The 67500-nt window shown below is 37.9% G+C and overlaps 2 protein-coding genes across 2 annotated transcripts in view; both read left to right on the forward strand.

Moving 5' to 3' along the window:
- Window positions 1-23103: 23103 nt before the first annotated feature.
- On the forward strand, window positions 23104-53247 carry prep (prolyl endopeptidase). The gene is made up of 14 exons (XM_062033833.1): window positions 23104-23370; window positions 23559-23633; window positions 34379-34512; window positions 34727-34857; window positions 34944-35153; window positions 35290-35411; window positions 35486-35591; window positions 35697-35888; window positions 35971-36168; window positions 42451-42554; window positions 42659-42890; window positions 45877-46008; window positions 46089-46245; window positions 52548-53247. Exons 1-14 carry the CDS (start codon window positions 23236-23238, stop codon window positions 52837-52839), a joined length of 2220 nt encoding a protein of 739 aa, XP_061889817.1. The 5' UTR covers window positions 23104-23235; the 3' UTR covers window positions 52840-53247.
- A 4459-nt stretch (window positions 53248-57706) lies between these two features.
- Window positions 57707-67500, forward strand: part of lin28b (lin-28 homolog B (C. elegans)) — a 66900-nt gene continuing 57106 nt past the window's right edge. The window contains exon 1 of the mRNA XM_062033722.1: window positions 57707-57788. Within this exon, the coding sequence (XP_061889706.1) occupies window positions 57767-57788 (22 nt within the window). The 5' untranslated portion in view covers window positions 57707-57766. The remainder of the gene's footprint in view (window positions 57789-67500) is intronic.

The following is a 67500-nucleotide window of genomic DNA, read 5'->3' on the forward strand; positions in this document are numbered from 1 at the left end:
TAGTAAGTGCAATGATGTTTTCAAATGACCGTAAGTCTTGAACTATACAAAGTATTTCAATGGTTGGAATCTGTGGTTTTGCATGATATACTAGTTACTATGGTAATCTAATTAGTTACTATGGTAAACTAAAAACCCCGTTTCCATATGAGTTGGGAAATTGTGTTGGATGTGAATATAAACGAAATACAATGATTTGCAAATCCTTTTCAACCCATATTCAGTTGAATGCACTACAAAGACAAGATATTTTATGTTCAAACTCATAAACTTTTTGCACATAATAACTAAATTAGAATTTCATGGCTGCAACACGTGCCAAAGTAGTTGGCACAGGGGCATTTTTACCACTGTGTTACATGGCCTTTCCTTTTAACAACACTCAGTAAACGTTTGGGAACTGAGGAGACACATTTTTGAAGCTTTTCAGGTGGAATTATTTCCCATTCTTACTTGATGTACAGCTTAAGTTGTTCAACAGTCCGGGGGCCTCCGTTGTGGTATTTTAGGCTTCATAATGCGCCACACATTTTCAATGGTAGACAGGTCTGGACTACAGGCAGGCCAGTCTAGTACCCGCACTCTTTTACTATGAAGCCACGTTGATGTAACAAGTGGCTTGGCATCGTCTTGCTGAAATAAGCAGGGGCGTCCATGGTAACGTTGCTTGGATGGCAACAAATGTTGCTCCAAAACCTGTATGTACCTTTCAGCATTAATGGTGCCTTCACAGATGTGTAAGTTACCCATGTCTTGGGCACTAACACACCCACAGACCATCACACATGCTGGCTTTTCAACTTTGCGCCTATAACAATCCGGATGGTTCTTTTCCTCTTTGGTCCGGAGGACACAACGTCCATAGTTTCCAAAAACAATTTGAAATGTAGACTCGTCAGACCACAGAACACTTTTCCACTTTGTATCAGTCCATCTTAGATGAGCTCAGGCCCAGCGAAGCCGACGGCGTTTCTGGGTGTTGTTGATAAATGGTTTTCGCTTTGCATAGTAGCGTTACAACTTGCACTTACAGATGTAGCGACCAACTGTAGTTACTGACAGTGGGTTTCTGAAGTGTTCCTGAGCCCATGTGGTGATATCCTTTACACACTGATGTCGCTTGTTGATGCAGTACAGCCTGAGGGATCGAAGGTCACGGGCTTAGCTGCTTACGTGCAGTGATTTCTCCAGATTCTCTGAACCCTTTGATGATATTACGGACCGTAGATGGTGAAATCCCTAAATTCCTTGCAATAGCTGGTTGAGAAAGGTTTTTCTTAAACTGTTCAACAATTTGCTCACGCTTTTGTTGACAAAGTGGTGACCCTCGCCCCATCCTTGTTTGTGAATGACTGAGCATTTCATGGAATCTACTTTTATACCCAATCATGGCACCCACCTGTTCCCAATTTGCCTGTTCACCTGTGGGATGTTCCAAATGAGTGTTTGATGAGCATTCCTCAACTTTATCAGTATTTATTGCCACCTTTCCCAACTTCTTTGTCGCGTGTTGCTGGCATCAAATTCTAAAGTTAATGATTATTTGCAAAAAAAAATGTTTATCAGTTTGAACATCAAATATGTTGTCTTTGTAGCATATTCAACTGAATATGGGTTGAAAAGAATTTGCAAATCATTGTATTCCGTTTATATTTACATCTAACACAATTTCCCAACTCATATGGAAACGGGGTTTGTAAATCACAGCAGCTCAGACGAGGCACCAAGCAGTGTGGGCGGGGAGCGTTTCCACAGAGTGTTCCCAGCCTGAAATGCGGGTGTTGTCAATATTCAGTGTTTTATCCTTCATAGTTAATATCGTAAATCCCACATTCGGGGAGAACATGCAAACTCCACACAGAAAGATCCCAAGCACAGGATCAAACCCAGGACCTTCGTATAGTGAGGCAGACGCACTAACCCCTCTATCTTGTTGATAAATGGCTTTCGCTTTGCAGAGTAGAGTTTTAACTTGCACTTACAGATGTAGCGATGAACTGTAGTTGCTGACAGTGGTTTTCTGAAGTGTTCCTGAGCCCATGTGGTGATATCCTTTACACACTGATGTCGCTTTTTGATGCAGTACCACCTGAGGGATCGAAGGTCATGGGCATTCAATGTTGGTTTTCAGCCTTGCCGCGTTTGTGCAGTGATTTCTCCAGATTCTCTGAAACTTTTGATGATATTACGGAGCGTAGATGGTGAAATCCCTAAATTCCTTGCAATAGCTTGTTGGCAAATGTTGTTCTTAAACTGTTCGACAATTTGCTCACGCATTTGTTCACAAAGTGGTGACCCTCGCCCCATCCTTGTTTGTGAATGACTGAGCATTTCCTGGAAGCTGCTTTTATACCCAATCATGGCACCCACCTGTTCCCAATTAGCCCGTTCACCTGTGGGATGTTCCAAATAAGTGTTTGATGAGCATTCCTCCACTTTCTCAGTCTTTTTTGCCACCTGTCCCAGCTTTTTTGAAACATGTTGCAGGCATCAAATTCCAAATGAGCTAATATTTGCAAAAAATAACAAAGTTTTCCAGTTCGAACATTAAATATCTTGTCTTTGCAGTCTATTCAATTGAATATAAGTTGAAAAGGATTTGCAAATCATTGTATTCTGTTTTTATTTACCATTTACACAACGTGCCAACTTCACTGTTTTTGTAAATTCAAAAGAATTCCCAAATTTGGACGGCCTCTGGCAAATGTCTTTGACGTTTTTACGCAGGCAGACAGACGAGTTTCATGAGGGGAAACACAGTGCCAGGAGTGCAAGATACAAATCAGTCTGGACTGCGCAGCTCCAGTTCCCGACAGTTACGTCAGCTCTTCTTCAACACGAGCTTTACAATGCTAGTGTAAATATCAATGATGCATTGGTGCAGTCCACACCTGTAAGTAATCTTGTGTTTTTGCGAAAACTGCCCTTTTATCCTGGCGTCTTTCACCGAGCCGGCTTTGAGTAACACAAGTTCGCTCTAGCTTCCCTTTCAACATTATCAGGCACCAACAATGACAAACTTCCCTTCCACAGGTAATTGGCATGTTCACATTCTAGATCTTGTAATGTTTTTTTGTCTGACGCACATGACTGAATGGATACTGACAACGATTTGTTTTGGGCACATATCGGGATATAACACAATAAAAACTCGATTTTTCGAGATGATTAGTGATACATTTGGTCGGGGGGGCGGGTTAAGGGGGAGGAGTATATTTATAGCTAGAATTCACTGAAATTCAAGTATTTCTTATATATATATATACATATATATATATAAATAAAATAAATACTTGACTTTCAGTGAATTCTAGCTATATATATGTATATATATATATGTATTTTATATATATATATATACTACCGTTCAAAAGTTTGGGGTCACATTGAAATGTCCCTATTTTTGAAGGAAAAGCACTGTACTTTTCAATGAAGATAACTTTAAACTAGTCTTAACTTTAAAGAAATACACTCTATACATTGCTAATGTGGTAAATGACTATTCTAGCTGCAAATGTCTGGTTTTTGGTGCAATATCTACATAGGTGTATAGAGGCCCATTTCCAGCAACTATCACTCCAGTGTTCTAATGGTACAATGTGTTTGCTCATTGGCTCAGAAGACTAATTGATGATTAGAAAACCCTTGTGCAATCATGTTCACACATCTGAAAACAGTTTAGCTCGTTACAGAAGCTACACAACTGACCTTCCTTTGAGCAGATTGAGTTTCTGGAGCATCACATTTGTGGGGTCAATTAAACGCTCAAAATGGCCAGAAAAAGAGAACTTTTATCTGAAACTCAACAGTCTATTCTTGTTCTAAATGAAGGCTATTCCACAAAATGGTTTGGGTGACCCCCAAACTTTTGAATGGTAGTGTATATATATATATATATATATATATATATATATATATATATATATATATATATATATATATATATATATATATATATATATATAAATAAAAGAAATACTTGAATTTCAGTGTTCATTTATTTCCACATATACACACACATAACACTCCTCTGCTCATTGTTGTATATGAAAGTGCAACGCTTTGCAGCCAGTAGCACAGCCTTTGAAGGAGCATAGGTATGGGCAGCATCTGTGAAATATAATTTGCAGGAAAGGAGTGAGTTTAGGGTTGAATTGTCCATCCTCGTTCTATTCTCTGTCACTCGTCATGGCCATGACTGCCTCTTCTTCGTTCTTCTGCTTCGTCTCCTTGTTGTGTGTGCAGTTGTGCACGCTGTTTATATGAAGGCCCTGAACACATCTTATATACTGTATTTGCTTCACCTCAATGGCCGCTAAACCCGCGTGGATATGACATCGCTGCAGTCGATACTGAAACGGTGAACAAAAACAACACATTTTATCCAACGGTAGACTGAGGGCAACAGAGTGGAGACTGTGGCACGCTAAGGCACAACATAACTTCCTGTTGACATCCATCCATTTTCTACTGCTTGTACCTTTCGTGGTTGCGGGGGGTGCGAGCCTATCCCAGCTGCACTCGGGAATGGTAAGATAATGTTAGTGTTTGCTTTTTACAAAACCCAAAACCAGTGAAGTTAGCACTTTGTGTAAATGGTAAATAAAAACAGAATACAATGATTTGCAAATCCTTTTCAACTTATATTCAATTGAATAGACTGCAAAGACAAGATATTTAACGATCGAACTGGAAAATGTTGTTATTTTTTGTAAATATCAGCTTATTTGGAATTTGATGCCTGCAACATGTTTCAAAAAAGCTGGCACAAGTGGCAAAAAAGACTGAGAAAGTTGAGGAATGCTCATCAAACACTTATTTGGAACATCCCACAGGTGAACGGGCTAATTGGGAACAGGTGGGTGCCATGATTGGGTATAAAAGCAGCTTCCAGGAAATGCTCAGTCATTCACAAACAAGGATGGGGCGAGGGTCACCACTTTGTCAACAAATGCGTGAGCAAATTGTCCAACAGTTTAAGTACAACATTTCTCAACCATCTATTGCAAGGAATTTAGGAATTTCACCATCTACGCTCCGTAATATGATCAAAAGGTTCAGAGAATCTGGAGAAATCACTGCACATAAGTGGCTAGGCCCGTGACCTTCGATCCCTCAGGCGGTACTGCATCAAAAATTGACATCTGTGTGTAAAGGATATCACCACATGGGCTCAGGAACACCTCAGAAAACCACTTTCGGTAACTACAGTTTGTCGCTACATCTGTAAGTGCAAGTTAAAACTCTACTCTGCAAAGCGAAAGCCATTTATCAACAACACCCAGAAACGCCGCCGGCTTCGCTGGGCCCGAGCTCATCTAAGATGGACTGATGCAAAGTGGAAAAGTGTTCTGTGGTCTGACGAGTCCACATTTCAAATTGTTTTTGGAAACTGTGGACGTTGTGTCTTCTGGACCAAAGATGAAAAGAACCATCCGGATTGTTATAGGCGCAAAGTTCAAAAGCCAGCATCTGTGATGGTATGGGGGTGTATTAGTGCCCAAGACATGGGTAACTTACACATCTGTGAAGGCACCATTAATGCTGAAAGGTACATACAGGTTTTGGAGCAACATATGTTGTCATCCAAGCATCGTTATCATGGACGCCCCTGCTTATTTCAGTAAGACAATGCCAAGCCAGCGTGGCTTCATAGTAAAAGAGTGCGGGTACTAGACTGGATGTGTGGCACATTATGAAGCTTAAAATACCACAACAGAGACCACGGACTGTTGAACTACTTAAGCTGTACATCAAGCAAGAATGGGAAAGTATTCCACCTGAAAAGGTTCAAAAATTGGTCTCCTCAGTTCCCAAACGTTTACTGAGTGTTGTTAAAAGGAAAGGCCATGTAACACAGTGGTAAAAATGTCCCTGTGCCAACTTTTTAGCAATGTGTTGCTGCCATTAAATTCTAAATTAATGATTATTTGCAAAACAAATTATGCTTCTCTGTTCAAACATTAAATATCTTGTCTTTGCAGTCTATTCAATTGAATATAAGTTGAAAAGGATTTACAAATCATTGTATTCTGTTTTTATTTACCATTTACACAACGTGCCAACTTCACTGGTTTTGGGTTTTGTATTATTTTGAGCTGCTTTTAGTGACTAGTTTTGCTAGTGATGCAGCATCAATATCGAGCAGAGTTATTTTGTAGCCAGCCGAGGAGGCACCGTGCGGTGGATAAGGGGGCAGCATGCCATGATATTGACCTTAGTGTGTATTCTGTAATTTCCTCTCAGTCACTTCCTGTTGACATCCGACCCTGAAGCGCGTCATGCATGGGACAGGACAGAGTGCAGACTCTTGTCCAGGCCCTTGGTGGCTAATGACAGCCGAATGAGACAAACAGGCAGGAAGTCGTCTTCTGTGATCTTCAGATTTAAAAGCATCCTTGAGTATTGTTGTGTCGTGTTTGCATCCCCTCAGAAAACTGTTATTAGGACAAAGGCCAGACTTAAAAACAACTTAAAAAAGGGTTCTAGCTGAGGTTAAGTGGTTTTTTTGCTGCTGAAAAATACGTATTTATGTAATGAAGTTTTTACCGGAGTTGTTTTGTGAATACTGACTTTTGGGTCCATTTAGAAAAGGGGTATCCAAAGTGCGGCCCGCGGCACATTCATAAAATGCAATTAAACAAGAAAACCTCAAAAAAAGGTACAAACCCAAAACCAGTGAAGTTGGCACGTTGTGTAAATGGTAAATAAAAACAGAATACAATGATTTGCAAATCCTTTTCAACTTATATTCAATTGAATACACTGCAAAGACAAGATACTTAATGTTGGAACTGAGAGACTTAATTTTTTTTGCAAATAATCATTAACTTAGAATTTAATGGCAGCAACGCATTGCAAAAAAGTTGGCACAGGGGCATTTTTACCACTGTGTTACATGGCCTTTCCTTTTAACAACACTCAGCAAACGTTTGGGAACTGAGGAGACACATTTTGAAGCTTTTCAGGTGGAATTCTTTCCCATTCTTGCTTGATGTACAGCTTAAGTTGTTCAACAGTCCGGGGTCTCCGTTGTGGTATTTTAGGCTTCATAATGCGCCACACATTTTCAATTGGAGACAGGTCTGGACTACAGGCAGGTCAGTCTAGTACCCACACTCTTTTACTATGAAGCCACACTGTTGTAACACATGCAGAATGTGGCTTGGCATTGTCTTGCTGAAATAAGCAGGGGCGTCCATGAAAAAGACGTTCCTTTGATGGCAACATATGTTGCTTCAAAACGTGTATGTACCTCTCAGCATTAATGGTGCCTTCACAAATGTGTAAGTTACCCATGTCTTGGGCACTAATACACCCCCATACCATCACAGGTGCTGGCTTTTCAACTTTGCGCCTATAACAATCCGGATGGTTCTTTTCCTCTTTGGTCCGTAGGACACAACGTCCACAGTTTCCAAAATGTGGACTCGTCAGACCACAGAACACTTTTCCACTTTGCATCAGTCCATCTTAGATGTGCTCTGGCCCAGCGAAGCCGGCGGCGTTTCTGGGTGTTGTTGATAAATGGCTTTCGCTTTGTATAGTAGAGTTTTAAATTGCACTTACAGATGTAGCGACCAACTGTAGTAACTGATAGTGGTTTTCTGAAGTGTTCCTGAGCCCATGCGGTGATATCCTTTACACACTGATGTCGCTTTTTGATGCAGTACCGCCTAAGGGATCGAAGGTCACGGCCTTGCCACTTACGTGCAGTGATTTCTCCAGATTCTCTGAATTTTTAGATGATATTACAAAACGTAGATGGTGAAATCCCTAAATTTCTTGCAATAGCTGGTTGAGAAATGTTGTTCTTATACTGTTGGACAATTTACTCACACATTTGTTCACAAAGTGGTGACCCTCGCCCCATCCTTGTTTGTGAATGACTGAGCATTTCGTGGAAGCGGCTTTTATACCCAATCATGGCACCCACCTGTTCCCAATTAGCCTGTTCACCTGTGGATTGTTCCAAATAAGTATTTGATGAGCATTCCTCAACTTTTTCAGTCTTTTTTGCCACCTGTGCCAGCTTTGTTGAAACATGTTGCAGACATCAAATTCCAAATGAGCTAATATTTGCAAAAAATAACAAAGTCCACCCGTTGGAACATTAAATATCTTGTCTTTGCAGTCTATTCAATTGAATATAAGTTGAAAAGGATTTGCAAATCATTGTATTCTGTTTTTATTTACCATTTACACAACGTGCCAACTTCACTAGTTTTGGGCTTTGTATTATTCTAACTTTTTTTGCTTTTTTTGTAACATGCTAAGTGAATACGTGTATTTTTGCAGTTATTTCCCCATATTTCTGCACAATAACTCAGATATGGTAAAACTGACGAGCAGTAGAGAACATGGACTGATTTTTGGTCCAGAACATATTTTGCTTTATTCATTAATGACATATTTCTTGCCACTTTATGTTGTATATTTTTTTTACATTTCCAGTTCATATTTTCATTATTATTACACTCAAAATGTGGTTTCTTTTACTCTTTCAATGTCCGTCTGTTTGTTATTGTGTTTGACTTTCTCTTCTACTGTTACCAAATTGCATCATTGTAGTTTTACTGAGATTCAAAAATGGTCTGTTTTTTGTCAAACCATCTCTTTAATGCGTTTATTTCTTCTATTATTATTTGTATTAGCTTCTGTGTGTTCTCTCCTGAACAAAACACAGGTGTTGTGTTGTGTGTTCACCTGGCACAATACTCTGTATTTGGTGGCTCTCCGGTGTTGTTGTCAAACCTTCACTTGCCATATCGGTCTTCTTCCCGGGTTGCGAGGAAAGCGATGTAAAAGCTCTCCACCATTTTCGCGGCTGTAGCAGCTCCATGCTGCACAACAAGGGCATTTATTCACTTCGAAAAACTAACAAGGAAGCGCTGCAAACACGTAGCCTAGGCTCAAAGTTAGTAGCAACCATGGCGCCCTGTACGCACTAAAAAATGCTGGGTTATTTTGATAACCCAATTTATGAGTTGCGGGTGTTGGGTTAAATTTTGGGGTTATTTTTATGAAGAGCAATCCATTTTTTGGGTTATAAGGGTATTATTTTAACTCAATTTCTGGGTTTTCAAAATTATGAACCATTTTTTGGGTTGTTTGATTGATTGATTGATTGATTGATTGAAACTTTTATTAGTAGATTGCACAGTTCAGTACATATTCCGTACAATTGACCACTAAATAGTAACACCCGAATAAGTTTTTCAACTTGTTTAAGTCGGGGTCCACGTACTCAATTCATGGTATTCAATGAGTAACGCATTTTTGGGTAAAAGGCTTTTTTTTCTATTAAAAAGTAACTTTTTTCTTTAAGGGAATTTTATTATGGATTAATCTCATTAACATTATTTACATCTTATGTACATGAACATATTTGAGCATGCTGTATAGGACTACTATGACCATACACGGCAATTCTTGTGAAAAAAATGTCACTCATATCTTGCTTTTGAGTATATTTTAATGTAATAAAAATAATTTTGATCAGTAGTTGGGAAGGAGTAGGACAAACCAGCAGTAAAACGATTGGGTCAAGGAGCGCTAAATTTGCGCAACTCAATAGTTGGGTTGGAAATAACCCAACATTGTAGTGAGCATAACTCAGCTTTTGTGTTAAATAAATTAAACCCAATAGTTGGGTTATGATTGAACCAACATTGAGTTAGCATAACTCAACTTCTGGGTTAAATAATTCAACGCAAAAGTTGGGTTGAAAAAACTCAAATAAGGGGTTTGTCCTTTTCTGAACCAGCAGTTGGGTTAAATTGGGTTATTTTCCAACCCAACATTTTGCATCGAATTATTTAACCAAAAAGTTGAGTTATGATAACTTAATGTTGGGTTATACCCAACCAAACTATTGGGTTGAATTATTTAACCCAAAAGTTGAGTTATGCTACCTCAATTTTGGTTGATTCATAATCCAACTATTGGGTTGAATTTATTTAACACAAAAGCTGAGTTATGCTCACTACAATGTTGGGTTATTCCCAACCCAACTATTTAGTGCTCCTTGACCCAATAGTTGGTTAGAAATTATCATTTTTACTGCTGGTTTGTCTTACTCCTTCCTAACTACTGATCAAAATGATTTTTGTTCCATTAAGATATACTCAAAAGCAAGACATGAGTGACATTTTATTTTTTTTACAAGAATTGCCGTGTATGGTCATAGTTGTCACGACTGCGTGGCTCTTTCTCCCAGGATGCAGACGGGACTCCGGAGGCAAGGTGCAGGTAAGGAAATGATTTATTGTCCATAAATCATGCGGGGTACAAACAAAAGAGCACCAGCGTGCCGATAGCACGGGAAGCTAACGGAATAGCGAACAAGAAAAGCTTAGCATGTAAACAGGCAAACAAAAAGGCGAAGCTTAGCTCAGGGATCAAATAAGTAGCCGTCGTAACTGTTGCGTGGAAGCAAATAAGAAAGCCAGACTGAGTGTGGCGAAAAGCAGGGAATAAGTAGCTCTCTGATTAGTGCCCAGGAGTAGGTGAGCGTCCCGAACACTAATCAGAGGCAGGTGAAAAACAATCTGCTGATTGATTGATTGATTGAGACTTTTATTAGTAGATTGAACAGTACAGTACATATTCCGTACAATTGACCACTAAATGGTAACACCCGAAAAAGTTTTTCAACTTCTTTAAGTCGGGGTCCACGTTAATCAATTCATGGTAAGGTGCAGGCATGGCAACTAAAACGCAACCACAGGGGTGCTCAAAAACAGGAACTGAGGGAGTCAAAAACTAAACAAACATGATCCGGGCAGATCATTAAAATAGTAGTTCTGTACAGCTTGCTCAAATATGTTCATGTACATAAGATGTGTGATTGTAAATAATGTTAATCAGATTAATCCTTAATAAAATACCCTTCATGAAAAAAGTACCTATTTAATTAAAAAAAAGCCACAAAAATGCGTTACTCATTGAAAAACAACCCAAAAATGGTTCATAGTTTTGAAAAACCCAGAAATTGAGGTAAAATAATACCCTTATAACTAGGGATGTCCGATATATCGGACTGCCGATATTATCAGCCATAAATGCTTTAAAATGTAATATCGGAAATTATCGGTATCGGTTTCAAAATTATCGGCATCGGTTTCAAAAAGTAAAATGTATGACTTTTTAAAACGCCGCTGTGTACACGGACGTAGGGAGAAGTACAGAGCGCCAATAAACCCTAAAGGTACTGCCTTTGCGTGCCGGCCCAATCACATAATATCTACGGCTTTTCACACACACAAGTGAATGCAAGGCATATTTGGTCAACAGCCATACAGGTCACACTGAGGGTAGACGTATAAACAACTTTAACACTGTTACAAATATGCGCCACACTGTGAACCCACACCAAACAAGAATGACAAACACATTTCGGGAGAACATCCGCACCTTAACACAACATAAACACAACAGAACAAATACCCAGAACCCCTTGCAGCACTAACTCTTCCACGGACGCTACAATATACACACCCCCCGCCCTCACCTCAACCTCCTCATGCTCTCTCAGGGAGAGCATGTCCCAAATCCCAAGCTGCTGTTTTGAGGCATGTTAAAAAAAATAATGCACTTTGTGACTTCAATAATAAATATGGCAGTGCCATGTTGGCATTTTTTTCCATCACTTGAGTTGATTTATTTTGGAAAACCTTGTTACATTGTTTAATGCATCCAGCGGGGCATCACAACAAAATTAGGCATAATAATGTGTTAATTCCACGACTGTATATATCGGTATCGGTTGATATCGGAATCGGTAATTAAGAGTTGGACAATATCGGAATATCAGATATCGGCAAAAAAGCCATTATCGGACATCTCTACTTATAACCCAAAAAATGGATTGCTCTTCATAAAAATAACTCCAAAATTGAACCCAACACGCGTAACTCATAAATTGGGTTATCAAAATAACCCAGCATTTTTTACTGTGTAGTCGCGTAAGTGCCTTTTGACCAATCATTGAGGAGACCGCCTGAAACCGAGTTCGCTGTACACTGCAAAAACTGAAATCTAAGTCAGATTAAATATCTCAAATAAGGGTGATATTTGCTTATTTTCTGTCTGATAAGATAATAATTCTTCCCACTAAGCAGATTTTATGTTAGAGTGTTTTACTTGTTTTAAGTGTTTTGGTCCTAAATGATCTCAGTAAGATATTACAGCTTGTTGCTGAGATTTGATGACCTATATTGAGTAAAACATGCTTGAAACTAGAATATCAACTGTTGCAAAGCTGTGTCATCAACACTCACAAGTATAAAACTGCTTTTTCAAAGTAAAAATTTCTTATTTCAAGCATGAAATAAAAAAATCATGACTCTGACACAATTGTGTCTCATAATTAAAACAGATGACAGCCAAATGGACTTTGCTGTTTTATTTTCAATGAAACAATAGAACATACGTACTCATATAGTAGTACAGTTGGCACAGTACAGTAAACTGACAGTTAATATTTAAACATTTAACATGTGACATTTCAAACAATTTTGAACAGAAATAGTTCATGCACATTCAGATAAATTCTTCAAAATTACAATTAAAAAAAATTTGGTCGAGGTTATATATATATATATATATATATATATATATATATATATATATATATATATATATATATATATATATATATATATATATATATATATATATATATATACCGTATATTACCAAATAAACGCCCTTGGGCAAATAACCGCCCATGTCCTAATAGCCGCCCGGGGTCTGACCCCATTTTGTGAATTAACCGCCTCTTCCTAATAACCGCCTATATCCAAATAGCCGCTCATGGGCTGTTATTTGCATAATTTAGATTAAAATGCTACTGGGGTTGCGTTTGCTGTTTTGATGGTTTTATAGAGTACTTGGTACCATAATTTTATTTTTCCTGTATGCTGCTTTATTTAAAACGGAGTACTGTAGCCTTTATTTTATTTAAGTGACAGTATTATTGTTCTGTTTTGATGGTGGGTTTTATACTTGAATACTTGGTACCATAATTGTATTTTTCCCGGTAGGCTGCTTCATTTAAAAAGTTTATTTATTTTCAGTATTGGTATTCTATTTGACAATTGTTGCACTACTGCCATGTTGAGGCCTTGTTGATCTCTTGTCTTTTGATAGCCTACCTCATGTTGATGTCTTGTTTTTTTGTTTGTATGTTTACAATAGCTTTTACATTTAAAGTTTTTTGTACGAAAAAAAAATACTGGACAGTAACCATTGTAACCAAATAATGGCATGTTGCAGGCTGGTGCAAAAATAAATAAAAGCCTTGTGCAAATAACCGCCTGCTTCTTTTAAACGCCTGTTTCCAAACGCCCGGGCTACTATTTGGTAATATACGGTATATATATATATATATATATATATATATATATATATATATATATATATATATATATATATATATATATATATATATATATATATATATATATATATATATATATATATATATATATATATATATATATATATATATATATATATATATCGATATATATATATAGATATAGATATATATATATATATATATATATATATATATATATATATATATATATATATATATATATATATATATATATATATATATACATACATATAAGGGCTGTGAATCTTTGGGTGTCCCACAATTCGATTCAATATCGATTCTTGGGGTCACGATTCGATTCAAAATCGATTTTTTTTTTTCAATTCAACACGATTCTCGATTCAAAAACGATATTTTCCCGATTCAAAACGATTCTCTATTCATTCAATACATAGGATTCCAGCAGGATCTACCCCAGTCTGCTGTCATGCAAGCAGATTAATAGATTTTTGTAAAAAGCTTTTATAATTGTAAAGGACAATGTTTTATCAACTGATTGCAATAATGTAAATTTGTTTTAACTATTAAATGAACCAAAAATATGACTTATTTTATCTTTGTGAAAATATTGGACACAGTGTGTTGTCAAGCTTATGAGATGCGATGCAAGTGTAAGCCACTGTGACACTGTTGTTCAATTTTACTTATTTTTTTTATAAATGTCTAATGATAATGTCAATGAGGGATTTTTAATCACTGCTATGTTGAAATTGTAACTAATATTGATACTGTTGTTGATAATATTCATTTTTGTTTCACTACTTTTGGTTTGTTCTGTGTCGTGTTTGTGTCCCCTCTCAATTGCTCTGTTTATTGCAGTTCTGAGTGTTGCTGGGTCGGGTTTGGTTTTGGAATTGGATTGCATTGTTATGCTATTGCTGTGTATTGTTTTGTTGGATTGATTAAATTTAAAAAAAAAAAAATTTAATAATTTAAAAAATCGATTTTTTAAAAATGAGAATTGATTCTGAATCGCACAACGTGAGAATCCAATTTTTCCCAAACCCCTAATATGTATATATATATTCCTTAATTGACTGAAAGAGCACACACTTGGCGCGATGATGTCATGTTATCGATGGGAAAATGCAAGAAATGTAATGCCGAGCGCATATCATGTCAAGATAATGGCACTAGCATTTACTTAATTTAAGAATATTTTTCAACATATTGAGAAAAAAGGTTTATTTGTTTTTAGTGAGAATATACTTATTTTAAGGTATTTTGGGTTCATTTAGGTTAGCTAATTTTACATGTTTTGGAAAGTCTTGACAAGACGAATTTTCTTGTTCTATTGGCAGATCATTTTACTTAGTTCAAGTAAAATGCCCTTAACTTTTGCATTTTTTTTTTCTTGTTTTTGAACACAGACTTTTTGCAGTGTACTCCCTCTGACGAATAGTACGCTTACCACAGCTTAAGAAACACGGCTCTATTCTGTGGGTTTTTTTCATGCACAAAAGCCAACGAAATTCTTGTGCGAACAGTTAACCCGGTGGTGACCCCTCCGCCCGGAAACACAGCAGGTGGTCGTCCTTCTTCATCCTCTTCCCCAGAGACAGGTGCTTCCTCCTTGTGGGGGTGTATGTGTGTCGTGGGGAAGTCGGTCCAATCATTGTTGACTCCTTATAATGGCGGAAAAAGAAGCTTTAATTCATACTCTCGCAGCCCGTGTCAAAAACCCTCCTTCCCCTCGCTGAATGAGGAGAAGCCTATTTTTCAAGGCACTCATTCAACGTGTCAGTGCCCCCCCCACCCCACCCCCTCTCCGCCCCCAGGTCGGCGTCAGAGGACAATGCTTCCGTGACCCATATCCGACAGAGACAAACATCCTCTTTGCATGGTAGGGTATTCCTGATTTTGAGTAGGGAAGAAGAATGGAACGGGCTGGAGCACGGTAGGCAGAGACCATCCGATGACCCAAAACCATTAACACCACCGAATCAGGAGCAGGCAAAAACAAGCCAGGTTCATCCAGAACATTCCTGGGCTGTGGCCTCTTTATTCACTTTCACTTCGACGCAACACGGCATAACCTTTTTCCGCGTCGTCTGAAATCTGACACGCGTCAAGATAAATCTGAGAGCGTGGAATCTCGACTGTCGGATCAGTCTTGGTATTCAAACAATGTTCCCTTTTTTTCGTTTTCTTTTTTTACTTTGTACTGACAATGTCATTTAAAAAAAAAAACCTGTTTCCAGCGTCTTATCTGCTGTGAGGACGCCATTGAAAACATCGCCTAAATGTCGCCGACAACACGCTTAGTTAAAAAAAAAGAAGAATGAATGTTCTTTTCTCTCTTTTACTTCCGAAGGCAGTGCTCACAATGCAAAAAGTCAGTGTTCAAAAAAAAGGGAAAAAAATAAAAAATTTGGGGTATTTTACTTGAACTAAGACAAATTATCTGCCAATTGAACAAGAAAATTCGGCTTGTCAAGACTTTCCAAAACAAGTAAAATTAGCTAACCTCAATGAACCCAAAAATACCTTAAAATAAGTATATTCTCACTAATAACAAGTGCACTTTTCTTGGTAGAAGAAAAAAAATTGACCTTTTTGCTCAATATGTTGAAAAATATTCTTAAATAAGTAAATGCTAGTGCCATTATCTTGACATAATGATATGAGCTCGGCATCATGATTTTTTTTTCATGCTTGAAGTAAGAAATTATTTCTTTAAAAAAGTAGTTTTATACTTGTGAGTAGAGATAGGCCGATATTATCGGCCGATAAATACTTTAAAATGTAATATCGGAAAATATCGGTATCGTTTTTTTTATTATCGGTATGGTTTTTTTTGTTTTAGTTTTTGTTTGTTTTTTTATTAAATCAACATAAAAAACACAAGATATACTTACAAATAGTGCACCAACCCAAAAAAACCTCCCTCCCCCATTCACACTCATTCACACCAAAGGGTTGTTTCTTTCTGTTATTAATATTCTGGTTCCTACATTATATATCAATATATATCAATACAGTCTGCAAGGGATACAGTCCGTAAGCACACATGATTGTGCGTGCTGCTGGTCCACTAATAGTACTAACCTTTAACAGTTAATTTTACTCATTTTCATTAATTACTAGTTTCTATGTAACTGTTTTTATATTGTTTTACTTTCTTTTTTATTCAAGAAAATGTTTTTAATTGATTTATCTTATTTTATTTTATTAATTTTTTAAAAAAGGACCTTATCTTCACCATACCTGGTTGTCCAAATTAGGCATAATAATGTGTTAATTCCACGACTCTATATATCGGTATCGGTTGATATCGGCACCGGTCGATATCGGTATCGGTAATTAAAGAGTTGGACAATATCGGAATATTGGATATCGGCAAAAAGCCATTATCGGACATCCCTACTAATAACAAGTGCACTTTTCTTGGTAGAAAAAAAAAATTAGACCTTTTTGCTCAATATGTTGAAAAATATTCTTAAATGAAGTAAATGCTAGTGCCATTATCTTGTCTTAATGATATGAGCTCGGCATCATAATTTTTTTTTTTCATGCTTGAAGTAAGAAATTATTACTTTAAAAAAGTAGTTTTATACTTGTGAGTAGAGATGTCCGATAATATCGGCCTGCCGATATTATCGGCCGATAAATGCTTTAAAATGTAATATCGAAAAATATCGGTATCGTTTTTAAAAAAAAAAAAATTTAATTTTTTTTTAATTAAATCAACATAAAAAACACAAGATACACTTACAATTAGTACACCAACCCAAAAAAAAACCTCTCCCATTTACACTCATTCACACAAAAGGGTTGTTTCTTTCTGTTATTAATATTCTGGTTCCTACATTATATATCAATATATATCAATACAGTCTGCAAGGGATACAGTCCGTAAGCACACATGATTGTGCGTGCTGCTGGTCCACTAATAGTACTAACCTTTAACAGTTCATTTTACTCATTTTCTTTAATTACTACTTTCTATGTAACTGTTTTTATATTGTTTTACTTTCTTTTTTATTCAAAAAAAATTTTTTAATGTATTTATCTTATTTTATTTGATTAATTTTTTTAAAAAAGGACCTTATCTTCACCATACTTGGTTGTCCAAATTAGGCATAATGTGTTAAATCCACGACTGTATATATCAGTATCGGTTGATATCGATATTGGTTGATATCAGTACCGGTAATTAAAGAGTTGGACAATATCGGCATATCGAATATCGGCAAAAAGCCATTATCGGACATCCCTACTTGTGAGTGTTAATGACACAGCTTTGCAACAGTTGATATTCTAGTTTTAAGCATGTTTTACTCAATATAGGTCATCAAATCTCAGCAACAAGCTGTAATATCTTACTGAGATCATTTAGGACCAAAACCCTTAAAACAAGTAAAACACTCTAACATAAAATCTGCTTAGTGAGAAGAATTATCTTATCAGACAGAAAATAAGCAAATATCACCCTTATTTGAGATATTTAATCTTACTTAGATTTCAGTTTTTGCAGTGCATTTCCCCGAGGGCCGCTCATTTTCACTGCCTTATCAGCTGCTATCTGTCCCACGTGAGAATGGGCGCCAGTGATAATTATAGCCGAATCAAGATTGATTGATCAGGTGACGCGAGGAAGGAAGGAAAAGAAAGAGAGAGGGAGGGATGGGAGGTTAAGATGAGCCGAAAGGAAAGAATCGGAAGGGTTGATGTCTCTCCTTCTCTGTCACATAGATAAGAGTTGACGATGGAGACCCCCGGCGGACCTAGATGACCTTTAACTGGAGGTGTAAGGTCAGCTGCACTATTCACGCTGTGTAGGATAAACATGAAAATAAATGCTGCAAGATAAGGCTTGTAGGTGTTAGAAATAAATATTATAGAAAGATTAACCCTAGAGATGTCCGATAATTTATTTTTATCGGCCGATAAGTGCTTTAAAATGTAATATCGGAAAATATCGGTTTCAAAAAGTAAAATGTATGACTTTTTAAAACGCCGCTGTGTACACGGACGTAGGGAGAAGTACAGAGCACCAATAAACCTTGAAGGCACTGCCTTTGCGTGCCGGCCAAATCACATAATATCTAAGGCTTTTCACACACACAAGTGAATGCAAGGCATACTTGGTCAACAGCCATACAGGTCACACTGAAGGTGCCGTATAAACAACTTTAACACTGTTACAAATATGTGCCACACTGTGAACCCACACCAAACAAGAATGACAAACACATTTCGGGAGAACATCCGCACCGTAACACAACATAAACACAACAGAACAAATACCCAGAACCCCTTGCAGCACTAACTCTTCCGGGACGCGACAATATACACTCCCGCTACCCCCTGAAACCCCTCCCCCTCCCAACCTCGCCCACCTCAACCTCCTCATGCTCTCTCAGGGAGAACATGTCACAAATTCCAAGCTGCTGTTTTGAGGCATGTTAAAAAATAATAATGCACTTTGTCACTTCAATAATAAATATGGCAGTGCCATGTTGGCATTTTTTTCCATAACTTGAGTTGATTTATTTTGGAAAACCTTCTTACATTGTTTAATGCATCCAGCAGGGCATCACAACAAAATTAGGCATAATAATGTGTTAATTCCACGACTGTATATATCGTATCGGTTGATATCGGAATCGGTAATTAAGAGTTGCACAATATCGGATATCGGCAAAAAAGCCATTATCAGACATCTCTAATTAACCCTTTTTTTATTTTAATTGATTAATATTGTTATTATTATTAACAAACATATTGGCCTCCCAAATTAACATTTTACATATACACTTATATTGCCAAAAGTATTTGGCCAGCCATCCAAATGATGAGAATCAGGTGTCTGTGTATAAAATCAAGCACTTAGGCAAGGAGACTGTTTCTACAAACATTTGTGAAAGAATGGGCCGCTCTCAGTGATTTCCAGCATGGAACTGTCATAGGATGCCACCTGTGCAACGAATCCAAGTCGTGAAATTTCCTCGCTCCTAAATATTCCAAAGTCAACTGTCAGTTTAGTTATAAGAAAAAGGAAGAGTTTGGGAACAACAGCAACTCAGCCACGAAGTTGTAGGCCACGTAAACTGACAGAGAGGGGTCGGCGGATGCTGAAGCGCATAGTGCAAAGACTTTCTGCACAGTCAGTTGCTACAGAGCTCCAAACTTCATGTGACCTTCCAATTGGCCCACGTACAGTACGCAGAGAGCTTCATGGAATGGGTTTCCATGGCCGAGCAGCTGCATCTAAGCCATACATCACCAAGCCCAAGGCAAAGCGTGGGATGCAGTGGTGTAAAGCACGTCGCTACTGGACTCTAGAGCAGTGGAGACGCCTTCTCTGGAGTGATGAATCACGCTTTTCCATCTGGCAATCTGATGGACCAGTCTGGGTTTGGAGGTTGCCAGGAGAACGCTACATTTCGAAATGCATTGTGCCGAGTGTGAAATTTGGTGGAGGAGGAATTATGGTGTGGGGTTGTTTTTCAGGAGTTAGGCTTAGCCCCTTAGATCCAGCGAAAGGAACTTTGAATGCTCCAGGATACCAAAACATTTTGGACAATTCCATGCTCCCAACCTTGTGGGAACAGTTTGGAGCGGGCCCCTTCCTGTTCCAACATGACTGTGCACCAGTGCACAAAGCAAGGTCCATAAAAACATGGATGTGGTGTGGATGAACTTGACTGGCCTGCACAGAGTCCTGACCTGAGCCCGATAGAACACCTGAGAGCCCGGACTCCTCGACCAACATCAGTGTGTGACCTCTCAATGCGCTTCTGGAAGAATGGTGGAAAATTCCTATAAACACACTCCGCAACCTTGTGGACAGCCTTCCCAGAAGAGTTGAAGCTGTAATAGCTGCAAAAGGCGAACCCACATCATATTGAACCCTAGGGGTTAGGAATGGGATGGCACTTTTAGTTCATATGTGAGGCAAGGCAGGTGGCCAAATACTTTTGGCAATATAGTGTAGTACTACCATAGACATCTTATAAGTAGACGCAGCATTGGCTGCTGTGACGCAAGAAATTTGGCCGCCATCTTGAAGTGGTGATGAGGAGCCTAAACTGACAGTTGACAGGTAGAAAACAAAGATGCTGGGCTGGTGTTCAGCGCTTTCCTGCTCAAATGAGCGGACTGTTGAAAATAGGAGTCGGGGGATTACTTTTCACAAGTAAGATTTAAAATTAACGTACTATTGGTTGTATTTTGTGAAAAGAATATCACCACAGAGTTGAGAAGGAGCAAAGATCTTCAATAGTACTGAAATCATAGCCGCTAGCAAACAAGAGTATGATCATAATAGAATTGCTTGTCAAGAAATTAATACAATTTAAAAATGTAACATAAAGTTGAAATAAATGATATAGCTGATATAAAGACTTTCAGGTGTTTATATATGTTTATGTTTAAGTATTTGGCAGACGCTTTTATCCAAAGCGACATACATAAAAAATACATATAAAACAATCACTGTAAACATGATCATTTAATGGAAGAATGTAATACAAAATATCAATACAAAGTGTCAAGAAAGAATAAACTCTCTGCTGCTGCAGCAACAGAGACACAGTCTATAGGTCCCTAAGATATATAGATATCTAATGTATTCATACATTGTTTATGTAGGATATACGCATGTATATATAACCTAATCATATTGTTTCTTCAACTTAAAAAATAGCAGACCGTTTTTTTCCCCTTCTCTGGGACTATATTCCCAGTTTTGATCTCGGACGTCTGGTCATTTACAGCATATAAGAATATTCTATTACTGTTAAGCAAACTATGAATAATAAAACACGCCAAAACATGTGTCCTTTATCATAGTTACACGTATGATAAAAAAAACGTGTGAAAATCAGTGGTATTCAGTGAGGTAAAATGAATTAAATGCGCTGACAGTTCATTGCTCCTGCCAAATGAATTGCACTGAGTGGAGCGGATCACCACTCCAAGATGGCGGCCCCGCGTCTCGTCATCGCCAGTAGGCAGTAGCGCTCAATGCTGCGTACCCTTATAAGATGTATATGGTTATGACGTTAGCAGTGAGTTTACAGCCTCACTGATTTAACTACACAGCAAATAAAAGTTACGTTACTTAGCCAATAAACGTTAGCTTACATTCAAAACTTACCCTTCTGTGTGCAACTTCAAATGTCGAACGGAGTTGGAAGTTGTTGCAATTTCTTTTTTGTTGACCAAGTCGTAGTTTTAATACCCGAACGAAACTATCTTTGGCATCATTTTTCCTCACGGGCGCGTTCTTTGAGAGCTATTCTTCGTTGGTTGTTATGCAATTTGATTGGATGAATTCTGTGGGACGAAAACAACGTGGCTCTAATTTGATTGGCTGTTGTACTGACAGGCAGCACACACGCTGACAGACACACACACGTACACGATGGAAGATACGGAGCGCTCCTGAATAACTTTTTAATCGTTGGGTTTTGGGGAAATTAGCAAGTCTTGTCAAGTCAAGAGGCTCAAGTCCAAGTGAAGTCACAAGACATTGATGTTAAAGTCCAAGTCGAGTTGCAAGTCTCTTTACATTTCAAGCGGTAGAAAATGGATGGAGTCTAAAGTCATCAAATTCATGACTCGAGTCCAAGTCATGTGACTCGAGTCCACACCTCTGGAATATTCTATTACTGTTAATAGGGGTGTGGGAAAAAATCGATTCAAATTTGAATCGCGATTCTCACGTTGTGCGATTCAGAATCAATTCTCATTTTTAAACTTTTTTTTTTTTTGTAATTGATTTATTTTAATTCTTATTTATTTTTTATTTTTGAAATTAATCAATCCAACAAAACAATACACAGCAATACCATAACAATGCAATCCAATTCCAAAACTGCAATAAACAGAGCAATTGAGAGGAAACACAAATAAGACACAGAACAAACCAAAAGTAGTGAAACAAAAATGAATATTGTCAACAACAGTATCAATATTAGTTACAATTTTAACATAGCAGTGATTAAAAATCCCTCTTTGACATTATCATTAGACATTTATAAAAAATAAAGAACAATAGTGTCACAGTGGCTTGCACTTGCATCGCATCTCATAAGCTTGACAACACACTGTGTCCAATATTTTCACAAAGATAAAATAAGTCATATTTTTGGTTCATTAAATAGTTAAAACACATTTACATTATTACAATCAGTTGATAAAACATTGTCCTTTACAATTATAAAAGCGTTTTACAAAAATCTACTACTCTGCTTGCATGTCAGCAGACTGGGGTAGATCCTGCTGAAATCCTATGTATTGAATGAACAGAGAATCGTTTTGAATCGGGGAAAAATATCGTTTTTGAATCGAGAATCGTGTTGAATTGAAAAAAAAAATCGATTTTGAATCGAATCGTGACCCCAAGAATCGATATTGAATCGAATTGTGGGACACCCAAAGATTCATAGCCCTAACTGTTAAGCAAACTATGAATAATAAAACACGCCAAAACATGTGTCCTTTATCATAGCGTATGACAAATAAACTGCGTGAAAATCAGTGGTATTCAGTGAGGTAAGATGAATTAAATGCGCTGACAGTTCATTGCTGCTGCCAAATGAATTGCACTGAGTGGAGCGTATCACCACTCCAAGATGGCGGCCCCGCGTCTCGTCAGCGCCAGTAGCGCTCGATGCCGCGTCTATAAAATGTCTATGAGTACTACTTTGAGGTATTGGAATTGTTGTCACTGCGGTAATTATATTTTTTATCACTAGAGGGCGCGCTACATTTCCCCCTCTTGTCAAAGCTGGCTCTTGACGGCGCTCGTCGACCGGGTAGTCGAACTCCAGCCATATCGGCGCATCCTGTGCCAAACATTCCCCTGCGCCTCAAGTTGTATGTTTGTGTTCCCGAGAGCCATTCTAAAACACCCACCTCGGTCCTTGAGGCGACTTTTTTCATTACGCGACTGTCGACGTCAGACTTCCAGAATGGCCTTCCAGTACCCGACTGCGAGCCGCGACGAGGCGGTTGTAAGTAATGCTAGTTAGCCGCCTAGCCCAGCGTGCTGTCACTGTGCGGTATCATTAACTGGGACTGTGCTAATGTTAGCATGCCAGCTAGCCTCCTTCTCATGCACAAACACTAACCTTTTCATGATTATGTGTTGAATTGCGACAAGAGCTTTCTTTTAAAAATATATATATGATGTGTGTCCCAGGTGGATGATTATCACGGCTACAAAATGCCAGATCCATACAGCTGGCTGGAAGACCCCGACAGCGAAAAGACCCAGGTAATAAATAAACTCATTACAACACTTTTCATTTTTTATTAAAAGTAAAATTATACAATTAATTAATTTTTCAAACTGAGACTCACTGACTTTGGCTCATTTTCTGTGAAGAACATATATCAGAATACATATTTAATGACCACACTCTAAGGGTGTGACGGTATGGTTATTTATTTACCAAATTTGTGAACAATGGCTTTATCCTTTTAACATTGGGAACACTATAATAATTCTGCCCAAAAATAGAAATAGCTCTGTGTGTGATGGATGTGAGCCACCACTAGGCTGATTAGTGTAACAGCAGGCTATGCTAAGGATAACATACATATTAGGGCTGTGAATCTTTGGGTGTCCCACGATTCGATTCAATATCGATTCTTGGGGTCACGATTAGGGTTGGGTATCGTTTGAATTTGAACGATTCCGATTCTTTGTTTCGGTTCCGATTCCTGGCTATTCTCGGTTCCGGTTCTTTTAAGAGGCAGGGTCAAAAAAAAGTTTTGGATATTTTAAATGAGCTAGCTAACCTACAGTCTTTCTGAATGAAATAGTCTGACATTCTCCATCAATTTTAATTCTATTAACTCTTTATGAACTTTACTATAAATTCCTCAAAGGGCTGTTTTCAACTAGAATATAAATATCAAATCTATGAACTTGAATATAAATATTATAAATTATGAATACATTTTCCCAGGGGTACACTTTCCTTAAGAGAGCTTTATTTTTGAAAACCTCATGAAAACACATTTACACACACAAGTGTATGATGCTGCAGGTACTTAAAAATGTTACAGTGCTCCCACTGATGGGCTAACCTGGTGCAGAAAAGCAAATAAACAATAAGAAACAACTTGCAAAACCCAGTCCAGATTAGCAGCAGGAACAGTATAAAATCAGAGACAGTTCTTGTTTAGGAAAATGACCATATCCGCCTTCTCAGGCAGGATGCGTGAGCGTTCTGGACAGATAGTGTCTCCTGCTGTGGAAAATACACGTTCGCTGGGTGTGGAAGAAGCTTGAACGCATACATAGGAGAAAGCGAGATATGACAGCAAAGGATAAGTCTTTTGTTGGTTCCACCGGACCACCACCATGCAGCAGGGTCGTCAGACATAAGTATCGGTGGAACGTCCTGGTACATCTGCAGCTCTCTCTCCACTCGTTTCTTGATGGACATGGAGCTCTGTTATTTCGCGGTTATTTCTTTCTTTTTTTGTAAAGTAAAGCCACACTTTCGACCGCCGACGCCCGCTATCCATGCTTGAGCTTGACTGACTCGCTCGGCTATGCTAACACTTCCGGCGGTGGGCGCTTCTTCGTTGGTGTTCAGCGGCTAGGGTTGGGTATCGAGTATCGATTGGAACCGGGACTAACTTTCCGATTCTCCCGGTATCGTTCAAAAGTTTAAATTTCGATTCCTATTTTCGATACCCAGTCCGCCGACCGGAAAAAAAAAGAATGTCCGCCGAACCGGAAGAAGAAGCCGCTGAGCACCAATGAAGAAGCGCCCACCGCCGGAAGTGTTAGCATAGCCGAGCGAGTCAGTCAAGCTCAAGCATGGATAGCGGGCGTCGGCGGTCGAAAGTGTGGCTTTACTTTACAAAAAAAAAAAAGAAATAACCGCGAAATAACAGAGCTCCATGTCCATCAAGAAACGAGTGGAGAGAGAGCTGCAGATGTACCAGGACGTTCCACCGATACTTATGTCTGACGACCCTGCTGCATGGTGATGGTCCGGTGGAACCAACAAAAGACTTATCCTTTGCTGTCAGATCGTGCTTTCTCCTATTTATGCGTTCAAGCTTCTTCCACACCCAGCGAACGTGTATTTTCCACAGCAGGAGACACTATCTGTCCAGAACGCTCACGCATCCTGCCTGAGAAGACGGATATGGTCATTTTCCTAAACAAAAACTGTCTCTGATTTTATACTGTACCTGCTGCTAATCTGGACTGGGTTTTGCAAGTTGTTTCTTATTGTTTATTTGCTTTTCTGCACCAGGTTAGCCCATCAGTGGGAGCACGGTAACATTTTTAAGTACCTGCAGCATCATACACTTGTGTGTGTAAATGTGTTTTCATGAGGTTTCCTGCAGCATCATACAATAATGTGTAAATGTGTTTTCATGAGGTTTCCTGCAGCATCACACACTTATGTGTAAATGTGTTTTCATGAGGTTTTCAAAAATAAAGCTCTCTTGAGGAAAGTGTACCCCTGGGAAAATGTATTCATAATTTATAATATTTATATTCAAGTTCATAGATTTGATATTTATATTCTAGTTGAAAACAGCCCTGTGAGGAATTTATAGTAAAGTTCATAAAAAGTTAATAGAATTAAAATTGATGGAGAATGTCAGACTATTTCATTCAGAAAGACTGTAGGTTAGCTAGCTCATTTAAAATATCCTAAACTTTTTTTTGACCCTGCCTCTTAAAAGAATCGGAATCGAGGATCAGCAGGAATCGGAATCGAAACAAAGAATCGGAATCGGAATCGTTCGAATTCAAACGATACCCAACCCTTTCAGCGGCTTCTTCTTCCGGTTCGGCGGACATATTTTTTTCCGGTCGGTGGACTGGTATCGAAAATAGGAATTGAAATTTAAACTTTTGAACGATTCCGGGAGAATCGGAAAGTTAGTCCCGGTTCCAATCGATACTCTATACCCAACCCTAGTCACGATTCGATTCTAAATCGATTTTTTTTTTTTTTTCAATTCAACACAATTCTCGATTCAAAAACGATTTTTCCCTGATTCAAAACGATTCTCTATTCATTCAATACATAGGATTTCAGCAGGATCTACCCCAGTCTGCTGACATGCAAGCAGAGTAGTAGATTTTTGTAAAAAGCTTTTATAATTGTAAAGGACAATGTTTTATCAACTGATTGCAATAATGTAAATTTGTTTTAACTATTAAATGAACCAAAAATATGACTTATTTTATCTTTGTGAAAATATTGGACACAGTGTGTTGTCAAGCTTATGAGATGCGATGCAAGTGTAAGCCACCGTGACACTATTGTTCTTTTATTTTTATTTTTATAAATGTCTAATGATAATGTCAAGAGGGATTTTTAATCACTTCTATGTTGAAATTGTAACTAATATTGATACTGTTGTTAATATTCATTTTTGTTTCACTACTTTTGGTTTGTTGTCGTGTTTGTGTCTCCTCTCAATTGCTCTGTTTATTGCAGTTCTGAGTGTTGCTGGGTCGGGTTTGGTTTTGGAATTGGATTGCATTGTTATGGTATTGCTGTGTATTGTTTTGTTGGATTGATTAATTATAAAAATAAATAAAAAATAGATTTAAAAAAAAAAGAGAATCGATTCTGAATCACACAACGTGAGAATCGCAATTCGAATCGATTTTTTCCCAACACCCCTAATACATATACACACAGGGTCCATAGCCAGGGGTAATGTGGTCAACATATATAAAATAAAAACTAAATAAGATAAGGCTCAGAATGGTTTCTTAACAAAACCTTTCTACATATAAAGTACTTTTTTTGATTGATTGATTGATTGAGACTTTTAATAGTAGATTGCACAGTACAGTAGGGCTGGGCGATATGGCCTTTTATTAATATATCGATATTTTTAGGCCATGTCACAATACACGATATATATCTGGATATTTTGCCTTAGCCTTGAATGAACACTTGATGCATATAATCACATCAGTATGATGATTCTATGTGTCTACATTAAAACATTCTTCTTCATACTGCATTAATATATGCTTATTTTAAACTTTCATGTAGAGAGGGAAATCACAACTAAGTCAATTTAGCAAAACTGTATTAAACAGTTATTTAGCAGTGGCACAAACATTCATTTCATTTCCAAAACCGAAAGTGCAAGATTGTCAGAGACATTTTAAAACAAGCTATGAGTGCACTTTTGTGCATGATGTCACTAAGATGACATATACAATATGATACAACACTAAATTAAAGTGCACTTTTTGTACAGAACGCCACTACAATAGTTTAAAACAAGTAAAGTGCACTTTTGTGCATGATGTCACACAAGATATTTCAATAAGTGTCAAATAAAAATCAGCTGCATAATAGGAAATCTCCTTCGCTATGTGGTAGGTTCCTGCAGACGTTATCTCCTTCTGTTGTTGACTATTTTTTTCATACGGTGTTGATCTGGAAATAGTTGCTTCGGCATTTTGTTGATGTGGCACCGAACGGAGATGTTGACATGCGGAGTTTCAAGCACTCCTTATTCTCTAGCGGGGGACTTTTCCAATGATGCTACATTAGCAGTGGTGCTACTTTTTGTAGCAACGCTTTTGCCGCATAATTGTTCAACATCTTCCCGCTTGTAGCCAAACCACCGCCAGACGATGGACCCCGTGCTGTTTTTCTTGGGAATTAATTATTCCTTCACTTCTTACCAGATTCGCACATTCTCTCTCTCGTATTACCACCCGCACCGCACAATTAGCCTTACCATGTCGCTACCTGACTGCACCGCGGGAGCGTGTGACGTTGCATGTGTGACGTATGTAAGAAAGTGCGCTTGTTTTAAAGGCCTACTGAAACCCACTACTACCGACCACGCAGTCTGATAGTTTATATATCAATGATGAAATCTTAACATTATAACACATGCCAATACGGCCGGGTTAACTTATAAAGTGACATTTTAAATTTGCCGCTAAACTTCCGGTTCGAAACGCCTCTGAGGATGACGTATGCGTGTGACGTAGCCCGGCGAACACGGGTATGCCTTCCACATTGAAGCCGATACGAAAGAGCTCTGTTTTCATTTCATAATTCCACAGTATTCTGGACATCTGTGTTCGTGAATCTGTTTCAATCATGTTCATTGCATTATGGAGAAGGAAGCCAAGCAAGCAAAGAAGAAAGTTGTCGGTGCGAAATGGACGTATTTTTCGAACGTAGTCAGCCACAACAGTACACAGCCGGCGCTTCTTTGTTTACATTCCCGAAAGATGCAGTCAAGATGGAAGAACTCGGATAACAGAGACTCTAACCAGGAGGACTTTTGATTCGGATACACAGACGCCTGTAGAGAACTGGGACAACACAGACTCTTACCAGGATTACTTTGATTTGGATGACAAAGACGCAGACGTGCTACTGTGAGTATGCAGCTTTGGCTTTTTTTTGCGTATGTACGTAACTTTTTTAAAATATATAAGCTTTATGAACCTTGGGTTAGGTGAACGGTCTTTTGGGCTGAGTGATTGTGTGTGTTGATCATGTGTTTGAATTGTATTGGCGTGTTCTATGGAGCTAGGAGCTAGCAGAGGAGCTAGGAGCTAGCATAACACGTACCGTACCGTAAGTGCGCGTCACGTACGTAACTTTTTAAAAATATATAAGCTTTATGAACCTTGGGTTAGGTGAACGGTCTTTTGGGCTGAGTGATTGTGTGTGTTGATCAGGTGTTTGAATTGTATTGGCGTGTTCTATGGAGCTAGGAGCTAGCAGAGGAGCTAGGAGCTAGCGTAACAAACACGCAGGTGTTATTATGCAGGATTAATTTGTGGCATATTAAATATAAGCCTGGTTGTGTTGTGGCTAATAGAGTATATATATGTCTTGTGTTTATTTACTGTTGTAGTCATTCCCAGCTGAATATCAGGTACCGTGAGTATGCAGCCTTGGCTGCTAAACATTCGATAACTTGACCGTATGTGCGCGTCACGTACGTAACTTTTTAAAAATATATAAGCTTTATGAACCTTGGGTTAGGTAAACGGTCTTTTGGGCTGAGTGATTGTGTGTGTTGATCAGGTGTTTGAATTGTATTGGCGTGTTCTATGGAGCTAGGAGCTAGCAGAGGAGCTAGGAGCTAGCATAACAAACACGCAGGTGTTTTTATGCAGGATTAATTTGTGGCATATTAAATATAAGCCTGGTTGTGTTGTGGCTAATAGAGTATATATATGTCTTGTGTTTATTTACTGTTGTAGTCATTCCCAGCTGAATATCAGGTCACCCCCGGCTCTCACAGCATCTTCCCTATCTGAATAGCTTCAACTCCCCACTAGTCCTTCACTTGCACTTTACTCATCCACAAATCTTTCATCCTCGCTCAAATTAATGGGGAAATTGTCGCTTTCTCGGTCCGAATCTCTCTCACTTCATGCGGCCATCATTGTAAACAATAGGGAACTTTGCGTATATGTTCAACTGACTACGTCACGCTACTTCCGGTAGGTGCAAGCCTTTTTTTTATCAGATACCAAAAGTTGCAATCTTTATCGTCGTTGTTCTATACTAAATCCTTTCAGCAAAAATATGGCAATATCGCGAAATGATCAAGTATGACACATAGAATAGATCTGCTATCCCCGTTTAAATAAAAAAAATTCATTTCAGTAGGCCTTTAAGTCTCTGTGAGAAGGAGAGACAACAAAGAGTGAGATACGCATGCAGTGTAATGCCCGCAGCTAAAAGCAACTGCGTGAGAACGTATACTTGAATATCACGATATAGTCATTTTCTGTATCGCACAGAGACAAACCCGCAATATATTGATATATCGCCCAGCCCTAGTTTCAGGTTTGATCCCCGCTTCCGCCATCCTTGTCACTTCCGCTGTGTCCTTGGGCAAGACGCTTTACCCACCTCCTCCCAGTGCCACCCACACTGGTTTAAATGTAACTTAGATATCGGGTTTCACTATGTAAAAGCGCTTTGAGTCACTAGAGCAGTGTTTTTCAACCACTGTGCCGCGGCACACTAGTGTACCGTGAGATATTGTCTGGTGTGCCGTGGGAGATGATGTCATTTCACCTAATTGGGTACTCCGGCTTCCTCCCACCTCCAAAGACATTCACCTGGGGAAAGGTTGATTGGCAACACTAAATGGGCCCTAGTGTGTGAATGTGAGTGTGAATGTTGTCTGTCTGTGTTGGCCCTGTGATGAGGTGTCGACTTGTCCAGGGTGTACCCCGCCTTCCGCCCGAATGCAGCTGAGATAGGCTCCCGCGACCCCGAAAGGGACAAGCGGTAGAAAATGGATGGATGGATGGATGTATTAAAAATATTTTTTGCAAACCAGTATTTATATTCCGCAAATTATGTGTTGAGTGTCGGTGCTGTCTAGAGCTCGGCAGAGTAACCGTGTAATACTCTTCCATATCAGTAGGTGGCAGCAGGTAGCTAATTGCTTTGTAGATGTCGGGAACATGGTTTGACGTGATCACAATATGCGGACGACAGCGGGAGGCAGCGTGCAGGTAAAAAGGTGTCTAATGCTTGAACCAAAAATAAACAAAAGGCGAGTGCCTCTAAGAATAGGCATTGAAGCTTAGGGATGGCTATACAAAACGAAACTAAAACTTAACTGGCTGCAAAGTAAACAAAAACATAATGCTGGACGACAGCAAAGACTTAGTGTGGAGCAGCAGACGGCGTCCACAAAGTACATCCGTACATGACATGACAATCAACAACAAAATAGGAGCGCAAGACATTAACTAAAACACTACACTCAGGAAAACACCAAAAAACTCAAAATAAGTCACGGTGTGATGTGACAGGTCGTGACAGTACACCTACTTTGAGACGAGCTATAGTGATGCATGCTTGGTTATGGTTTGAATTTATATCCAACAATTGCAAGAAGAACTTTTTACTGTCAATATCGGCTGCTGAGTTTCATTTGTTTATGTTTTCTGCTAGTGGTGTGCCTCAGGATTTTTTCAATGAAAAAAATGTGCCTTGGCTCAAAATAGGTGGAAAAACACTGCACTAGAGAAAAGCGCTATGTAAATATAATTCACTTCACTTCACTTAGGGCTGGGCGATATGGACGAAAAAGTGTATCTCGATATTCGAGATATATCTCGATATATTTTCCGGTGAAAGTATACATGTAAAGATTTTCATTTTTGAGCGATATTCGGTAAAATTGAAGTGAATGACAACTGTACTGTAAACAGTCAGTGGCACTTTTATTTACCCAGTTAGTCAAGATGGGTATTAACAGGACAGCAAAGAAACTGTTTAAGTAGCACAGAATTACATAACATAAATGAAATATAAAAATGATATTTCTACGTAAAATAAATAACATAGCTGTGCAAATAGTACAACATGTATCAAACTCAGATAAAAAAAAATACATTTGCAAGCAGGCACTTTGTGATTTCTCTTGCTGGTTCGATGACCCGCCCTATCTTGCCTCCGATTGGCCTGTCCCTAACCAATCATGACTCATCATAGTAAACAACCAACCAATCATGGATGTTCTTATACTGCAAGCAGGTCTTGGAAGGAGGAAGGGGAGGGGTTTAGTTGCCCGTGGAGGGGAGCGGAGGAGAACAAGGAACACAACAACAAATAAGCGGTGTTTGGTAATTTTAACGTGGAATAAATTATACCAATATTACGATAATTCATATCTTGTTTAAAAATATATCGATATATCTTAAAAACTTGATATATCGCCCAGCCCTAGGAACACTAATACAAAACCAAACAATAATATCTGATTGAATGCTAAAAACGTTATGACAGACCGCCTGAAAAAACGGAATGGAATTTTATATTTTTTTACTGAATGAGACACCCAGACTGTACATGAAAAAAAAGAATGTGAGTTTGAGTTTATTTCGAACATGCATGCATACAACATGATACATCACAATTTCCAGTTTCTCTATTCAACATGTTCAAAAAGGAGTAGGAAGAAGCAGAGCTTATTTAATCCTACCTCATTTCCTTTACATAGCAGTTGCTAAAACTTTTGTTCACTTCCTGTTTTCATTTTATTCACAATATACTCCATAAGTAATAACAATAAAAATAAATAAATAATAATTAGCGAAGTAAGTCATATTTCATATGGTGAGATGAGTAAGATTATCTAGAAAATGAATGAATGGATGGATGAAATAAATTCAGAATGTTTATCATGGTCATTGTTCTTCTTTGTACTTTGTAAACACTTCAAGTTTGAAGAGTTTCTTGAAGTGTATCATATTAGTACATTGTTTGATTTATTTGCTTAATCCATTCCATAATTTAATTCTACATACTGAAGGTCTTAAGTGTTGTACGTGCTTACAAATGTTTTCAATTAAATTTTTCTCTAAGATTATATTTCTCCTCTTTTGTTGAGAAGAATTGTTGTATATAATTGGGTAGCAGATTGTAGTTTGCTTTGTGTATAATTTTAGCTGTTCGCAAATTCACTATGTCGTGGAATTTCAGTGTTTTCGAATCAGTGAATGTGGGATTTATAATATTAACTGTGAATGATAAAACACTGAATATTGACAACATATGAACGTCACACCCCTAATCGATCTACATATTTAACAATCAAGCGAAACCCAACAAAAATGCAACAAACACAGCGAAATATGAACGTGAAGGGTAAAAAAAAAACCACCTACAATCTGATATATCACTAAGCTTTAGAACTTTGTTGTAATAATCTCCTTCCATGTCTGTCCCTGACACCCGCATTTCAGGCTGTCACTCTGTGGAAACGCTCCCCACCCACACTGCTTGGTGCCTCGTCTGAGCTGCTGTGACTTAGATTACCATAGTAACTGGTATATCATGCAAAAGGACAGATTCCAACCATTGAAATACTTTGTATAGTTCAAGACTTAGGGTCATTTGAAAACATCACTGCACATCATAATGGCGGATACAGTTTCCATTTTAAAGAGCTATAAAAAAAATTTTTGGGAATGTTCGGCGGGCCGCATGTGGCCCCCGGGCCTTAATTTGCCCAGGTCTGACCTATGGAAATTGTGGACCAGGAGAAAAGTATAATAATTGTTAACATTCATATTTCAAATGTAACCGTCCTCTGATTAGAATCCCCTCTACTATCAAGGCATAAAGAAAATTTAATGTCAACACAATCACGCAAAACACTCAATGTAAACAAAAGGAATATTTAAGAAATTCTTCATAAATCAGAATCAGAATAGTTTTTATCGGCATCGTTTGAGAACGGGTTCACAAACTAGGAATAAAGTGTAACAAAATAGTGCACATGTAAACAGAAATCTGAGATGAGCAATTTTTTGCAGGCTTACTGCCTGGTAATTAATGGGTCTGTGTAACTTTTAATTTGGTCTGTTATTCTTATTTAAGTAAGGGAATCAATTTATGTTATGAAGTAATTATTATTGGACCAAATTATTATGTTAAAGTACCACATTTGTTGTATTGTATTTATTCAGTCCTGCACTTTAGTTTCCACTTGTTGTTTCCGTACATCCGAATAGGGAACTGACGAGAGTTAAAAATAAAAAATTAGCCCGGCAAAGGACTATGGTCCAATTTGGGAAAAAAATGTTTTTCCTGTTTCATTCACAATTAATTTGCTTTCTACAGCACTCGATCTTGAATTTCTCTTCTCACTCCATGCAGAGAATCAACAGCGAGACAGCAAGATGGCACAACCAAACTTGATAGTTGATACCTTTATGCAATTGGCTGTTAAATGTGTCCCTCCCATTGCTCACTGACCACTTACTGTTTTGCTAGGTTACCAGACAGCGAGTGCCTTTGTACATGCAACCAACCATGCTTCATTCTTTCCGGTTTATTCCGACCAAAAAAAAAAAATATATATATATATATATATATATATATATCAAACACATTTTTTTAATTGATATCGATTGTGTCTATAGCAATATACAGGTATATTGATATCATTTTACTGTCCCAGCCCAAGGTTATACAATTATTTGATTTTGTGTTTACCCACCAGGCGTTTGTCAGTGCTCAGAACCAGCTCACATCGCCCTTTTTGGAGCGCTGTGAGGTTCGAGATCTGTTCAAGGAGCGCATGACTGAGCTGTATGACTATCCCAAGTATAGCTGTCCTTTCAAAAGGGGAAGCAGGTAAGTTGATCATCAACAACAACAAGCAAAATCAGGCCAAGAACAACCCTAAGGTGCCACACTTGACACCTGCAGTCCACCATGTATCAATGATAATAAGACCAGCACATAGTGGTGTGAGTTTGCCCTCTCCTAGGCCTTAGTACCAGTCAATTAGGTTATTGTATTGCTCTGATAACCCATTTGTCTGATGTCCATTCATCTTAATATGCAGGTATTTTCACTTCTACAACACTGGCCTTCAGAACCAGAGTGTAATGTATGTGCAGGAGAGCCTCGATGCAGAACCTGCTGTCTTTTTGGATCCAAACACATTTTCTGATGATGGGACAGTTGCCCTACGAGGTACCAACCGAGTCTTGTAAAAAAAAAAAATGCATTTGCTTGTCAATTCATTTCCTAGCTGTGATGGTGTTTTCCTCCTCTATAAGGCTACGCATTCTCAGAAGATGGGGAGTACTTGGCTTATGGAACTAGTGCCAGCGGGTCTGACTGGGTGGAGATCCACTTCCTGCGCGTGGAGGGTGCCAAGCTGTTGGATGATTGTCTAGAGCGGGTCAAGTTCAGCTGCATGTCCTGGACACATGATGGGAAGGGACTTTTCTACAACTCCTACCCTAAGCAGGAGGGCAAGAGTGATGGTGAGTTCAAGAGAAAAAAATGATACCTATTCTTTCCACTTTTCTTAAAAAAAAATTTGCATTACTGTTTGTTTTTTTTGTAAAGGCAGACGTTATTTACATTGTTCGCCCAATTGACCCGTGTGTTTTTTTTAAGGCACGGAGACATCTACCAACTTGCACCAGAAGCTGTACTTCCACATTTTGGGAACGCAGCAATCTGAGGACGTGCTGTGCGCCGAGTTTCCTGATCAACCCAAGTGGATGAGTGGAGCCGAGGTAATTTCTTGTCCTGAACTGAGGTAGAACTGGTGTTTTAGAGGTGATTGATGGTGTAAGTGTGAACTGTGCAGGTTTCGGACGATGGCCGCTATGTGCTGCTGTCCATCAGGGAAGGTTGTGACCCTGTCAACAGATTGTGGTATTGTGACCTCAAGACTACCCCTAAGGGCATCACAGGCATGTTTGACATTACTCTTATCATCTTGTGTTTTTGTTATTTATTGGCAATACAAATATCTGTTTTTTTATTGGGGTGGTCATTTTTCCTCTTCGCAAATCCAGGACTTTTGCCATGGGTGAAGCTTATTGACAACTTTGACGCCGAATACGAGTATGTAACCAATGAGGGGACAGTTTTTACATTCAAGACAAACCTGGACGCCCCACGTTACCGCCTCATCAACATCGACTTTGCCTCTCCGGCTCAGAGCGACTGGACCGAGCTCATCCCTCAGCATGACAAAGACGTCATCGGTGACCACTGCAGCATCTTTAAAAACATGCCCAAAATATTTTGTATTTTTTAGCTCACCGGCATTCTTCTCTCCTCTCACAGTATTTGCCACCTGCACATACTCCAGCTACCTGTTTGTGTGCTTCCTCCATGATGTGAAGAATGTCCTGAAAATGTATCTTCTGAGCTCAGGAGAGGAGCTCAGGACCTTTCCTCTGGATGTCGGCTCCGTGGTCGGATTCACTGGACGGAAGAGGGACTCTGAGATCTTTTATTATTTCACCTCCTTCCTCTCACCAGGTACCACTCACCTGTGGTCATATTGGTTTGATTGCAAAATGTTGTGATGCGGATTTTTTTCATTGGAACTCATGGAAATTATCCATTCCAACAATATTTAAGTAACATTTTTATAGACCCAACTCAATGCGCCCTCTGCTGGGTGCTACGAAGTACTGAATCCATCACGCCTACTTTGCTTCATTCGTGGCGCTTGGTGGTATGGGGAGGGTGTTGGTTTAGCCACAAGTAGGCGTGCAAATCCTATTATTCTGCCATCTGATGTAATACACCCAATGTCTGCGTCTTATATGCATTGAAGTTTAATGTTAATCCAAACAATGGCAGCAAATATACATGCACATAATCTGTGACATTTTATCTAGGGCTGGGCGATACGGTCGAAAAAGTATATCTCGATATATTTTTATTTAAACTCGATATTCTACATATATCTCGATATATTTTCCAGTGAAAATATTTATATAAAGATACACATTTTTGAGCGATATTCAGTGAAATTGAAGTGAATGACAACTGTACTGTAAACAGTCAGTGGCAGTTTTATTAACCCAGTTAGTCAAGATGTGTATTTACAGCACAGAAAAGAAACTGTTTAAGTAGCATTACATTACATAACATAAATAAAATGGAAAAACAAAGAAGGTATAAATAAAATAGAAACGTATTCTTTCTACATAAAATGAATAACATAGCTGTGCAAATAACACAAAATGTATCAAACTCAGATAAAAATAAATAAATTAGGAAGCAGGCACTTTTTAATTTTCAGTCGACGATGTAATGGACTGTCACAAAAGTACGGTTCTGTGGTCGTGCTAGACCACACGTCTGTGGTCAGCGCCAAGTAAGTGACTTGACTTAATTGTGCAAATATGATCTTGTTTGTTTCAAAATGATTCAATGTCAAAATATAAAGAGAAGAAATAATTAACAAAATGTCAGCTACTGTCTTGTTGTAAAACACCAATGAAAATTAAATGTAGTATTTAGACAGGCTATACTGTACCAAAAGTCATCACATGTCAACAATCATGTGTGTTCTTAAATGTGTATTCACGTCTTCCATGTCGAGAGCAGTTTTGATATGGGCTCACATGGTAAACATCTCAAAAGTTGGCCATTGTTTTATCCAGACGCATACATTTGTCCAAATGTGGCCAAGTAGATGCATTGTGGGTTTCCTACGTGTCGTTTACATTGCTAAAAGAAAAATCTAAGGAATGAGAATCCCTCTGCCATCTTCCATAATTTTATTTTTTTTATATATATATAAATCGCCCGCTTGAAAATTCCCTCTTCTCCTCTCTGACTCTCGTTGTCAATTGGGATGTCTGTTGTGATTTCCCTTCCTGGTTCCATGACCCGCCCTATTTTGCCTCTGATTGGCCTAATCTCAACCAATCGTGACTCATCATAGTATACAACCAACCAATCATGGATGTTCTTATACGTGCAAGCACGTCTTGGAAGGAGGAAGGGGAGGGGTTTAGTAGCCCGTGGAGGGGAGCGGGGGAGAACAAGGAACACAACAAATAAGCGGCGTTTGGTCAATTTAACGATAAATAAATTATATCGATATTACGATATTTTCTTAATTCATATCTTGTTTAACAATATATCGATATATCGTACAAACTCGATATATCACCCAGTCCTACTGTTGTCTTAAATCATCATGGACAGGTTAGCACAGTGCTTCTCAATTACTTTCTGTTATCCCCTCGCCCCGAGAAAAAGAAAACATTCCTCACCCCACTCTCCGCCGTGACTATAAATAGTATCATTTGTCTATAAAATTGTCATAATTTCATCCACCTTTGCATAACATTGTATCGTTATTAACGTTAAATAAAACAAAAAAACAAATAGCTCAATTTACAACAAAAAATAACTTTAACATTGTTTTTTGTCTGTAATAGAACAGATTTAAAGTGCATCAAATTGCCTGAAACAAAAAAAAATACAGTTGTTATTCAAACCTCAAACATTTATTGACCGACTTCCATGATTTCATACTGAAAAATAATATTTAATGAACTCAATAAATAATATCCATCCATCTTCTTCCGCTTATTTGAAGTCGGGTCGCCGGGGCAGCAGCCTAAGCAGAGAAACCCAGACTTCCCTCTCCCTGGCTACCTCGTCCAGCTCCTCCCAGGGTATCCCTAGGCCAGGGGTCGGCAACCCGCGGCTCCGGAGCCGCATGCGGCTCTTTGACCACTCTGATGCGGCTCAGCTGCATACTTGCCGACCCTCACGATTTTCCCAGGAGACTTACGGATCTCAGTGCCTCTTTTAGAAATCTCCCGTGTTAAATATTCTCCAGTTATCACCTTAACAACTTAATCAAGGGCGTGCCAATATAGCATTGCATTTTCTGACCCTCTATAGCCTATACAAACACCGTGCCAGCCCGTCCACATGGTGTATGTAGCTTTTACTTGCACACGTAAGAGACAGCAAGGCATACTTGGTCAACAGCCACACAGCTTACACTGACAGTGACCGTATAAAACAACTTTAACACTGTTACGTTACAAATATGCGCCACACTGTGAACCCACACCAAAAAAGAATGACAAACACATTTCTGGAGAACATCCGCACTGTTAAACAACATAAATACAACAGAACGAATACCCAGAATCCCATGCAGCCCTAACTCTTCCAGTCTACATTGTACACCCTCCCCCCCCCCCCACACCCCGCTACCACCACCACCCCCCCACACATCAACCCCCCTCCCCACCCCCCTTCGTGCGTCGGTTGAGGTGGGCGGGGTTTGGTGGTAGCGGGGGTGTACAATGTAGACCGGAAGAGTTAGGGCTGCATGGGATTCTGGGTATTCGATGTGTTGTGTTTATGTTGTGTTACGGTGCAGATGTTCTCCAGAAATGTGTTTGTCATTCTTTTTTGGTGTGGGTTCACAGTGTGGCGCATATTTGTAACGTAACAGTGTTAAAGTTGTGTTAAAGTTGTTTTATACGGCCACCGTCAGTGTAAGCTGTGTGACTGTTGACTAAGTATGCCTTGCTGTCACTTACGTGTGCAAGCAGAAGCTGCATTCAACATGTGGCCGATCAGGTACGCTGTTTGCAAAGACTGTAGAGGGCGCTAAAAACAATACCAACACGCCCTACATTTCGGGTGTCTCTCGGAAAGACTGTGAGAGTTGGCAAGTATGATGCTGTCAAGCGCCGTTAAAGTAAAACTCGCGGGCCGTACTAACATTAAATTGTCTTAATAAGGTGCGGGCCGGAGCGTGTGTCTGAGACCCTTGGTTTAAACATAGCCCAAAAGTTAAAAAAAAGCTTTGTATGCAGTGTTATTTCATTTTAAATTTCAAAAGAGTTTTGTGGCTCCCATTATTATCTTTAATTTGTGAAACTCGTCAAAATGGCTCTTTGAGTGGTAAAGGTTGCCGACCCCTGCCCTAGGCGTTCCCAAGCCAGCCGGGAGACATAGTCTCCCCACATGTTCTGGGTCTTCCCTGTGGTCTCCTACCGGTCGGGCGCGCCCTAAACACTTCTCCAAGGAGGCGTTCGGGTGGCATTCTGACCAGATGCCCAAACCAGCTCATATGGCTCCTCTCGATGTGGAGCAGCAGCAGCTTTACTCTGAGTTCCTTCTGAATGACAGAGCTTCTCACCCTATCTCTAAGGGAGAACCCCGCCACCCGACGGAGGAAACTCATTTCGGCCGCTTGTACCCGTGATCTTGTCCTTTCAGTCATAACTCAAAGCTCATGACCGTAGGTGAGGATAGGGACGTAGGTCGACCGGTAAATTGAGATCTCTGCCTTTTGGCTTGGCTTCCATAAATAATAATAAATTGAAATTGATGAGCAAAATGAACTCAGAAGTATATATATTAAAAACTTAAACCTGCAAGCAAAATGAATAAAACAATTTCTGCAGATAATTTTTTTAATCAAAATGAGGAAGTAATGTAATTTGGAATGAAATCATAAAAAGGCTAAATAAACATGACATATATTTTATTTGTTTTTGTTCATTATTAGTATTAACATTTCAGCTTTTTCTCATTCCATGATACCTTTAGCTCTAATTATCCATTTGGAGAAAAACACCCACGTTTTGCAGCTGGCTTGCGTGTCATCAATGGGATACTTCCGTTTGACCTCGTTCTCCAGGCCGGTGAGGAGTGTTGGCACTCGACAGAAAAGTGTCTCCAGACTCTTCTTCAGCACAATTGCTAGCCGTGAGTCTTGCGACTCCAAGGAGACAACCAGCTCCTGCACTAAAGCAGCATATTGGCGCAGACATCCACACCTGGCGCCGTCTAATAACAGCGTTGCACGCCGAGCTCGACTCCATGGAAGTCTGTGCAGTAAAACGAGGTGACCGGCTGCCCATACACAATGGCCTCTAGCTTGCGTGGAGGTGCTTCACGGGGCATCAAGATGTCAACGTTTGCTTTTTGCCACTGCAGGCTGTGAAAATGCTTAATTGGAATGCAGCTGTGCCTGCTTTTTAATTTTTTATACCGCCAACAATCACCTCATTGGATGGTGGCAGCCAAAATTGTCACTCTTATCAAAATTGCATTAACTAAAGGCTTAGTGGCCACATGCGTGGACAGTACCTTTTAGCTCCATCGCATCCATCCATTTTCTACCGCTTGTCCCTTTTCCAAAATTGTGTACACTACTGAATTGGGGTCTTATGGCCACTTATGTGGACACTTATACTGCCATCTGGTGGTGTCAGAAGAGTATAACATACAATGGAATTTGGAGGAAAAAAAGTGTAAAAATAAGAATTAGCATGTCACCAAATATGAAGTACACGTTTGTGTACTTATGGACTAAGTACATCATATCAGAAGATGATTCTTAGTTTTTATTGTAATTAGGGTCCAATAAGCCCAAATAGCAAAGAGAAATAAAAAAAGCATGTAAATAAACAGCTTGGGCCTTAAGAGGTTAATTATGCAGCTCTAAAATCACCACGGCTGTAATTCAGACTATAATGATGTCAGATCCTCTGTGAAACGTCAACACACACTCTTGGCAGGATATCAGCAGGGTAATAAAAATTAAAATGATATATAATAAATGTTTTGAACTTGAAGGGAAAATGCACTTTTTTGTAACTTTGCCTATCATTCACAATCCTTTAGTAAGACAAGAATGCATGTCTTTCTGCTTTTTATGCATTGTAACTAGTAAATAAATGCGATCAAAAATCGGCTTACAATGGAGCCTATGGGAGTGTCTCTATTTGGCGTATAAAGCACAACACCTCCATTAATGGTTTTATATACAAGCTGTAATGTAATGTAGTAACAGGCACATTCATAATAACATGTAATATTTATCTACTCTGATCATTTTAGGCGTACGGCGGCGCATTAATTTCAAAAGGGCATCACAACGTTAGCTTTTTCATTCGACAACATCACTGATTTACTACTAATCATGAGAGCCAACAAAACATCACTTACTGTACAATGTCTGTGTTTTTTTTTGCCATTCATACATCCTAAATTGGATGCCAAAGTTGACAAACTTGTTGGAGTATGTCCTAATCATTCTACTATCGAGGTGATTATTATTAGGCATTATTTATGATCAAGAATAAACTTCCCCGAGCTCCGAGGCAAGATAGCAGCTCACGAGTTGATGATGTCAACAAAGCCACACCAGCTAGTCAGCTCCCTCTCATCACAGCGCCATTATAAATATCCTACAAATTCCACAAAAAAGTGCAGTTCCCCTTCAAAGCCTCTAAATGTTTTAAATTCCTTCAAATTCTTGTAAAAAGTTTTAAATAGACCCTAAAAGGTGTTAAAAAATATATATATGATGTTTAAAACAAATGCATAAACTTCAGTCTGGCTTTTTTAAATGTTTTGATTTTAGAAGGTGCTATTCATAACTACAAAATTGACTAATTACATTTTCCAGTCTGCTCAGAGTTTATAGAGCACAACCATAGGGAGCTCTATGCACGGAGCGGTATTTTATAGGAGAGTTTAGCTAGCAGACATTATGAAAGCCCACAGCAAAGCAGAGTTTTTTGTGTTAGATGGGTAAGTGCAAGTACAATGATTTGTGGCTGTAGAACTTTTACCTCTGACGGGCCACCACAATTACATGAATGTATTGGAAACACCGCACTGCACGTTAGTGAAATATTGGTTTATTAATTTATCATGACCTGTTCAAAATCTCTTTAAAAAATCTAGAACTTTTGCTGCGTTGCTTGGGTAGTAGAAGCAAACAAATTGTGAATACTTTCTTCTTTTTGCATCCAGCCATCATTTACCACTGTGACTTGACCAAGGAGCCACTACAACCTCACATCTTCAGAGAGGTCATTGTCAAAGGCTTTGACCCTTCAGACTACCAGACCACCCAGGTAGTCTTAAAAAATGGTGGTCGTATGGGAGAAAACTACTGTAATTACTGTCTGCTGCTCCTGTCCAGTGTCATTTCCATCTTGTGATGATGTTCCCTCTCCAGGTCTTCTACGCTTCCAAGGACGGCACACAAATCCCCATGTTCATCGTTCACAAGAAGGGAATCAAAATGGACGGCTCCCACCCGGGCTTCCTGTACGGCTACGGCGGCTTTAACATCTCCATCACGCCCAGCTACAGCGTCTCCCGTCTCATCTTCGTGCGGCACCTAGGCGGAGTCCTGGCCGTCGCCAACATCCGGGGAGGTGGCGAGTATGGCGAGACCTGGCACAAAGGTAATGAGGAGAGAGCAGACTTGGGCAAATTAAAGCCCGGGGGCCACATGCGGGCCCGTGAAGCTTTTCAATGTGAACATTACCAAATCATTTTTTTAGATCTTTAAGATCGAAAATGTAGCTGCCATTATGATGTGCAGTGATGTTTTCAAATGACCGTAAGTCTTGAACCATACAAAGTATTTCAATTAGAGATGTCCGATAATGGCTTTTTTGCCGATATTCCGATATTGTCCAACTCTTAATTACCGATTCCGATATCAACCGATACCGATATATACAGTCGTGGAATTAACACATTATTATGCCTAATTTTGTTGTGATGCCTCGCTTGATGCATTAAACAATGTAACAAGGTTTTCCAAAATAAATCAACTCAAGTTATGTAAAAAAATGCCAACATGGCACTGCCATATTTATTATTGAAGTCACAAAGTGCATAATTTTTTTTAACATGCCTCAAAACAGCAGCTTGGAATTTGGGACATAAGGAGGTTGAGGTAGGCGGGGTTGAGGTGGGGGGGCGGGGGGGGTAGCAGGGGGTGTATATTGCCGCGTCCCGGAAGAGTTAGTGCTGCAAGGGGTTCTGGGTATTTGTTCTGTTGTGTTTATGTTGTGTTATGGTGCGGATGTTCTCCCACAATGTGTTTGTCATTCTTGTTTGGTGTGGGTTCACAGTGTGGCGCATATTTGTGACAGTGTTAAAGTTGTTTATACGTCCACCCTCAGTGTGACCTGTATGGCTGTTGACCAAGTATGCTATGCATTCACTTGTGTGTGTGAAAAGCCGTAGATATTATGTGATTGGGCCGGCACGCAAAGGCAGTGCCTTTAAGGTTTATTGGCGCTCTGTACTTCTCCCTACGTCCGTGTACACAGCGGCGTTTTAAGTCATACATTTTATTTTTTGAAACCGATAATTTCCGATATCACATTTTAAAGGCCTACTGAAATGATTTTTTTTTATTCAAAGGGGGATAGCAGATCCATTCTATGTGTCATACTTGATCATTTTGCGATATTGCCATATTTTTGCTGAAAGGATTTAGTATAGAACAACGTCGATAAAGTTCGCTACTTTTGGTCTCTGATAAAAAAAAACCTTGCCCCTACCGGAAGTAGCGTGACGTTGTCAGTTGTTCACTTCCTCATATTTTCCTATTGTTTTCAACACAGCTAGAGCTATTCGGACCGTGAAAGTGACGATTACCCCATTAATTTGAGTGAGGATGAAAGATTCGTGGACGAGGAACGTTAGAGTGACGGACTAGAATGCAGAGAAATACATTTTTTTTCCCGCTCTGACCGTAACTTAGCTACAAGATGGCTCATTGGATTCCACACTCTCTCCTTTTTCTATTGTGGATCACGGATTTGTATTTTAAACCACCTCGGATACTATATCCTCTTGAAAATGAGAGTCGAGAACGCGAAATGGACATTACAGTGCCTTTTATCTCCACGACAATACATCGACGAAGCTCTTTAGCATCTTTAGCATGAGCTAACGTGATAGCATCTGTCTCAAATGCAGATAGAAACAAAATAAATAAATCCCTGACAGGAAGGATAGACAGAATATCGACAATACTATTAAACCATGTACATGTAACTACACGGTTAATAGATCTCAGCCTGGCAAAGCTTAACAATGCTGTTGCTAACGACGCTAAGGCTAACTTAGCAACCGGAGCTCACAGAGGTATGATAAAAACATTAGCGCTCCACCTACGCCAGCCAGCCCTCATCTGCTTTGCTCAGCAACACCCGTGCTCACCTGCGTTCCAGCGATTGACGGCGCGACGAAGGACTTCACCAGATCATCCGTGCGGTGGGTCTGCTAGCATCGGCTAGGCGTCTGCTAGCATCGGCTAGGCGTCTGCTAGCATCGGCTAGGCGTCTGCTAGCATCGGCTAGGCGTCTGCTATCCGAGTAAGTGGTCCTTGTGTTGCTACAGCCACCTACAACGTTCTTCTTTGCAGCCTCCATTGTTCATTAAACAAATTGCAAAAGATTCACCAACACAGATGTCCAGAATACTGTGGAATTATGAAATGAAAACAAAGCTTTTTTGTATTGTATTCAATGGAGAAGGCATACCTCTGTTCCTCGGGCTACGTCACGCGCATACGTCATCCTTCGAAGGCTTTTTCAACCGGAAGTGTGGCGGGAAATTTAAAATTGCACTTTTATAAGTTAACCCGGCCATATTGGCATGTGTTGCAATGTTAAGATTTCATCATTGATATATAAACTATCAGACTGCGTGGTCGGTAGTAGTGGGTTTCAGTAGGCCTTTAAAGCATTTATCGGCCGATAATTTCAGCAGTCTGATATTATCGGACATCTCTAATTTCAATGGTTGGAATCTGCGCTTTTGCATGATATGCTAGTTACTATGGTAATCTAATTAGTTACTATGGTAATCGAATTAGTTACTATGGTAATCTAAGTCACAGCAGTTCAGGCGAGGCACCAAGCAGTGTGGGTGGGGAGCATTTCCACAGCCTGAAATGCGAGTGTCAAGGACAGACGCGGAAGGAGATTTTTACAACAAAGTTCCAAAGCTTAGTGATATATCAGATGTATCAGATTGTAGGTGGGGTTGGTTTTTTTTACCCTTTGCATCCATATTTTGCTGTGTTTGTTGCATTTTTGTTGCGTTTTGCTTGATTGTAAAATATGTCAATCAAGAAGGGGTGTGACGTTCATATGATGTAAAAAAAATTTAAATTCCATTCCGTTTAATAAGGTGGTCTGTCATAACCTTTTTAGCTTTCAATCAGACATTATTGTGAGGTTTTGTATTAGTGTTCCTAAAAATCTATTTTTCTCCAAATTTGGCCCCCCGAGGCAAAGTAATTTCCCAGGCCTCGGGTAGAGGGACACTATGCATCGTGCGTTAAATAATCTTGCATGTTTTAGTGCCGCATGATTTTTTTTGTTTATGTATGTGTGTACCCATACATTATATTTCTCTCTTTAGCTGGTATGTTGGCAAACAAGCAGAACTGCTTCACAGACTTCCAGTGTGCAGCAGAGTATCTCATCAAGGAGGGATACACCTCCTCGTCCAAACTCACCATCAATGGAGGCTCAAACGGCGGCCTTCTCGTAGGTGCGTCAATAAGAGGTTGTAACAAAACTACCTTCTTCTTCTTCCCCTGCCATCGTTGACGTATGCTCTTCCCTCCCCAGCGGCGTGTGTAAACCAACGACCCGAGTTGTTCGGCTGTGCTGTCGCCCAAGTCGGTGTCATGGACATGCTCAAATTCCACAAGTTCACCATCGGCCATGCCTGGACTACTGACTTTGGCTGCTCGGACGACAAAGAGCAGTTTGAGTGGCTGATCAAGTAAGTGAAACACATGGTCGCCAAATGGACAAAGCCAACCTATTATTAGGTAGCTACGTTCAGTAATTAAAAGGGTTGCAACTAGAGATGTCCGATAATGGCTTTTTTGCCGATATTCCGATATTGTCCAACTCTTAATTACCGATTCCGATATCAACCGATACCGATATATACGGTCATGGAATTAACACATTATTATACCTAATTTTGTTGTGATGCCCCGTTGGATGCATTTGACAATGTAACAAGGTTTTCCAAAATAAGAGAACAACTTCAACTCAAGTTATGGAAAAAAGTGCCAACATGGCACTGCCATATTTATTATTGAAGTCACAAAGTGCATTAATTGATTTAAACATGCCTCAAAACAGCAGCTTGGAATTTGGGACATGCTCTCCCTGAGATAATCCTGATTACCACTACAACTACTCCCTACGTCTGTGTACCGCTCCGTACAGCGGCGTCTTAAAAAGTCATTAATTTTACTTTTTGAAACCGATACCGATAATTTCCGATATTACATTTGAAAGCATTTATCGGCCTGCCGATATTATCGGACATCTCTAGTTGCAACAGTACTGTACTCAGTTTTTGGACCCTGGTTTCGGTTCGTGTTTGGTAAATATTTTGTGTTTAGGGAAAACAACTTTCTGTTTGATCCAAATTGTCTCTATATTTTGCTGATCAGCCAAAACTGTATTTTGCAGTTAAAAGTATCACTGGTGTACTGAATTTTATAAGACGTTTCTTAAAGGAACACTGCACTTGTTTTATTTATTTTGCCTATCGTTTTTTTTGGTTTACTTGGGGTAAGCGTGCTATTTATGTCAAAATAGCTTGTCTCCAAATTCCACATTTGCAGCTTCAAGTCGCTTTCACCTCACTCTGTCTGCTTCCATGTGCTCCAATGTTTCACCCTCGTCTTCGTGCTTGCTTCTAGAAGCAGCAGTTCATCCTCCGTTGATTCAGGTTCAAAAAGATAAGGTTCTGAATTCTCATTTGTCCAAAAATAGTCGTCTGTGTTGTTTGTTACCAAGTCTATCATGATCACATATGATTCGGAAGTAGGAACACACATGCGCTGCTGTGGAAACAGAAATCAATGTGCGAAAGACGTCAATTAAATTGTTCAAAATACAGTAAATATAGAACGTTTTACATATTATTATGAACGTGTCTGTAACTACATTATATATATGTGTGTGTGTGTGTGTGTGTGTGTGTGTGTGTGTGTGTGTGTGTGTGTGTGTGTGTGTGTGTGTGTGTGTGTGTGTGTGTGTGTGTGTGTGTGTGTGTGTGTGTGTGTGTGTGTGTGTGTGTGTGTGTGTGTGTGTGTGTGTGTGTGTATATATATATATACTTAGTGTGTATACCAGGGGTCACCAACGTGGTGCCCGCGGGCACCAGGTAGCCCGTAAGGACCAGATGAGTAGCCCGCTGGCCTGTTCTAAAAATAGCTCAAATAGCAGCACTTACCAGTGAGCTGCCTCTATTTTTTTAATTTGATTTATTTACTAGCAAGCTGGTCTCGCTTTGCCCGACATTTTTAATTCTAAGAGAGACAAAACTCAAATAGAATTTGAAAATCCAAGAAAATATTTTAAAGACTTGGTCTTCACTTGTTTAAATAAATTCATTAATTTTTTTACTTTGCTTCTTATAACTTTCAGAAAGACAATTTTAGAGAAAAAATACAACCTTAAAAATGATTTTAGGATTTTTAATGACATATACCTTTTTACATTTTAAATTCCTTCCTCTTCTTTCTTGACAATTTAAATCAATGTTCAAGTAAATTTATTTGTTTATTGTAAAGAATAATAAATACATTTTAATTTAATTCTTAATTTTAGCTTCTGTTTTTTCGACGAAGAATATTTGTGAAATATTTCTTCAAACTTATTCTGGCAAATCTAGAAAATCTGTAGAATCAAATGTAAATCTTATTTCAAAGTCTTTCGAATTTCTTTTAAAATTGTTGTTCTGGAAAATCTAGAAGAAATAATGATTTGTCTTTGTTAGAAATATAGCTTGGTCCAATTTGTTATATATTCTAACAAAGTGTAGATTGGATTTTAACCTATTTAAAACATGTCATCAAAATTCTAAAATTAATCTTAATCAGGAAAAATTACTAATGATGTTTCATAAATTATTTTTTTTATTTTTTCAAAAAGATTCGAATTAACTAGTTTTTCTCTTCTTTTTTTCGGTTTAATTTTGAATTTTAAAGAGTCGAAATTGAAGATAAACTATGTTTCAAAATGTAATTGTCTTTTTTTTCGTGTTTTCTCCTCTTTTAAACCGTTCAATTAAGTGTAAATATCATTAATTATTAATAATAACATAGAGTTAAAGGTAAATTGAGCAAATTGGCTATTTTTGGCAATTTATTTAAGTGTGTATCAAACTGGTAGCCCTTCGCATTAATCAGTACCCAAGAAGTAGCTTTTGGTTTCAAAAAGGTTGGTGACCCCTGGTGTATACAAATCGTTGATGGAGGGTTTTGCAGTTGTCTCATAGGGCTTTGAAGGCTACAACTGTGACTCCCATTAGCTGCATCTTCAAAGCATTTTTTATCATTTTTAAAATCCCAATAATAAAAAACAAAAGATGTGTGTTCTTGTCTCTCATAATGATTGTGCACGATAGGTAAAATTCCCGAAAAAGTACACGTCCCCTTTAAGTTAACAGTAACTAAACACAACACTTTTAAATGCTAAATTGCCTCTTATTCCTTTACTATTCGTACACACAAGTGCAAGACGCACCATCACACCTTACTGGTAAGCAGTGACCCATTTTTGCGGACATTTATTAACTCATATAGCTTACGGTATATTTTATGAAAATACATTGTAAAGTGCAGTTAGAATTTGAGAAAGTGCCAAAAAAAAACGGTGTGCTAGCATGTAGTATTAGAGTAGTTATTAGTAGCCAGCGAAAGGGAATATTTTTGACTTGATGATGTCACAACAGCGAGGGGGCGTTGCTACAGGATAGAGTTGCCAAATGGGAAACGTTTTCGGAGTTCTTTGCATGCATGTTATAGAATTTTACATGACATTTTCAATGATAATACTAGTAAATGAAATGAAAACTTAAAAATTCTGTGGAACATACATGGAACATGTATGTGTCCAAAAATGATGAGAATAAATCTGAAAGTAAAATAAAGTGTAAAAATGCAGCCAGTTGCAGGACATGTCGTCTTGAATTTCAATGTTTGTTCTCAGTTTGTGTGGCAGCACTTAGTGCTGATAGAAATGTTCCTCTTTTTTTCTTCAAATAGTGCTCACATCCCCGAAAGACAAATTTTGGCATCAGAATAAGACGATAAAAGACTGAGATAAAACGGGCGCACAACAGTGCTTGGACGTTACGCCGCAGCTGTAGGCTTTTCGCAACAAGCACACACAACGCACATGACACACACACACACAAATGAATTACAAAAGCAAAAAACTGCTTTCTATAACAGTAGATTGTCCCGTGCAGAGCGGACCGAACGGTGCGGTGTTTTACTGTGTACCGTTGCATCCCTAGTAAGTAAATTACCGTATTTTTCGGAAATATAAATCGCTCCGGAGTATAAATCGCACCGACCGAAAATGCACAACAAAGAAGGAAAAAAACATATAAGTCGCACTAGAGTATAAGTCGCATTTTTGGGGGAAATTTATTTGATAGGATCCGGCACCAAGAATAGACATTTGAAATGCAATTTAAAATAAATAAAGAATAGTGAACAACAGGTTGAATAAGTGTACGTTATATGACGCATAAATAACCAACTGAGAACGTGCCTGGTATGTTAACGTAACATATTATGGTAAGAGTCACTCAATTAACATATAGAACATGCTATACGTTTACCAAACAATCTGTCACTCCTAATTGCTAAATCCCATGAAATCTTCTTCCTCGTTGTCGCTTCTAAACAACTCTGCCAACTCCAAAGGTAGAAAATGCGCAATCGGTACGTCGCTTACGTCAGACTCCCGCCCCCGCCAAATTTTTATAGGTTGACGTGTGTGTGTGTGACGATTGCTGATATACGCCTAGTCTCTTACGGGAATGAGATAAATAATATTATTTGATATTTTACGGTAATGTGTTAATATTTTCACACATAAATTGCCCCAGAGTATAAATCGCACCTAACTATGAAAAAATCTGCGATTTATAATCCAAAAAATACGGTAGTAAATTGTCAGTTATTTAAGCAGTTGCTTATGGGGGGTATAGCTCGGTTGGTAGAGCGGCCGTGCCAGCAACTTGAGGGTTGCAGGTTCGATCCCTGCTTCCGCCATCCTAGTCACTGCCGTTGTGTCCTTGGGCAAGACACTTTACCCACCTGCTCCCAGTGCCACCCACACTGGTTTAAATGTAACTTAGATATTGGGTTTCACTATATAAAGCACTTTGAGTCACTAGAGAAAAGCGCTATATAAATATAATTCACTTCACTTCACTTATGAACATGGGCAGATTTCCTTTATTGTCTTGGTTGGAAGTTTCAGCAATTTAGCATTTAAAAGTGTTGTGTTTAGTTACTGTTAACTTAAAGGGGACGTGTACTTTTTCTGTTATTTTGCCTGTCGTTCACAATCATTATGTTTACTTTTTATATTTATTCGCACATAATAAACAGTACAAAAGATAACATTGTTCAAATACAAAGAGACAAGAAATGAGTAATAAGAAATAAGTGCAGGTGAGAAAAGAAACCCAAAAAGGGCTTATGCAAGGTTCTCACCTAAAGCAGTAAATGAACAAACAAAATTAAACATAGTACCGTATTTTTCGGACTATAAGGTGCACTTAAAACCCTTTCATTTTTTCAAAAATCGGCGGTGCGCCATTTAACCCGGTGCACCTAATGTACGGAATAATTCTGGTTGTGCTTACCGACCTTGAAGCAATTTTATTTGGTACATGGTGTAATGATAAGTGTGACCAGTAGACGGCAGTCACACACAAGAGATACGTGTTGACTGCACTATTACTGAACTATGACGTTAAATGGCCAAAAATACAAAAAAGGCAGTGGTTTTTTTTCTGCACAGCCATCTATTCACGTTCCATCAGTCTGTCGCACTTTAAAATGAAGTGTCTCTATGGGAGGTTAAGCAGTGAATTTGGGGAATATTTAAGATGGTGAGCTAATAAGGCCTCTGTAGCCGAGCATTCATTTGTTTACTAACTGCTAAAATATTGCATAAAATGTTTTTTCGTTGCTTTTGGTTAATTTTGATTCCATATAATCCCTGCAAACCTTTCAAAGTGTAAACTATATAACTACATATAACTGGAAATCTCATGTAAAAAATATACAACATAAAGTAGCAAGAAACACGTCAATAATGAATAAAGCAAAACATGTTCTCGACCAAAAATCACTTCATATTCTTTACTGCTCGCTAGTGTTACCATATCTGAGTTATTGTGTAGAAATATGGGGAAATAGCTACAAAAGTACACTTCATTCATTAACGGTGTTACAAAAAATATCAGATAGAATAATACATAATGTTGGATATAGAGAACATACAAACCCTTTATTTATTGAATCAAAGATACTGAAATTCCACGACATAGTGAATTTGCAAACAGCTAAAATTATACACAAAGCAAACTATAACCTGCTACCCAAGAATATACAACAATTCTTCTCAAAAAAAGAGGAGAAATATAATCTTAGAGAAAAATGTAATTTAAAACATTTGTATGCACGTACAACACTTAAGACCTTCAGTATATCTGTATGTGGAATCAAATTATGGAATGGATTAAGCAAAGCAATCAAACAATGTACTAATATGATCCACTTCAAGAAACTCTTCAAACTTAAAGTGTTTACAAATGACAAAGAAGAAGAACCATGATAAACATTCTGAATTAATTTCATTCATTCATTCATTCTCAAAATAATCTTACTCATCTCATCATATGAGATGTAACTTACTTCACCGAGTATTATTTATTTATTTTTATTGTGATTACTTATGCAGTATATTTTGAATAAATTATGTAAAAGAAAAGGGGTAGGATTAAATAAGCTCTGCTTCTTCCTACTCCTTTTCGAACATGTTGAAAAGAGAAACTGGAAATTGTGATGTATCATATCGTATGGTTGCATGTTCCAAATAAACTCAAACATAAAAAAAAGTCAATAATAACTTTACGTGCGTGGAGCCTTCGGTTGTATAGAATGAAAACACACCTAATCTCACATTGTTTCCCCCACACTTCTACACTTCTCGGCATATGTGCCCCCCCCCCTCCTTATCCCATCCCAGATACTCCCCACTTCACAACATCCAAGTCCCAGAAGACAAGGGGGTCCAGTACCCCGCCGTCCTCCTGTTGACGGGCGACCACGACGACCGGGTGGTGCCCCTCCACTCGCTCAAATACATCGCCACCCTGCAGCACATCGTGGGCCGCGACGCCAAGCAGGTCAACCCTCTGTTCATCCTGGTGGACACCAAGTCGGGCCACGGCGCCGGCAAGCCCACCAGCAAAGTCATCCAGGAGGTGGCCGACACTTACGCTTTTATCGCTCGCTGTCTCAAAATCTCCTGGGTTTAAATAAGCCGCACCTGTCGTGTGTGTTGCTGTCTCGTCCCTCTCCCTTTACCTCCAAGGTTCCCTCGCAAAGAACTTGACAAGTTAATGGACAACACTTCCACATCTTTCTCCTAATGTCATCACTTTGAGGCAAACTTACTGAAATCAGCCAATCAGCTGCTGTCATGAGTGTGTATTTACTTCCTGTATTATTTATTGTTTACACATTCATCAGGACACTATTGTGTGCAAAGCAAGGCTGCTACTGCACGTTAGCAGTGTCTCTACAACTAGTTTGTGACTATGTGTGTGTCATTCCCCGTACATGCAGAAAGATTTCTACCTCTTGACATATGCTGATTGTTCCACCTTTAGAAAGGGAACACAACAATGCCACAACCACAATAAACAACCTTTTTTAAGCAGTGACATCCATTGACTGGTTCTTCTTCACGTTCAAAGTGCATGGAAACACTGTGTAGCAATGCTGAAAACCTAATTACAATAAAGACACTAAAACTTTGATAAACTGTACTATCAAAAACTATACAACCATGGTTTTTACTTAGTGAAGCTTCCCCAGAATTAAAGTGTTGGGTTACGTTCTACAAAACCCAAAACCAGTGAAGTTGGCATGTTGTGTACTTCGTAAATAAAAACATTATACAACGATTTGCAAATAATTTCCACTTATATTTAATTGAATAGACTGCAAAGGCAAGATATTTAATATTTGAACTGGAAAACTTTATTATTTTTGCAAATATTAGCTCATTTGGAATTCGATGCCTGCAACCTGAGGAAAAGAACCATCCGGATTGTTCTAGGCACCAAGTTCAAAAGCCAGCATCTGTGATGGTATGGGGGTGTATAAGTGCCCAAGGCATGGGTAACTTACACATCTGTGAAGGCACCATTAATGCTGAAAGGTACATACAGGTTTTGGAGCAACATATGTTGCCATCCAAGCAACGTTATCATGGACGCCCCTGCTTATTTCAGCAAGACAATGCCAAGCCACGTGTTACAACAGTGTGGTTTCGTAGTAAAAGAGTGCGGGTACTAGACTGGCCTGCCTGTAGTCCAGACCTGTCTCCCATTGAAAATGTGTGGCGCATTATGAAGCCTAAAATACCACAACGGAGACCCCCGGACTGTTGAACAACTTAAGCTGTACATCAAGCAAGAATGGGAAGTAATTCCACCTGAAAAGCTTCAAAAAAGTCTCCTGAGTTCCCAAACGTTTACTGAGTGTTGTTAAAAGGAAAGGCCATGTAACACAGTGGTAAAAATGTCATTGTGCCAACTTGTTTGCAATGTGTTGCTGCCATTAAATTCTAAGTTAATGATTATTTGCAAAAAAAAATTATGTTTCTCAGTTCGAACATTAAATATCTTGTCTTTGCAGTCTATTCAATTGAATATAAGTTGAAAATAATTTGCAGATCATTGTAGTTTTTATTTACGAATTACACAACGTGCCAACTTCACTGGTTTTGGGTTTTGTACTATATATTTAAAAATATACAGTACATGCCTATTGCAGGTTTTTTTGATAATTTTCAAAGACAATGGAGCAACAATGGTTCATTAATTCCATGAACTGAATGTACAGTATGTCCTTTTTAGTTAAGATTACCCAAAACGTATATTCAATACCAAAAGCAACTCTGTTTTTCAGCTATGTATTCAATAAAGTTTCATCTTGCTGTAAAAATCTTGAAAATTATTTTGGTAAACACTAAGAAATGTTGGGTTAAAAAACAACCCAATTTTAACCCAACTGCTGGTTCAAAAATGGACGAGCCCCTTGTTTGAGTTATTTTAACTCAACATTTTGTGTTAATTTTTTCAACCCAAGTTTTGCGTTGAATTATTTATTCTCAAAGTTGAGTTATGCTAACTCAATGTTGGTTGATTCATAACCCAACAATTGGGTTGAATGTATTTAACACAAAAGCTGATAATAAAGTTCCCTTCAAGAAAAAAGTAACTTAAAAAAATAAATAAAATTGAAAAACAACCCAAAAATGGTTCATAATTTTGAAAACGCAGAAATTGACTTAAAATTATACACTTATAACTCAAAAAATGGTTTGCTCTTCATAAAAACAACTACAAAATATAACCCAACACTCGCAACTCATAAATTGGGTTATCAAAATAACCCAGCATTTTTAGTCTGTACACACTAAAAAATGTTGGGTTAAAAAATAACCCAATTTTAACCCAACTACTGGTTAAAAAAGGACGGGCCTCTTATTTGAGTTATCTTAACTCAAAATTTTGGGTTCATTTTTTCAACCCAACTTTTGCGTTGAATTATTTAACTTAATGTTGGTTGATTTATAACCCAACTATTGGGTTGAATTTATTTAACACAAAAGCTGAGTTATGCTCACTACAATGTTGGGTTATTCCCAACCCAACTATTGGGTTGTGCAATTTAGCGTTCCTTGACCCAATAGTTGGTTAAAAATTATACATTTTACTGGTTTGTCCTACTCCTTCCCAACTACTGATCAAAATGATTGTTATTCCATTAAAATATACTCAAAAGCAAGATATGAGTGAAACATTTTTTTTTACAAGAATTGCCGTGTATGGTCATAGTAGTCCTATACAGCATGCTCAAATATGTTCATGTACATAAGATGTGTGATTGTAAATAATGTTAATCATGTAAATAATGTTAATCAGATTAATCCATAATAAAATTCCCTTCAAGAAAAAAGTAACCTTTTAATTAAAAAAAAGCCTTTTACCCAAAATTGTGTTACTCATTGAAAGAAGGGGAACCGGAGGGTGTGTTCCAACTATTGTGGGATCACACTCCTCAGCCTTCCCGGTAAGGTCTCTTCAGGTGTACTGGAGAGGAGGCTACCCCGGATAGTCGAACCTCGGATTCAGGAGGAACAGTGTGGTTTTCGTCCTGGTCGTGGAACTGTGGACCAGCTCTATACTCTCGGCAGGGTCCTTGAGGGTGCATGGGACTTTGCCCAACCAGTCTACATGTGCTTTGTGGACTTGGAGAAGGCATTCGACCGTGTCCTTCGGTAAGTCCTGTGGGGAGTGCTCAGAGAGTATGGGGTATCGGACTGTCTGATTGTGGCGGTCCGCTCCCTGTACGATCAGTGTCAGAGCTTGATCCGCATTGCCGGCTGTAAGTCGGACCCGTTTCCAGTGAGGGTTGGACTCCACCAAGGTTGCCCTTTGTCACAGATTCTGTTCATAACTTTTATGGACAGAATTTCTAGGCGCAGTCAGGGCTTTGAGGGGATCTGGTTTGGTGGCTGCAGGATTAGGTCTCTGCTTTTTGCAGATGATGTGGTCCTGACGGCTTCATCTGGCCAGGATCTTCAGCTCTCACTGGATTGGTTCGCGGCCGAGTGTGAAGCGACTGGGATGGGAATCAGCACCTCCAAGTCCGAGTCCATGGTTCTCGCCCGGAAAAGGGTGGAGTGCCATCTCTGGGTTGGGGAGGAGACCCTGCCCCAGGTGGAGGAGTTCAAGTACCTCGGAGTCTTGTTCACGAGTGAGGGAAGAGTGGATCGTGAGGTCGAAAGACGGATCGGTGCGGCGTCTTCAGTGATGCGGACGCTGTATCGATCCGTTGTGGTGAAGAAGGAGCTGAGCCGGAAGGCAAAGCTCTCAATTCACCGGTCGATCTACGTTCCCATCCTCACCTACGGTCATGAGCTTTGGGTTATGACCGAAAGGACAAGATCACGGGTACAAGCGGCCGAAATGAGCTCCCGGGGCTCTCCCTTAGAGATAGGGTGAGAAGCTCTGTCATCCAGAAGGAGCTCAAACTAAAGCCGCTGCTCCTCCACATCGAGAGGAGCCAGATGAGGTGGTTCGGGCATCTGCTCAGGATGCCACCCGAACGCCTCCCTAGGAAGGTGTTTCGGGCACGTCCAAGGGGAAGACCCAGGACACGTTGGGAAGACTATGTCTCCCGGCTGGCCTGGGAACGCCTCGGGATCCCCCGGGAGGAGCTGGACCAAGTGGCTGGGGAGAGGGAAGTCTTGGCTTCCCTGCTTAAGCTCGGATAAGCGGAAGAAGATGGATGGATGGATTGAAAAACAACCCAAAAATGGTTCATTATTTTGAAAACCCATAAATTGAGTTAAAATAATACTCTTATAACCCCCAAAATGGATTGCTCTTCATAAAAAATAACTCGCGAATCATAAATTTGAGTTATCAAAACAACCCAGCATTTTTTTAGAGTGTATGTTTACATTTTGTTGCAATTTTGATGGTTCTCATTGACTTGCCTGTTTTTAAGCATTTCAAAAACCTACCAGCAGATGGCGCCTCAGTAACAATAAATCATTGGAATAAAGACGCTGCAACACCTGTTGGCAGAATGACTCGCTTATTATGGTATGTTTTTATAATGTCTTTGATATTAACACAGGAATACAATGTTGATGTTCATCTTTTGTGATCAATACACATACTAACGCATATGATGTGTGTGTTAACATTGAAAAACACACTTTTATTAACTTTGCCTTGCTTTTTTATTCATTTATTTTTTTACTGAAAATGCAGTAAATTGTGTTTTCTTATAGAAATGGTGATTGAAGTCCCAAAGGGGAGGTTGAGGGGGTTGGGGGGCGAGGGCGAGCCTGCTGAGAGGGATGTTTGGACTGCAGGACTCCATGGAGTTATTCTGCACCTCATTATCTCCTTTTAAATGCCAACACTTTGCAGGACTCCCTGGCAGTTAGAGTTTTAGTGTCCGAGCGTGGAATAATAAAAGGATGCTTTAAACGCCTCTTGTAAATTTTAACAATGTGCATGTTGGAACTAGCTGCTCATCTTGCAATGTGACGATTAAAAATTCATGTATGGAAAATGTCTTTAATTGCAGACATAGGAGGCCTGGATGCAAAATGCGGCTTGGAGTGCAACATTTATTCATTGAGCTCCAAGAGGGATGTCAGCGCAGTTTCTTGCAGGTAAGTCACTTTTTTATTTATTAATTTATTTAAAAAATAAAAAATATGATACCACAATGCATGTCTTGAACAAAAGCGCATCACATATATTCGTTTAATATGTATTTTTAGCTAACCAATTCAAAACATTAAACAATGGATAGAATGATTCAAAAGTGTTTATTTAAAAAAATCAAAAAAATCTACAAAAACAATTTAAGCTGTTCAAAAAGTAAGCCAAACGTAAAAAAATAAGTCATACTAACCTTTAAAGTCGAAAATGTAAACGAAAAGTCGCGTTTAGGAGCCGGAAGTTGATACTTTGTGCGCGTTATTTTTTATTTTTCCTTCCCGCGGCTTCTCTTAAAAAAAAGACGCCCTTCCCATCCCATGACGTCACCGATGTCGCGTTCAAAAGTGTTTTTGTTGTTATTGAGGCTTTAAAAAAACATATTTTTTTTACTGCGTTTTTGTTTCACTTGTATCAAAGTCCGGGGGGCGGCAAAATGTTGAAAATAATCCTCAACTATTTTATATCGCCGTTAAAAAAAGAGGACGCTTTAATTAAAAAATGTTTTATATATGCTTTTAAACGCTTAATATTTTATATTATTTAAAGTTGCATAATGAAAAAATAGGGAATATATATATATATATTTTACATTCACAGGTATGGTTATGCGTTCAAGGCGGTAAGGCGCATGCGCGCTTTCTTAAAGCCCTAAGAAAGCGCGGATAATTTAAATGAATAATTCGTTCATTTAAATGCTTAATCAACGAAATCTCCCGATTTGATCCCGGAATACGTTTTGTGACTTTGACAAATACAACCGATGTGAGAAAACTAAGTAGGAGGTGTTAATTATAAGAGTGAAATAATAATAGTAATGATAATAATAATAAAAAAAGTTGTAAACACACATTTCTGCTTGGGAAAAAAACTTCCAAGCACTTGTGGAAGCCGCAGCTATATCTGCTCGGCACCCCTAAACTACACCATTGTTATGGGCTGGATGCAAAAAAAGGTGACTGATTGGTGACTGGAATGCATGAAATAAGCGACAAAAACAACCCCCTCTTCACTAAAAAAATGAGAATGAGAGAGACGAACTCGGTGAACTCCTTTGAACTGCACTGACAGCATGTCGGGGTAAAAAAGACACATTTCCTCTGGGAGCCTGCAGGCTGCATGGCTTGCCTGCATGCCGACATGCATGCATTGTGTGGGGGGTTGGGTCGGGTCAACTGGGGTGAGGGAGTCCAAAGTCTCTCTTTAGGAAGGTTGGAATAATATTCCAGCAGCACAGGAATCTCCAATTTTACTCCTAAACACCACAAGCTTGCACTTTGTACCACGTGACCTTACCTTATTTCACCCAGGTGTTTATTATAGGGAATTCTTACACACTAAAAACATGCTGGGTTATTTTCAATAATAAACAATCCATTTTTTGGGTTATAACTTAAGGGTATTATTTTAACTCAATTTCTGGGTTTTCTAAATTAGTTTTGGTTGTTTTTCAACGAGTAACGCATTTTTGAGTAAAAGGCTTTTTTTTTAAATTAAAAAGTTACTTTTTTCTTGAAGGGAATTTTATTAAGGATTAATTTCACACACTACAAATTGTTGGGTTAAAAAATAACCCAATTTTAACCCAACTGCTTGTTCAAAAAAGGACCAACCCCTTATTTGAGTTATTTTAACTACATTTCTGGGTTTTCAGAATTATGAACCATTTTTGGGTTGTTTTTCAATGAGTAACGCATTTTTGGGTAAAAGGCTTTTTTTTTTTAATTAAAAAGTTACTTTTTTCTTGAAGGGAATTTTATTATGGATTAATTTCACACACTAAAAAATGTTGGGTTAAAAAATAACCCAATTTTAACCCAACTGCTTGTTCAAAAAAGGACCAACCCCTTATTTGAGTTATTTTAACTACATTTCTGGGTTTTCAGAATTATGAACCATTTTTGGGTTGTTTTTCAATAAGTAACGCATTTTTGAGTAAAAGGCTTTTTTTTTTTATTAAAAAGTTACTTTTTTCTTGAAGGGAATTTTATTAAGGATTAATTTCACACACTACAAATTATTGGGTTAAAAATAACTCAATTGTAACCCAACTGCTGATTCAAAAAAGGATGAGCCCCATATTTGAGTTATTTTAACAACATTTCTGGGTTTTCAGAATTATGAACCATTTTTTGGTTGTTTTTCAATGAGTAATGCATTTTTGGGTAAAAGGCTTTTTTTATTATTAAAAAGTTACTTTTTCTTGAAGGGAATTTTATTATGGATGAATCTAACACACTAAAAAATGTTGGGTTAAAAAATAACCCAATTGTAACCCAACTGCTGGTTCAAAAAAGGACAAACCCCTTATTTGAGTTATTTTAACTCAACATTTTGGCCCCGCCTTCCGCCCGATTGTAGCTGAGATAGGGTGCAGCGCCCCCCAAAGGGATAAGCGGTAGGGTAGAAAATGGATGGATGAATGGATTTTGGGTTAATTTTTTTTAACCCAAATTTGCCGTTTAATTATTTAACCCAAAAGTTGAGTTATGCTCGGTAAAGCGATTCTTGTTATGCTATACTTTCATTTTTGAATTGTGATTTGCTGACATTTTTTGTAACCAAATGATCTAGCTTAAGTACTAAAAGATCAAACTGGGGCTGAAAATGTATTTGTTAAAAAGAGGTTTGAAGGGAAAAAAAAGTGTAGTCTAAAATTACTCTCCACGCTAAAAATGTTGGGTTAAGAAATAACCCAATTTTACCCCAACTGCTGGTTCAAAAAAGGATGAGCCCCTTATTTGTGTTATTTTAACTACATTTCTGGGTTTTCAGAATTATGAATAATTTTTGGGTTGTTTTTCAATGAGTAACGCATTTTTGGGTAAAAGGCTTTTTTTTATTTATTAAAAAGTTACTTTTTTCTTGAAGGGAATTTTATTTTGGATTAATCTCACACACTAAAAAATGTTGGGTTAAAAAATAACCCAATTGTAACCCAACTGCTGGTTCAAAAAAGGACAAACCCCTTATTTGAGTTATTTTAACTCAACATTTTGGCCCCGCCATCCGCCCGATTGTAGCTGAGATAGGCTGCAGCCCCCCCCCCCGCCATCCCCAAAGGGATAAGCAGTATAAAATGGTTGGATGGACGGATTTTGGGTAAAAAAAATTTCAAACCAAATTTGGCGTTGAATTATTTAACCCAAAAGTTGAGTTATGCTCGGTAAAGCAATTCTTGTTATGCTATACTTTAATTTTTGAATTGTGATTTGCTGGCATGTATTGTAACCAAATGATCTAGCTTAAGTACTAAAAGATCAAACTGGGGCTGAAAATGTATTTGTTGAAAAGAGGTTTGAAGGAAAAAAAGAAGTATAGTCCAAAAGTATTCTACACGCTAAAAAATGTTGGGTTAAAAAATGTTGGGTTAAAAAATAACCCAATTTTAACCCAACTGCTTGAGCAAAAAAGGGTGAGCCCCTTATTTGAGTTATTTTAACTACATTTCTGGGTTTTCAGAATTATGAACCATTTTTGGGTTGTTTTTCAATGAGTAACGCATTTTTGGGTAAAAGGCTTTTTTTTTTGTACTAAAACGTTACTTTTTTCTTGAAGGAAATTTTATTATGGATTATTCTCACACACTAAAAAATGTTGGATTAAACAATAACCCAATTGTAACCTAACTGCTGGTTCAAAAAAGGAACAGCCCCTTATTTGAGCTATTTTAACTCAACATTTTGGGTTAATTTTTTTCAACCCAACTTTGCAGTTGAATTATTTACGCCATAAATTGAGTTATGCTCGGTAAAGCGATTCTTGTTATGCTATACTTTCATTTTTTAATTGTGATTTGCTGGCATTTATTGTAACCAAATGATCTCGCTTAAGTACTAAAAGATCAAACTGGGGCTGAAAATGTATTTGTTAAAAAGAGGTTTGAAGGAAAAAAAATGTAGTCCAAAGTATTCCACAAGCTAAAAATGTTGGGTTAAAAAATAACCCAATTTTAACCCAACTGCTGGTTCAAAAAAGGACGAGCCCCTTATTTGAGTTATTTTAACTACATTTCTGGGTTTCAGAATTATGAACCATTTTTGGGTTGTTTTTCAATAAGTAACGCATTTTTGGGTAAAAGGCTTTTCTTTTTTTTAAATTAAAAAGTTACTATTTTCTTGAAGGGACTTTTATTTTGGATTAATCTCACACACTAAAAATGTTGGGTTAAAAAATAACCCAATTGTAACCCAACTGCTGGTTCAAAAAAGGAACAGCCCCTTATTTGAGTTATTTTAACTCAACATTTTGTGTTAATTTTTTCAACCCAACTTTGGCGTTGAATTATTTAACCCAAAAGTTGAGTTTTGCTCGGTAAAGCGATTCTTGTTATGCTATACTTTCATTTTTGAATTGTGATTTGCTGGCATGTATTGTAACCAAATGATCTAGCTTAAGTACTAAAAGATCAATCTGGGGCTGAAAATGTATTTGTTAAAAAGAGGTTTGAAGAAAGAAAAAAAAGTTTAGTCCAAAAGTACTCTACATGCTAAAAAATGTTGGGTTAAAAATAACCCAATTTTAACCCAACTGCTTGTTCAAAAAAGGACGAGCCCCTTATTTGAGTTATTTTAACTAAATTTCTGGGTTTTCAGAATTATGAACCACTTTTGGGTTGTTTTTCAATGAGTAACGCCTTTTTGGGTAAAAGGCTTTTTTTTTTTTAAAATTAAAAAGTTGCTTTTTTCTTGAAGGGAATTTTATTATTTTGGTTTAATTTTTTCAATCCAACTTTTGCGTTGAATTATTTAACCCAAAAGTTGAGTTATACTAACTCAATGTTGGTTGATTCATAACATAACCCAACTATTGGGTTGAATTTATTTAACACAAAAACTGAGTTATGCTCACTACAATGTTGGATTATTCCCAACCCAACTATTGGGTTGTGCAATTTAGCGATCCTTGACCCAATTGTTGGTTAAAAATGATAAATTTTACTGCTGGTTTGTCCTACTCCTTCCCAACTACTGATCAAAATTATTTTTATTCCATTAAAATATACTCAAAAGCAAGATATGAGTGATTTTTATTTTTTATTTTTTTTACAATATTTGCCATGTATGGTCATAGTAGTCCTATACAGCATGCTCAAATATGTTCATGTACATAAGATGTGTGATTGTAAATAATGTTCATGGGATTAATCCATAACAAAATTCCCTTCAAGCAAAAAGTTACTTTTTAATTTAAAAAAAAGCCTTTTACCCAAAAATGCGTTACTCATTAAAAAACAACCCAAAAAATGCTTCATCATTTTGAAAACCCAGAAATTGAGTTAAAATAATACACTTATAACCCCAAAAATGTATTGCTCTTCATAAAAAAAAATCCTAAATTTAACCCAACACTCGCAACTCATAAATTGGGTTATCAAAATAACCCAGCATTTTTTAGTGTTCACATTATTTACAATCACACATTTTATGTACATGAACATATTTGAGCATGCTGTATAGGACTACTATGACCATACAAGGCAATTCTTGAAAAAAAAAGAAATGTCGCTCATACCTTGCTTTTGAGTATATTGTAATGGAATAAAAATCCTTTTGATCAATAGTTGGGAAGGAGAAAAACAAACCAGCAGTAAAATGTATAATTTTTAACCAACTATTGGGTCAAGGAGCGCTAAATTGCGCAACCCAATAGTTGGGTTATGAATCAACCAACATTGAGTTAGAACAACTCAACTTTTGGGTTTAATACATTTAACCCAATAGTTGGGTTATGAATCAGCCAACATTGAGTTAGCATAACTCAACTTTTGGGTTGAATAATTCAACGCAAAAAAAAATAACCCAAAATGTTGAGTTAAAATAAGGCTTGTCCTTTTTTAAACCAGAAGTTGGGTTAAAATTGGGTAATTTTTTAACCCAACATTTTTCAGTGCGTATAATCATTTGAACTAAACTGTTTTTTCTTTTCTTTATTCAAACCTCTTTTTAATACTTATATTTTCGTCCCCAGTTTGATCTTTTAGTACTTGGGTCAGATCATTTGGTTACAATAAATGTCAGCAAATCACAATTCAGAAATGAAAGTTTAGCATAACAAGAATTGCAGTGTTGTGCATAGAAGAAAAGGCGTTTAAAGCAGGGGTCACCAACCTTTTTGAAACCAAGAGCTACTTCTTGGATACTGATTAATGCGAAGGGCTACCAGTTAGATACACACTTAAATAAATTGCCAGAAGTAGCCAATTTGCTCAATTTACCTTTAACTCTGTTATTATGAATAATTAATGATATTTATCTTTGTGGAAACACTGATCATCTTAATGATTTCTCACAATAAATATATATAGAAACAGATAAATATCAATATGCAACACTTAATTTTTATATTTTCTCTAAGTGCACATTTTTCAAATTGAACATTTTCAAATGATCACTTCTAAGACAGTCTTGTGAAATCAAAATATCCCATTTTAACTAGCTAGCCACTAACATTTTTTTTTTTAACAAATCATGAATTACTTTGCACCATGTTTGTACAAATAATAACTCATGTAAAATACAAAAGTAAACTCTCCAATTTTTAAATCATGTCACACTTTGAACTGGACACCAAATCTGTTATCTGTTTCTTTGTCAGTTAGTGGGAAGCCTGGCATTGCATGCTGTTAACTAGTGTGTTGTACTCTGGTGTGTAACTTGACACGGCAACTCTGAGTGAGTCTCGCAGATGTGCATCAGTGAGGCGTGTTCTGTGTTTGAAAGGTTTTGTACAAAGAGTATGAATATGGGAGCCTGAAACTTCTCAACCTTGAAGCTATGTGTCTGTCTTTAAAAGCATCAATTGTTCCAAAGATGTATTTAAACATTGAGTGGTACACAAATGTCCTGTTGGACAAAAAACATGTACTGTATCAAAAGAAATTGTATCCTTTTTTACAAGTGATCCCCTCCCAGAGAGTCTGCTGGGAAACATGGCGGGGTTCATAAAGGAAACAATCCACTCATAGTGGTGTTTTCAATTTTATGTGCCAGAAAAAAGAGACGATATTTTGCAGCAGTTAATATGGATGAACTCTAATGTTGTAATAGATGGAAAGCCTTTCTTTTGGAAAAATATGTTTGAAAGAGGAATCATTTTTGTCAATGATATTATCAATGAGAATGGTAAAATTATGAAGTATAATGAACTTAGAGCTATGTATGGTGATGCTTGCTCAAGCTTTTCATTTTATCAACTAACTGGAGTAATTGGGAAAAGATGGAAACAAATAATTAATTATGGAACTACTAAATTATTAGTTTGTAAACCTCTAATAAGAAATTCTAGTTGGCAAAAAGGAACTAAAATAAATAGAAAAATATACAATTTTTATTTAATAAAGAAATCTTTGAAGGCTGCCTCATACAACACAAATGGAAAATGGGAGGACTTTTTTGACTGCCCGTTGCCATGGGATGCCATATTCAAACTAATCTATAAAACCACTATCGATGTACAAAATCGTTATTTTCAAATTAAAATTATTTATAACTTCTTACCCACAGGGAAAATGTTAAAATTATGGAATATGACAGAGTCAGATGATTGCCGATTTTGTTGTCAGGAGCCTGAATCCACCCTGCATTTGTTTTGGTATTGTCATATTGTGTCTTTGTTTTGGGTGGAAGTTGAAAAAATGTGTTTAAGGATTGGTTTGTTTATGAAGCTTAATGTGGTTTCTGTTATTTTAGGAGAGTTCATTGACAATCATGATTTAGTCAATTTAATTATAGTACTCTGTAAAATGTTTATTTTTAAGGCCAAAAACAGATATTCACTTAGTATTACTTTCTTTAAAACATTTATTCAGTATTTTCTAACTTTAGAAAGTTACATGGTTGAAAACGATAATGATGCCAAAAAACATTAAAAAAAAGATGAGAAGTCCTCAAAGGCTTATTTTGAAAGTATAATTATGTTTATAGATTATATGATATCTGTTGTTGTGTTCCCTAATTTGAGTGACCTGGACATAATCTGGACTGTACATAAATGCTTATTTTGAAAATGTAATTTTGTTTATAAATTATATGCAATCTGTTGTGTTCCCTAATTTTTTTCTGTGTACATGAATGAAGGTGTGTGTTGCTGAGTCCGACTTGGACATTATCTGGACTGGGCCTGGTTTAAAAAACCCTTTAAACAAATCTAATTTCATTGACAACCTGGTCTGTTGAAGATAAGGCCCTTTTTTAAAAAATAAAATAAAATAAGAAATAAATAAAAAACATTTTCTTGGATAAAAAAGAAAGTAAAACAATATAAAAATGAATACATAAAAAATAGTAATGAATGAAAATGTTAGTGGACCAGCAGCCTATACAATCATGTGTGCTTCAGGGACTGTGTCCCTTGCAGATGTGTTGTCTATGTTGTGGGAACCAGAATATTGGTAGCAGAAAGAAATAACCCCTTTTGTGTGAGTGGATGAGTGTGCATGGGGGAGGTTGTTTGGGTTGATGCACTGATTGAAAGTGTATCTTGTGTTTTTTCTATGTAGATTTAATTTAAAAAAAAAAAATATATATATATATATATTTTTTTTTTACATTTTTTATTTATTTATTTTTTTTTAGAACGGGCCCGCGGGCGACTCATCTGGTCCTTACGGGCGACCTGGTGCCCGTGGGCACCGCGTTGGTGACCCCTGTTTTAAACGAATAGAACACTTGATACAAACTTTCAATTCTATATATTTTTAAGCATTATTAAAGTGCTGATAGACTTTCTTGCTGCAAATGCACTTATTTCCAAAGGGCTATATAGAAAGATGTTGTTGTACATGCATTATTTGTGATGGAAATATAGACGTTAGTCTTTAAATTAGGGGTCTCCAAAGTTGAAAGTCAAATCGGAAGTCAGTCACTTATATTTTCAACCTATTGTTGTTTTTTGATGTGTTAAAAAACAACATACAATGTAAATTGAGGTGTGCTAAATAGCTTTCTAAAAATGAAGGAAGAAAACCATCTCAGACTTTATTTATTCCACTGAGGAAATTCAATTTTTTTACATGTATTAATCATTATCTTTTTTATTTCTATTAGATTACTTTCTTTGGACATTTGTATTTGTTTCTTTGTTTGATTGTTTTCAGCGTGGCCCCTAACCTAAATTCTTAATATTCTGATGCACGTTCAGTTTTAGATGTTAAAGGGCCAAAAAAAAAAAAAAAATTATAAAATGGCACAAGGCAGGATGTAGGATCCCCTGGTTTAAATTCTCGCTTTAATTGAAGATGTTTACACAAAAAGTGTGTTTTTAGTGTAATGTAATGTTTTTAAATGCTTTAAAATGTAAAATCGTAAATTATTGGTATCAGTTTTTTATTATCGGTATACGTTTTTTTTTTTTTTTTTAAATTAAATCAACATAAAAAACACAAGATACACTTACAATTAGTACACCAACCCAAAAAACCTCCCTCTCCCATTTACACTCATTCACACAAAAGGGTTGTTTCTTACTGTTATTAATATTCTGGTTCCTACATTATATATCAATATATAACAATACAGTCTGCAAGGGATACAGTCCGTAAGCACACATGATTGTGCGTGCTGCTAGTACTAACCTTTAACAGTTAATTTTACTCATTTTCATTAATTACTAGTTTCTATGTAACTGTTTTTATATTGTTTTGCTTTCTTTTTTATTCAAGAA

Source organism: Entelurus aequoreus, linkage group LG23, assembly GCF_033978785.1.
Source record: "Entelurus aequoreus isolate RoL-2023_Sb linkage group LG23, RoL_Eaeq_v1.1, whole genome shotgun sequence".
Taxonomy (NCBI): Eukaryota; Metazoa; Chordata; class Actinopteri; order Syngnathiformes; family Syngnathidae; genus Entelurus; species Entelurus aequoreus.

Coding starts and splice junctions, on each gene's coding strand:
- prep (XM_062033833.1), top strand. CDS start 23,236: ATGTTTGTGTTCCCGAGAGCCATTCTAAAACACCCACCTCGGTCCTTG. Junction 34,858..34,943: donor TGGGACAGTTGCCCTACGAG/GTACCAACCGAG, acceptor CTCCTCTATAAG/GCTACGCATTCTCAGAAGAT. Junction 42,555..42,658: donor CAGACTACCAGACCACCCAG/GTAGTCTTAAAA, acceptor TTCCCTCTCCAG/GTCTTCTACGCTTCCAAGGA.